Raw genomic sequence first — 72,089 nt, forward strand, 5'->3', positions numbered from 1 at the left:
ACAGATTAACCTCTTCTTCCTCCACCTCCTCCTCCTCATTCTTCTTCTTCCTCTTCTTCCTCCTTCTCTTCCTCTTCTCCTCCTCCTCCTTCAGCCAGGACTACTCCATGTGACTGTTACCTGAGACGACTCTTACCTTCTTTTCGTCTTACTGTGTGTGTGTGTGTGTGTGTGTGTGTGTGTGTGTGTGTGTGTGTGTGTGAGCCCTCCCTCCCAGCATTCCACCTATAACCTGCCTGGTCACCGTATTTGTCTTGGACTGTTCAACCACCCAGTCTACTCAACCAGTCTGTCGTTTTCCCGATTCATTCAGTTAGTTTTGCTCCGACCAGCAACAGTTAGTTTTGACCCGATCAGTCCAGTTAGTTTTGACCCGACCAATCCAGTTAAAAAATAGTTTGTTTGGCCTCACTCAACTATATATAGCGAAACCTCCATATAACGTAAATCATCTCTATATAATCCTTTAGATGGAGGTTTTCACATGTAAAGAACGAACCCTCGATATAACGGACTTTCATCTACTATACAGTCCGTTAAATACAGGTCTCACTATACACTGTGTTTGCTGTGTATAGGTCTGGCATGCCAAGATGTACTGTCTGTCTGTCTGTCTGTCTGTCTGTCTGTCTGTCTGTCTGTCTGTCTGTCCAATCGTGTCGTCTCATTCTACTCATTCAATCAATTTGTTTTTGTTTTTCTACCTGTCTAGACTACCTGATAGAACCTGTCTTACTGAACCTGTTTCTTACCTGGCTCACCTCTCCTGGTCATTAGAGTTCACATGTTCACTACAATTATTCTACCTTGACTTGTTCACCTCTATAATACAAACTTCAACTTCCTCCTGTTTTTGGTTTTTTTCTGGTGGATATTTGGATCATTTGACGATTATTTTCGCTTTCTTAGTTTATTTCATCTGAATATTCAACCATTTTATCAATTTTTGGGGGGTAGGGTAGGGTAGGTGTAGGGTTGGGTAGGGTAGGGTAGGGTTGGGTAGGTGTAGGGTAGGGTAGGGTTGGGTAGGGTAGGGTAGGGTAGGGTAGGTGTAGGGTTGGGTATAGTCACCCCAGAAAAGTCCTGTCGATTCGCCTTCTGAACCATGAACCCCACAAGATTCGGACTCTTGAATCCGAAGCAATAAACACTGATGTATTCTTCTCTCCATATATCTTCGGGTTCACGAGTCTGAATCACCTGGGGTTCGTGGCTCAGGAGGAAGGCAACAAGGACTACGGCTTCGGGTTCACGAGTCTGAATCACCTGGGGTTCGTGGCTCAAGAGGAAGGCAACAAGGACTACGGCTTCGGGTTCACGAGTCTGAATCACCTGGGGTTCGTGGCTCAGGAGGAAGGCAACAAGGACTACGGCTTCGGATTCACGAGTCTGAATCATCTGGGGTTCGTGGTTCAGGAGGGGAGGCAACAGTACTTTTGTGGGTACATATACGTGACTGTCAACATCGTCATCAGCTGTGACTCTCTCTCTCTCTCTATGTTATGACAACAAATGATTTATGAGGGTAAGACGAGAGCCTCAGGTGATGACTGTCTCTCACTCAACACAAACATCAACACACACTCACCATCAGCCTCATTATCACTCATTATCATTCATTAGGGATTTTTCTTTATCTCAGCAGACAAGAAGTAGAGAGAGAGAGAGAGAGAGAGAGAGAGAGAGAGAGAGAGAGAGAGAGAGTAGACACGTCCCAGAGAGATAAAATGAAACAGTTTCTATCTCTCTTCAATTTTAAACTCTTAAGTGTCATTATTCAATTATAATATTAACTTATTCCTACACATACACACACACACGCACGCACACACACACGCATACACACACACACACACACACCGCACGTGGATGCTATTACGATTATAAGACTTCTTTTTTTAAACCTTTTCAATTACATGTTGTGTATGTCTGGAGGGTTTAAGGTGAGGAGGGTCGTTCTGGTGGTCAATACTAACTCATTACAACTACCAGCCAACACCTACCTCTTACCTGTCCTTCCCTTACCTGATGACACCTGTTAGACGCCTCCTTCCCCCACCATAACATTACAGACTAAGGTGTAGTTCCTGAGTCACTGTCACACACGTAGGTTCCCGATCACTGTAACCCATCTATTTAAGGTTAATAATAGTCAGAGTTATACCATACACTAAAACATGTGTACGCTATCATACCATAATAACAGGATTTACCATGATGTGTGACGTGATCTTGTGAGATACTGGAACCTTGTGTGTGTGTGTGTGTGTGTGTGTGTGTGTGTGTCATCGCCACCGCTGACCCTACTGGTGGTTATCGCCTGAAGGAGGAGCTTTAACCACGGCTTCAGTACTACCTGTAATCAATGTCTTTACCTGTGGGTGAGGTTCTTCCCCCCTTCAGGATAACACTGCAGGAAAAGGAGACAGTTATTAGTTATCATTTGTTATCCTCGGGTTGTTGGGGGCAGCAGAGGGGAGGATAACAATGTGTGTGTGCGTATGTGTGTGTGTGTGTGTGTGTGTGTATGTGTGTGTGTGTGTGTGTGTGGTTCAAAACTAATTAATAACATCTAAAATAACACACAAACACCAAAAAACACTACATAGATGATGAGTAATTAACGTTGTAAAAGTAATTAAGAATTTCCTTAAAGTCATTAACACAAGTAATTACCGTAGATAACAAGTTTTTGACCACAGAGCCTTAATTAGCATTCTCAGGTGTGTCTCTATGAACGACGCGAAGAGCTTCACCTGTTAATGATCATTTGGTTCATAAGCTGTTTTCCCTCTTTGAATTGGAAGTTGATGTGTTTAAATATACCTGGTAATTAGGGGGTAAATGATGGCTAATGGTCATTCCTCCTCCTTCCTCCTCCTCCTTCCTCCTTCCTCCTCCTCCTTATCCTCGTGTTCCCCTCCTCCTCCCCCTACCCCACCCCTTCCCCTTCCTCTCACAAAGACTGGTCGCACACTTCAGCCCGGCAGCAGTGTTGTGCCGTGAGTGAGTTTACGTAAAAAAAATATATACAGGTAAAAATATTCATTACTATGCATTGAACAAGACCACACACCTGAGGCAAAGCTCCATTGAGTAGGCAGGTGTGAGAGGCAGGATGTGTGAGGTAGGTGTGTGAGGTAGGTGTGTGAGGCAGGTGTGTGAAGCAGGTGTGTGAGGTAGGTGTGTGAGGTAGGTGTGTGAGGTAGGTGTGTGAGGTAGGTGTGTGAGGCAGGTGTGTGAGGTAGGTGTGTGAGGTAGGTGTGGGGGAGGCAGGTGTGAGGTAGGTGGGAGTGGAGGTAGGTGTGAGGCAGGTGTGGTGAGGCAGGTGGAGGAGGAGGAGGAGGAGGCTTATAAGACTGCAGGAAAGAGGGGAGGGGAAGGATTTGGTGAGTCCAGATGACAGATACTGGGACTGTGGGGAGGGAGGAGGGGGAGGAGCGAGGAGGAGGAGCGAGAGGGAGGAGCGGGAGAGGGGAGGAGAGGGAGAGGGGAGGGAGGGAGAGGGGAGAGAGGGGAGGAGAGGGGAGAGGAGAGGAGAGGGAGAGGGGGAGGAGAGGGAGAGACATTGTGTGAGGAAGTGAGGGAAGAAGGTAATTTGCAACAGGAGGAGGAAGAGGAGGAGGAAGAGGAGGAGGAGGAGGAAGAGAAAAAAGGAGAAGGAAGTGAGGGAGAGAATGAGGGAGTGAGAGAGGGAAGGAAGAAGATATCTCAACCTTTTGATGGATGACTAGTTTACTGCCAACACCTAGCAAGCCACGCCCACCTTCTCACCACCAAGATACGCCCACCACCTCCCTCTGATCCCCTACCTCAAGCCACACGCCCACCTCCCCTCATCACCACCAGACGCCCACCTCCTCATCACCACCAAGACACGCCCACCTCCTCACCACTCACACATGCCCACCTCCTCATCACCACCAAGACACGCCCACCTCCTCACCACCAAGATACGCTCCACCACCCTCATCACCACCAACACACGCCCACCTCCTGATCCCCACCAAGACACGCCCAATTCTGATCCCACCAAGACACGCCCACCTCACCACCACCAAGACACGCCCACCTCACCACCAACACCAAGACACGCCCACCTCCTCACCACCACCACAAGACACGCCCACCTCCTCCTCACCACCAAGACACGCCCACCTCCTCATCACCACCAAGACACGCCCACCTCCTCACCACCAAGACACGCCCACCTCTTCACCACCATCCTCTCTCCAGGTAATTACATAAAGGTAAGTCTCCCTCACCAGAAATATACATCCATCACCTTAACGATAGTCAACATAAATCACCACCCCCATAAGGCAGACGCTAACAAGAGAGTTAATTAGGATTTTAACATCAATTTATCGTAGTTTTTCGTTGTAGTGTATTATGGTTTTGTTAAATATGGTAAAACAGTTTGATATATTATGAGAGGTAACGTTCAGGTATATGATGGTTTAGATATGTAGTGTACTGGTTTATTTAGGGTTTTAATGTGGTTTTTGTTTGGTTTTTTTCGTTGTTGTGGTTCGTGTTTTGTTTACTGTATACTTACGATGTTCTTGTTGACTTATGCTCACCATACACCCACCATACACCACACTAACGTAGCCTCAAACACATGAAGCCTCATAGCCCCACAACACAACACATCACAGCTCCTACAATAAGTGGATGACGTCACACAGGTAAATATAACTCACTGGATGACGTCACCTAACCCAACCTAACCTAACTTAACCCAACCCAACCTACCCTAACCTAACTTAACCCAACCCAACCTACCCTAACTTAACTTAACCCAACCCAACCTACCCTAACCTAACTTAACCCAACCCAACCTACCCTAACCTAACTTAACCTCATACATCTTTGTGAATATTTTTTGTCAACACATTAGGATCATTAACTTTCATTTGGATTCATGGTTGTGTTATCAGGAGCCGCTCACAGGACCAGTTAATTAACATAATTATCGTGAAGAAAAACAAGGTGGTTAGCTCGACATGAAACTATGGCTGATAAAGGCGAGTGTCTGGTGCCCTTTGTTGTATTGGAGTTGCCGCCCTTCTCTGTGACTCTATCTCTCTTTTTCTCTTTATCTCTGTCTCTCTCTCTCTCTCTCTCTCTTTGTTGTATAGGAGGTGCCACCCCTCTCTCTCTCTCTCACCATTCCTCAAATTCTACATAAAAAAACAACAACAACATCCATCCGTCAAGTCAGGTAGGCCAGTCGTACTACCCGGCCGCCTCTGTGCTGCCCTTAAATAGCTCACCAGTAAAGAGGGTAGATGTAAGTGCCTCGGGGTGACTCAACAGCTGTGGTTCTCCCTATGATAGTTTTAGTAAGACTTTCATTACAGTTTGATGGAGATGGTGAGAGTAACCTAGAAATTATAAGGCATTTTATAGTGTGGGGTGTGTGGTTGAGAGTATAGTGAAGATGGTGAAGGGGTGTATGGTGGTGTATGGTTGAGGGTATAGTGAAGATGGTGAAGGGGTGTGTGGTGGTGTATGGTTGAGGGTATAGTGAAGATGGTGAAGGGGTTGTATGATGCAATTGTGGTTGAGAGTATAGTGAAGATGGTGAAGGGGTGTATGGTGGTGTATGGTTGAGGGTATAGTGAAGATGGTGAAGGGGTGTGTGGTGGTGTATGGTTGAGGGTATAGTGAAGATGGTGAAGGGGTTGTAGGGGGGGTGTAGGTTGAGGGTATATGGTGAGTGAAATAGTGAGGTTTTGGTGAGAGTGTATGGTGAGGGGGTGTAGTGTGTCTGTCTGTCTGTCTGTCTGTCTGTCTCCCTTTGGTAGAGTTGTCAGCTGTGGTGATAAAAGTGATGTCAGCCGTCGACCAAAAAACCCGGACCATGAAGGAAGTAATGATCTAGCCTTAGGGTGAGTGTCAGCCGTCAGCCGTTAACCGTCAGCCGTCAGCCATCTATTACAACATCCGCATCATCAACCACCCATTACACTGTCAACTTTATTAAAAATTCACAACTACTTAACGACACCATTTAACTATCAGACGATCAGGTGACTCGGTAGTTAACGTCACTAATCACCTCCAACCACCACCAACCACCTCAAATTACCTCAAACTACCCCAGCCACCTCAAACTACCTCATACTACCTCAAACTACCTCATACTACCTCAAACTACCCCAAACTACCTCAAACCATCTCAAACCATCTCAAACTACCACATAAAGTGATTTTGGGGGGGTGATGTCTTTTGAGTCTAAGGTGAGGAGGTATATAAGGTACTGGATGAGGAGTATAATGTATAAGGTGTTTGTATGAGCAGGGATTTACCGTAATCCCTCGACGTGTAAACTAAGGATTTGGCTTAATCCTGAAAAGAAGAGTAGGAGAAGGGGTGGGGGATGGTGGGGGGGGGGGAGAAGAGGAAGAAGAAGAGGAGGACTTGGAAGAGAAGAGGAAGGAAAAGGGGAGGAGCTGGAAGAAGAAGAAGAAGAAGAAGAAACATGAGAGAGACAGAGAATAACACAGAAACAAGAACAACAACAACAAGACTAGCCTCACCTGCTGAACCTCTCTCCAACATAATAATAAAGAAACTCAAGTGTAATTATCAGACTCATTACTCGTTTCCCAGGTAATAAAATTTGCTAAACTCCTTCCCTCTCTCCTCCCACCCTTCCTTCCCCTCCTTTCCTTCCTTCCTCACTCTCTTCCACTATCCCTCCTTCCCTCCATCCTTCCCTCCTTCCCTCCTCCCTCCTCCCTCCTCAGATTTCCTCAATAAATTCTTAACAACGTATTACGAACATAAAAAACCCACTTAGCCACAAATAACAGAAATAACTTAACAGATTTCATCATTGTAATCACCAGCACGTAATTGCATCACCCGGATCACTTACGGCAATGAATGGAGGGAAAATTATATCAGGGTTGGATTTTCAAGTATGATGTGGAATAAAATTGAGGACTATTACATGAGCCGGAATTAGTGAGGTTGAGTCACGAGAGACCTTTGATCCGTTGCCTCTGTTTAATATCTCTTAAATTGGGGTTGTATATTTTATTAAGAGCTTATTTCCGGGTTAGAGGTGGCACGTGCATGTGATATTAAGTTGATTTGGTGAAAGGGAGAGTGATTACACACACACACACCATCACTCGATTCATCAGGCTCCAGGGTGTGGCCGGATGTCCCATAAGGAAGGTTCAATAGACAGGAGGTTCCGGCTACCGTCAGCTTTCAGGTCTCGGTGGCACCACATCCGGTCTGACACCTCGGGCTGACACCTCAAGCTGACACCATAATGTTATAAAAAAGATGTTTTAGCAAATTCAACCTTTTTTGTTTATACAGCTCAGTGTTCATCTCTCTCTCTCTCTCTCTCTCTCTCTCTCTCTCTCTCTCTCTCTCTCTCTCTCTCTCTCTCTCTTCTTTTCGTCCTATTTTCGGCAGCTTTTAGTCGTGACAAAGGGAGACGGTGACCGAGGGGTTATAACGCTCGCCTCCTGTGTTTAAGGTCGCTGGTTTGACATAAGAGAGTAGATTACCTGAAGATTAACCACACTAACCTGATCTAACCTAACCTAACATAACATAACATAACATAACATAACCTAACCTAACCTAACCTAACCTAAATAATTTGTAATTTTAGGAGGAACAGAAAAGTAATATATAATTTGAGACTCAGATCCCATTAAGAACTATAACTTATTTCACACCATTGACCTCACCTCGGCTAAGGTGACCCCAGGGAACACACACACACACACACGGCGGTGACCTGACCTCTCGTACCCAAGAGGTCACAAGTTCAAGGTGGTCAAACACAAGGTCACTACGATTTAAGCCGGAAATTGTAGGGTGGTCACGTGGCTTATAAACATGTGAAGTTCCTGACACGTGTTAACAATTTGATCTTCGATGACCAGGGTGAGGGTGTGAGTGTATACATGTCTCAGATAAATGTATACAAACTATGCATTATTATACTCTAATATTTGTATACATTTTTATGAGACAACCTGGAGAAAGTGTAGAGCCAATCGTCCAAAGTACATTTAAGTGGTTTAAGTGAGACTTGTTGACAATAGGGTGTGAGGGAGGGAGACTAGAGGCCCCTGGGTGTGGTGGAGGAGGTAAGACGAGGGAGCAGGAAGCAACAGGAAGTCGAGGAGATGAGAAAGACAGGAGGAAGAGAATGAGATATGACTGAGAACAATACCTCAAGTGTCTTAGACCAGAGGGGAAGTGCCAGGGGGTGGCTCAGACATGCGCGTGCCTGTGATGTCATGTGTTAAGACCAGCCACGTGTAGAGTGCCGCCTAGTGTAGGTTGGGTGCCACCATGTATAGGGTGCCACCATGTATAGGGTGCCACCATGTGCAAAGTGCTAAGTCATGTCGAGTGCCACTTGGTGTACCTCAGCGCGTGGCCGAGCAGTGCCTCAAGGAGATGACCGGAAGTGGTGTGTTGGGGTGAGGTGTGAGACCTGGCTAATTGCCCTCTCTGGTTACTGGCTGGGTGAGGGCGGAGTGGGAGGGTGAGGGCGATGGAAGGGGAGGGTGGAGAAGAGAAAGTGTGTGTATGTTTGTGTGTGTGTAATTTCCCTCCCTCCCTCACTACATCTTTCATAAACTGTCACCCCCTCGATGCTGTCACTTCCTCCCTCACTACCCTTCTCTCCACCCCTCTTCTCCCCACACTGTCACCCCTTCCTCCCTCACTACCCTTCTCTCCACCCCTCTTCTCCCCACAGTGTCACCCCTCCCACCTCCCCACCAGCAGAATTTTTCCATGGACGACCAAAAAGGGTGAAATTAGCTTCGCGTGACTGACCACACACACGCACACGCTCTAAACCCTCCGCCAAAACCTTATACTGTAGAAGGCGCTGCTGGGGGTGCTGAAGCCTCTGTAGCAGCCTCACCACACACGCGAGACATTACCCTAAAGAACCTCACAAGTTACCTCACAACCAACAGCCATAAACTAGATATTATTGAACTCCTTATGAGGGAAATTCACTAAACACCCAGCACTACACACACTCATCTGTACAAATTTCCACTTGAATGTAATTTTTCACGGTTTCATAAGTTATCGCTCAGATGTCAATATTGTTGTTCATTATGATAAGTTACTACCTGGTGTTTATTATACATTTAGGATAGGAACTGGACGATGATAAATGATGTAACAGATAATTGACTCCTTCGCTAGATTTCTCTCCTCGACACTTCTTCTCTCTGTCTGCCTCTTTCCTTGCCCCGCCCGCTGTCTGACCTGACCTGACTTGACCTGGAGATGCTTTAAGTTTAAGGAATTTGTAGAATGAATGAAACAAAGCTGGGATAAATAATAACACACGGTAAACTAACCTAACCTAACCCTTTCCTTCCTTCCTTCCTTCCTTCCTTCCTTCCTTCCTTCCTTCTTTCTCCCTCTCCATCCCTCCTTCCCTCCACCTCACCCCCCCTCTTCCCCACCCCTCTCACCCTCCCCCCTTCCTCACCCCCTTCCCTCACCCCCCCCCCTTCCTCACCTCTCACCCTCCTTCCTCACTCTCACCTCTCACCCTCCCCCTTCCCTCACCCCCCTTCCCCACCCTCTCTTCCCTCACCCTCTCACCTCCCCCCTTCCTCACCTCTTCCTACCTCACCCCCTTCCCTCATCCCTCCACCCCCTCTCCCCCCCACCCCCCTTCCCCACCCCTCTCACCCCCTCACCCCCCTTCCCCCCACCCTCCCCCCCACCCTCTCCCCCACCCCCTTTCCCCCACCCCCTCTTCCCCACCCCTCACCCTCTCACCCTCCTTCCCCCACCCTCACCCCCTCTCCCCCACCTCTCCCCCCACCCTCACCCTCTCCCTCCCCCACCCCCACCCCCACCTCCCCCCTCCCCTTCCCCTCTCCCCTCACCTCACCCCTCCCTCACCTCCCCCTCTTCCCCACCCCTTCCCCCCTCCCACCCTCACCCTCACCCCTCTCTCCCTCACCTCACCCTCACCTCTTCCCTCACCCTCACCCTCTCCTCACCCTCTCCCCTCTCCCTCCCTCTCTCCTCACTTCCTGACTCATTATCTCTCACTTAGCCTCAGTTACCACCACCATCCTCAGCTGATAATCCCATTAACCCGTGACGCCTTCTGTCGCCTCTAACACAGGAGAACATCTGCTGCCTGCTACTACTACTACTACTACTACTACTACTACTATTTTTTAACGTGGCCTCCAGCCCCGAAGATAGCCACACCTTCGCCGCCATTTTATTACCTTAAAATTAAATATCTTAATACATAAGTAGTTACTCTAGCTGTGTTGAGTTAGTTGAGCCGTAGAAATATGCGGCATTCAGTGACTGTTGGCTCATAGTCAATATCTTCAACTGTTGTTGGCTTTGGGGTCGAAGATCTCGTCTACTTGAGGCAAAGCAAAGCCGACCTAAGGAGAGAGAAGGACAGTCGACATTTCAACCAGGCTGCAACGTGACTTCTGGGCTGCTGTTGTTTCCGTTCTGATAACACCTCGGCCAGACTTGCGTGCTACTACTACTATCAAACCACCACTTTCACCACTACCACCAGTATCGCCACCATCATCACTATCCCCACCATCATCACTATCACCACCATCATCACTATCACCACTACTATCATCACTACTATCACCACCACTATCAACACTACCACAACCATCATCACCACTACTAATACCATCATCACTACCACTATCACCACCATCATCACCACCAACATCACCACCACTATCACCACCAACATCACCACCAACATCACCACCACTATCACCACCAACATCACCACCAACATCACCACCACTATCACCACCATCATCACCACTATCACCACCATCATCACCACCATCACCAGTATTACATTTTACAATTTATGAATAATTACTCCCACCCTCCACTCCTCTCCCTCTCTCCCTCCCTCATTAAACTAAATTTATACTCCCTCCACTTCTACACGCCCTCCACCTTTACGCACCCTCCACTTACACACGCCCACACCCTCATTACACGCCCTCGGTGCTCTTCATTTTCATACGCCCACATTTCACCGTCGACGTTCTGCTCACCATTTAATAAATTTATACACGCCCACACCCTCACGTAAACGCCCACACCCTCACGCCCACGCCCCCCCAGGACTCATGTTTACCTTGTTTAATCCAGTATTATTTATCATGATCATATATCAGGGTTGTGTCGTCAACAGAGGGTCGCTCCCCGTGTCCTGTGTGTTCAGTCCTGGAGTTTGTTTACAATATACGTCAGCTAAGTACCTCTTCCCCTAGACATCAATGTTTACTCCTCTCAGTACCTCTACGGATGACTACGGTAAGGGAGGGGGGTGATGTGTGTGTGTGTGTGTGTGTGTGTGTGTGTGTGTGTGTGTGTGTGTGTGTGACTATACCACCGACATTACTCATTTTTTCTCAAAGATTCGTATAGTTAATGAGGTGTATCTCAGTCCGTCTGCCACATAGCTACTGTCCCTGTCACGAGGTCTTCCCCGGGGTGATGGATGAAGGCGTCTTGTCATTTTTCTTTGCCAATTATCGCCAGATCTGTCATATTTATAACGTCACTACATCAAGGTAACTTCTGGGTGTGGGACCTGGTCGCTGACTTGTTTAGTAGAGAGGAAATGGAAGAATTAGTCAAGGCGGGAGTTGTTTGTTGATGTTGTTGTTTTGTGTGTGTGTGTGTGTGTGTGTGTGTGTGTGTGTGTGTGTGTGTGTGTGTGTGTGTGGCAGTCAGAGGTGCACGGTACCTTCTTGGTCTTTTCTGGGTTCTGTCTTGCCTCATTGATTGCCCTAGAAATGGATTTTCCATCGACAGAACACTCAACCAAACTCAATAAACTCTATTCGAACGACGTGACCTTACTCTTTCCCTATACCCAGCCCAAGACTGTGGTGGCAGGTCACAGCTAAGTACTGTACTGATGCTCGGACATTTTCCATCAGGATCCTATTCCTTTAGATTATCCCTTCCCCCGCCCCCTGTCTCAATGATGGATGGATCCACTTAAGGTGCCAACCAGTACCAACCCGAGGTGCCAGTGAAGGTCTACCAGTACCCACAGTGAAGTACCCATCAGTGCCTGCTGAGGTGACCGGGTCATATAGTGTAACAGTAAGGGCTAACCTGCCAACCACAACCACAAGACTACCTCAGTGCCTCCCAGGGAGAGGTCGTGTAGGGTGCCTGTACAAGACACAGTGGCCCTACTGTGGCACCCTGGCTGTGCTCATGAGGGTGGTGAGTGAGGCCTTCCCTCCCTCTCCCTCCTTCCACCCTCTCTCTCTCTTCCCTCCACCTCTTTCCCATTACATCTAGTTCCAGGTTCTCTGGTTACAGCCAAAGAGTGCCAACCTCACCCTCCGTAACACAGCCGTCACATAGAAACTTAAGAGAGGCTTTTTGTTATCTCACAAGGCTCCCACAGTCTCCACCTTCACCTCCCGCCTCTGCACGACTACTTACTGATACTTACATTATTGACTTTGATCCTGTGTTAGGTTAGGTTAGGTTAGGTTTTAAGTCACATGCTACACCAGAAAGCTAGAAAAGTCCTCACATAGCACCCCATTAGTGGCTCCCAGCACCCGTCCTACTCCGTCAATGTTTACAAAATGCGGCAGATCTTAGCGGGAGGTGACACACTGACGTCATCACATAAACACACCAGTAATCACACAAACCCTCGCGGTGCCTCTGAGGTCATTACCAGTAGTTCCTTAATGATGGTAAACTAACCCTTGTTTATATACGAGGCTGGGTACTGGTAAGGTGGGTGGAGAGGAGCAATTGAGCAGCCTAACAATGGGTACTGTTTTTTATTAAATTTTTGTCAGATTAGAAAATTATCTTAAGATTTAGGTTTTACTGAAGGATTGTATTAGAGTAAATTTGATATTGGAAATTATTACGACTTGGTAAATAACTTTCTTGTGTATAAAAATAATAATAATAATAATAATAATAATAAGAATAAGAAGAAGAAGAAGAAGAAGAAGAAGAATTAAACTGTATAAATTCAACAAAAAAGAGACAAACACGATAATTAACGAGACAAATTATCTCTCTCTCTTTACCTCTATCTCTCCCTCCTTCTCACTTTCTTCCTCTACTTCCCTTCGTCTCTTATCTCTCTATCTTCTTCTCACTTGTGTCTCTTTAGTGAATAATTATCCGGATTTTTTTTCTTTGATCTGTTCTTAAAAGACAGAGATACATACATACATACATACATACATACATACATACATACATACATACATACATACATACATACACATCCTATACTGGTGATGTAAATGTTCTTAAAATAACAAGTTGTTCATCAGTGTTCCTTTATAAGAATTTGTTAATGGTGAAGGAGTGATTGATGGTGATGTACACAAACACTATGTCACCATTTATGTCCGTGTGAGTGAGTGTCTTGATGTTGGTGCTTCTGGTGATATGTTGGTGATGGTGATGGTGGTGTGGTGGTGAGGTGATGGTGGTGGTGTGTGTTGTGTTGTGTTGTGTTGTGCTGTAACTGGTGACAGGTGGTAATTGGTAATTGGTGACAGGTGAAGAAGGGAGGAAGGAAGTCATCGATCACAGCAGAATATTCACACATGTTACACTATACTGTCACACTACTGTCACACTACCGTCACACTGTTCATCTCACCGTAACACTGTTGTAAGTTTCTGTCTAAGCTGTCCACTGCCTCGCGACACACCTAACTGATCACCAGCTTGGTTCTTTTTTTTTTTTGGTCCGTGTGTCTGTAAGTCCTTTTATTTTTCTTCTTAAAGGGAGTAATAAATATATGAGCCTTGAAATGTAGTACAATACGTCAGCGCCTCACTTTGACGTCATGGATAAATTGGTAGTGTGTTGGTTGCATGCTGTGGCTCTCTGTCTCTCTCTGTCTTTGTGTGTCTCTACTTCTGTCTGTTTCTGTCTTTGCTTTCTACTCTCTCTCTCTCTCTCTCTCTCTCTCTCTCTCTCTCTCTCTCTCTCTCTCTCTCTCTCTCTCTCTCTCTCTCTCTCTCACATAAACTCCTGGTTGGTTCTCGCATTTTTCACACAACTCAGGCCATATTTTCCTTGTCAAATTAGCACCGTAAAACAAATTAATATGACTTTGACAATCCCTACTCCTCCCTCCTACCCATACACACCTGATAACACCCACTTCTATATGTTATCGTCTCAGGGGACAGAATTATCACACCATTAAACTGATATATTTGACAACAGGCGAAAAACGATGGGTAATAATTCTTGTTGGTTTTGGATATTGATGGAGAGGTGAGGGAGATGGTTGGTGGAGAGAAGGGGGTGGTGGTGAAGGGGGTGTGGTGGTGGAGAGAGGGTGTGGTGGTGGAGAGAGGGGGTGGGTGGTGGTGGTGGAGAGAAGGAGGGTGGTGGTGATCTGTAGTAGTATGTGTGGTGGTGAGGAAGGTGTGGTGGTGAAGGGTGATGAGTGATGAAGATGTGTTAATGCAGGTGGGTAGTGAGGGAGGAATGTGGTGAATTAATGGATGTCATGAGAGAGACAGACAGACAGACAGACAGACAGACAGACAGACAGATATTTAACGAAGCCCAAGACACGACCAGAGGCAAGAACACAATTTACCGCTGAGAAAATTTTAGGCTGCCGACCATAAAAGAAAATTTTAGAACTTCCCCCAGAATCCCTTTTGTATTATTTGGTTGAGGGGCAAGACAGTGTTAAGCTCTGGCGCTCTTATGGTCTAGTCTGCATAGGTGTTTCCATTACTCCTTCACCCTTAAGATCACAGAGAAAACTATGGTATTTTGTCCCATAGTGAAGGTACTGTTACTAGTTCAGTATATCGGTAAAGGATTTTGTGGTAATGGAAAATGGAGGAAGAATTTTTTGGTGGAGTGGTGGTGTGGTAGAGTGGTGGAGTGGTAGAGTGGTAGTGTGGTAGAGTGGTGGAGTGGTAGAGTGGTGGAGTGGTAGAGTGGTGGAGTGGTGGAGTGGTAGTGTGGTAGTGTGGTAGTGTGGTAGAGTGGTGGGGTGGTAGTGTGGTGGGGTGGTAGAATGGTAGTGTGGTGGAGTGGTGGAGTGGTGGAGTGGTTGGGTGGTAGTGTGGTGGAGTGGGTGTGGGTTGGAACCTCACACTGCAATGGCACCTCAAATGAGATTACCCTCAAGAGTCAGGAGGGCAATGAGGTGCCCTCAAGCTGGAGAGTTAGAGGGGAGGTGAGTCAGTCTCTCTCTCTCTCTCTCTCCTCTCTCCTCTCTCTCTCTCCACCTGTGACACCCCCCCACCATGTCCTGTCCACACACTCACTCACCTGTGTCCCCGCTCGGCTCGCTGGCTACCACACTCATTAGCCTTACTCACTCACCTGTACACACCACCTATTGATATGATCTTCAACCTGTGTTAAGTCTAATTAAGCAACAGGTAAGACTCCTCCCTGACCACCACACTACACCACCACTGATACAGGTAAGTATTAGTGTGTAAGAATTTTAACTCTTTGAGGAAGATGACATAAGGACGATAATTTAAACCCTTAAGTATTAGTGTAAGTAGTAGCAGCAGTAGTAGTAGTAGTAGTAGCAGTAGTAGTAGTAGTAGTAGTAGTAGTAGTAGTAGTAGTAGCAGCAGTAGTAGTAGTAGTAGTAGTAGTAGCACACACACAAACAGCAGTATACAGTAAGTGTATTCAGAGAGTGTTGAGCTGAGGACGATGACTAATGGGTCCTACCACAGGGGTCCTCAGTAGGGGTGGTGGTGTAAATCATCATGATGTCTTGTTTTTCTTTTACATTATTTACATTGTGAGTGATAATTAAACGCTATGATGGTTGTTGACAAGTCTTCTATAGCCTGGGCCGTGTTTGGTGGTGGTGTGGTGAGAGGGGGAGGTGGTGGTGAGAGGGGGAGGTGGTGGTGATGGTGGTGAGAGGGGGAGGTGGTGATGGTGGTGAGAGGGTGAGGGTGGTGGTGGTGGTGAGAGGTGGTGGTGGTGGTGGTGGTGAGAAGTGGTGGTGATGGTGGTGAGGGGGAGGTGATGGTGGTGGTGAGGGAGGTGATGGTGGTGGTGGTAGTAGTGGTGATAATAGCTGCAATAGTGGTGACGGTAATGATGCTAGTTGTGGTGGAGGAGGTGATGACAGTAATAGTAGTGACAGTAATGGTGAATGGTGATGGAGGGAAAGAACTGACGGGGAGAGAAGGTATTATTGATAAGCCACACAGACTAATGCATCTTTTTACATATATAGTACAGACCAGGTAGAGTGACCCAGGCTGCTAATTGCCAGGACCAACAGGTTAATGGATGGTGAACATAGAAGGACTCAGGTGGTCAGAGCAGCAGGGAGGAACAAGACAGGTGATGTTACACGCTGGATAGCTTCAAACATAAGGGGTTGGGTGTAAACGAGACTGCCCAGTATAACCCACTGCAGTTTCCTCCATTCTTATTTTCTAACATAACATAAACTAACCTAACCTGACTTAACATAATTTAGCCTAACTTAAACTAAACATTCTCTCTCTCTCTCTCTCTCTCTCTCTCTCTCTCTCTCTCTCTCTCTCTCTCTCTCTCTCTCTCTCTCTCTCTTAACCACACACCTTTTCCTACGATTAAAATCTTTACTACAAAAAAATTAAAACTCTCTCTCCTCCGCCCTTAAAAAAAACACAACCGCTCAAACTAATTCTTAGCCAAACTTGACAATATAATCTCTCTCTTGGTGTAAAAAACTCACCATTGACTGATAAAAGGCACAGTATATCATCTTATTAGTCATGTTAATGGTTAAAATACTCTGTAATATTAGTTTGGATCAATACATAATTTAGGGCATTATGGGCCGCTCTCAGACCTTAGTGGTCAGAGGCTGTTATTAGGTGTAATTATTGAGTCGTAATTTGGGTGACGGGATGGTAGGTGTGGCCAGACTCCAGCCTGCCAGGTACATCACCTGCGGCGTCACATTACAGCCACACTATCTGCGGCGTCATACTAACAGCTAAATTACCTGCGGCGCCACACTTGAGCCACACCACCAGGGCCACACTACATGAAGTAGGTGTATATACAAACCTCTTATTTACCTCACAGGCCATTGAGATAGTTCCCCCGCCCCCCCCCCCAACAGCAGCTGCCCAGCACTTAACAACCTCTTAAGCCCTTGACCTGACCTTACTTGACCTGACTTGACCTGAAGTGGAAAAACAGACACTCGGGTTAAATGACTTTCTATTTGGAAAGGTGTTGGTCAATGACTCAAGACGACAGGAACAAACTGAAGACTCGATCACATCCCGTCAAATACTCTCTCCTCTCTCTCTCTCTCTCTCTCTCTCTCTCTCTCCCATAAATGTACAAGCAGCATGACACATAGTAAATGGATGAAATAATCCAACTAAGACTAATTTCACACAGAGGTGGGGGAGTTTAGTTCCAGACATGCATTGAGAAACATGGAATTAGCAGTGGTAAACAATGAAAACAGTGTAGTGTGTCCTGTGGTAGTGAACTGATGCATCACTAGGAGTAAGTTTGGGTAGAGACGGGGCAGGGTAGGGTAGGAGCAGGTAGGGTGAGGTAGGTGGGGAGTGGGGTAAGACCAAAAGGTAGGGGTAAGGTGGGGTGAGGTGGGGTGGGAGTGGGGCAGGTGTAAACGGGGCTGCCTAGTGAGGACCTATAGGCTAGCTGTAGTTTCCTCCATTCATATGTTCTTTAAAACGAGTTAATTAAGCCTTTAACCTGTCACCTGAAGGGGGGGGGGGAAACAAAGGGGTCAGAGAGGTCACATCGAGCAATAGAGAATTGACCTCACCTGACCCAGGACATAAGTAGCTCTGCGGGAGATCAACGTTGTCCCTTTGTGCTGCGTGAGAACCATACGTTTGGCGTGAGGTGCTGGAGGGAGAGTGTGTGAGTGAGAGTGTGTGAGTGAGAGTGTGTGCGTGCATAGTCAGGGAGAAAGAGAGAGTTAGAGAGAATTGGTTATTTACCTCTGCTATAAATATGCATCATGAATCAGTGTAAATTTATATGACGATTATTACTGAAGAAATATCTATCACACACACAGACACACACTCACACACACACAGACACACACACTAAATCCTCTAGTCACTTCAGTAACTAGTCTCCTCCCCCCCTCCTCCTCCTCCTCCCCCCCCACCAGGTGTTGTCTCTCTACGGGAGTCGTCAGCATCAGTAATTAACCTGTCTCCATATAGGGCCTCGGCCACCCTACTGTACGAACATCACTGCACCTGCCCACCTGCGCCATACCTGTCCTCCCGCGCCATACCTGTCTTCCTACGCCACACCTTTCCCTCTGTGGGGTGTGGCTGCTAGTGTGTGTGTGTTTATGACTGGTAGTATATGCATGTGTGTGTGTATGTATGCGTGATCTAGATGCTTAGGTAAATTGTGTAAAACAAACATTTATCACTTTATAGCGTTATTTGTCTTTGGGAGGTAGTGGTGGGTAGTGAAATGTGGTTATGTGTATGTTGTTTCTCACGCTATGTGGCTCAGAGGAACACCTGGAATATGATAACCTACCTATTGTTCTCTCTCTCTCTCTCTCTCTCTCTCTCTCTCTCTCTCTCTCTCTCTCTGAAAATCCAATGCAAATACGAGTTTTATAATAACTGACATATAATTCACCCCCCCCCCCACACTGTTCACTGCCGATTCCTCCTTGTTCATCGCTTCCCCTGATCACTATCCTACCCCTGTTCACCGTTCCCCGCGTTAACCACCCCTCCTTCCTACCCAATTCGCCACTCAAAGCAGAGGAGAGGGTCGACAGGGGGGGTGGGGGGGTGCATAACTAAATCTCACGAAGAACAAATCTCAGTGTGTATAACAAAATCTATACCTTGATGAACAGATTCCTTTGTTATTATATGTATGGCAAAATATTCATACAGATATACATTGCCATACAATCATACAGAGAGGCGTTATCTACATCCATGTGTGATACAAAACTTAATGGTACCTGTCTGTGGCGCCATTAGAAGGATCGTAAAGGAGTGTAAGAGGATGTTGTTCCGTGTCGTCCCCCTATACCAGCTCCTCAGCACCACAAAGAAGGATCAAACACCATTAACTCACCTTAGAACACCTGTAATATGTGCTGGTGTTCAATCACTGTCAGGTGTGTTAACTTACCTACTCCATGTATGTATGTAAGTAATCACAACACTACAAACTGCTCTGGATCACAACACAACCATTTATCTCACCACTGATGTCAAATTAAGCAAGTCGTTTGGTTACAATGGGATCAAATTTATCACCCCTTAAGGTCTGTCGCTTAAGATGGACTCGTGACGCTGGTGTTGTGTGTAGGTTAGTCCGTCCGCGTTGACCGTATTTGGGGAGTGTCAGTCTGTCCATTTGTCTCCGTCTGTCCAATTGTCTCCGTCTGTCCCATTGTCTCCGTCTTACGTCATAATTGTGTTATTGGCGTAGTAGTAACAACACCTGCCAAGAGTAATGAACCTTACTTGTTTCATACACGTGTGAGCCTCCACTCCAGATGAATGTTTGAGTGACTGTGTGTGTGTGTGTGTGTGTGTGTGTGTGTGTGTGTGTGTGAAATGGTTTTAATTCACTGTTACTATTTGTTAGGTAAGGTTAGGTTTAGTATATCAAGATGATTGTTTATATTGTTCATAAGGACAGAGAAAAAGAGAGAGAGAGAGAAGCAGAGAGTAATAGAGAGAGAAATAGTGAGACAGTCAGATAGAGAGGCTGACATACAGGTGTGCTATAACAGCTTAATGATAACCTCCACACACACCTGCCATCCATCAACTAACCGACGATAATAATAAAAGTTCAATGTACACTAACATCTGCCTCCAACACTTCCGGTTTCACTATTCCTGCTTTTGTTTACCTCATATACCTATAGATTACCTGTTTCTTCACTATTACTGCTTTTGTTTACCTCATATACCTATAGATTACCTGTTTCTTCACTATTCCTGCGTTTCTCCCGCCTGAGGATGAATCGTAACCAGAAATATTCACTGCAATTTTGGGATCACCTGAAGATTCGTCCCTCCAGTTTATTTCACCTGAAGATTAATCACCCTAATGATACCTGAGGGGGTTAGGTTAGTTTTGGGTGGATAATCTTCATGTGATCTCTAATATAGCTCAAAAGTTAAATGGCAAAAGAATAACCACAACAAACCCGGTGATGAACTTGTTCCTTGAGGTCATTAAACCAGAGGTCGTGGACCCCGGCACGTGTTGGGTCACTAACGGGGCACCACACTGACCTCACCTGACCCTCCACCTCTGATAGGGATCTGACCACTCTCCCATGACCAAGGCTTAATGTTTCCCCATGTCACAGCTTCAGTAATCTCTATATTTATCACACCATCTTTAACTTAACAGAATATCCCATAAATTTTCCCTTTATTTTCGCGTCTCTGTGGTCAGGTGTGTTGTCCTCACCTTTACTTACCTGAGTGTCTTACCTGGCGTCTTTCATGGTGATGTTTGCGGCTCGTGGCAGTACTGGTGCCTCGGGTAGTGTTATAAATATCACTCCCACCTGGATCACCTCACCTCCCAGGTAACCTTCCTCCCAGTGGTATAATGACCCCCTTATTGTTTAAGGTGACAACCCAGTGATGTAGTGAGTTTCCTCTCCGCCACCCCCTGCTACCTCCACCACCGCCCTGGGACCACAACACCTAGTCCTGATTGGTCAATACATACATTACCCCAGTGTGGTCTTGACAAGGGACAAGGTGTGGTGCTTGGGACTGGGTGTGGTGCTCGGAATAAGTTGTGGGATCTCTACACCCCAACCAGGCCCTCTACACCCTCAGCCCGGCCCTCTACACCCCAACCAGGCCCTCTACACCTCCCTACCTGGCCCTCTACACCTCCCTACCTGGTCCTCTACACCCCTACCTGGCCCTCTACACCCCTACCAGGCCCTCTACACCCCAACCAGGCCCTCTACACCTCCCTACCTGGCCCTCTACACCCCCAGCCCGGCTCACTACCCCCAAACACCATGATAACATTAGCTGGGACCCAACACCCTCCCCGGACGTGGACCATCACGGCAGGATTCGGGGTATTGTCCGACCATCACCGGCGTCTTGGTTCCCACGGCTCTCAGAACATCAGCGGGACTTTGTTTACCGGGGTGCCACGACCATGGGGGCCCTCACAGTTATAGGGTCCTGTTTACCGGGACTCCAGAACCATGGGGCCCCTTGAGTTATAGGGTCCTGTTTACCGGGGCTGCAGGACCATGGTGACCCTTGGAGTTATAGGGTCCTGTTTACCGGGGCTCCAGAACCATGGGGGCCCTTTGAGTTATAGGGTCCTGTTTACCGGGACTGCAGGACCATAGGGTGACCCTCAGAGTTATAGGGTCCTGTTTACCGGGGCTCCAGGACCATGGGGTGGCCCTCACAGTAACCATATTATGCCTGGATCAGTGTTGCCAAAGATTCATACACAGATTTACCCCACACAGAGCAGGACGCTAGTTTATTGGACACCCCTTTACACCCTCTGTTGCAAGGCGAAGCGCAGCAGCATTACACCGCCTAATTGGGAAACACAGAGACTTCATGCTTGCTTTTTTTGGGCCCCGAGTCGTGTTGATACCCCAGCGTGAGTCGTCGTCGTCATGACTCACCAGATGTTGTATGAGTCAACACCTCCGACTGTCAGTGACTCATGATAATATTTTCAATGTGTTGTTAAATTTTTGATGCGTTCTGACGTGATGGTTGGGTTAAGTTTTGTTTGACGGCGTTTAGTTTGGTTACGGTATGTTAAGTTGGGATAGATGAGTAGTTCCGAGAGTCCTTCTAGTGGTTCAGGTGTTTACAGGTTAAATAAGCTGGGGGGGGCTAAACTTCATATGATCCGAATATTCAAATTTTCTATATCCTTATTTAAACATAATATATATACACAACATTCCTTACATGTATATACCTAAGTGGTTTCGTGGAACTATCAACTTAATATAAATCAACTTTATATCCACCAATCAGAATGAACTTCTCCATAAAACTGGCTTTTCATTTGCCATCTCTCAATTATTTTCTCTCTATATGGAACTCCCTGTTAAGTCACCAGCGTAAACCTATCACTTGTAATGTGTATATTTAAGGTGGTGTTGGTATAATTTATTTCTTATATTATTAAGTGACGGTACAGATGTCCTTAGTGAGAGAGAGAGAGCAGGACCATCACCTCTCCTCACCCTATACTGTACAGTATACCGCCAGGCAGGTGATCAGTGAATGATTATCTCAATGAACATAAGAATGGAGGAAACTGCAGCGGGCCTATTGGTCCATACTGGGCAGTCCCGTTTACACCCAACCCCTATTGCTCATATAAGCATCCAACCTATGTTTGAAGCTATTCAGCGTATTCGAGTTAATGATGATATTTGGTAACTTGTTCCATTCATCCACTACTCTGTTTCCAAACCAGTGTTTACCGATTTCACGCCTAAATCTAGGGAAGATCATCGTCACATAAAGGAGACAATGTTGGTTCTTATATATATATTATTTATGGATTTTATACAGAATAATGAGATAAAACACATCAATGTATGAAACCTGTGAGAATGGTTAAAAATGGGATGTGGTGGGTAAGTGGATAGAACACTCGTCTCCTGCCTTAAGGGTTGTTGGTTCGTTCCGAGGAGACTCTTAGTTCATCACGCTGTCAAAAGGAGGTGAAGTAATCAGCTGCCCTGTTACAAACTGACCCGAGGCCTCAGTTGCAAGCTTCGAGTGAACAGACTTGAGAAGGCCTTGGGTAGCTCAGTACACCTTCCTGGTACTCCTACACACATCCTGTTGTCCTCACGCCCCAACAAACAAGGACAATGAAAGGTTCCTGGCGTTGTCAACACTCCCGAAGATCCTGTGGCCCATCATGTGAAGGACGTCGGAGCATTCTCGTTCCCAGGTCATCAGTGACTTCTGGGAGATCGACGACCTCCACTTCTGCCAGGTTGTGGCTGTGTTCCGGTAGGTGCTATAAGGGTTGCCCTTAGCATTGTGCATATGAGTATGAAGGAACTCCTGGACGCACCTGGGGATATCTTGTGACGGAGACGCTGAAGAAGAGGAGTTAGTGCTACTGGAGACCTTCCCTTCTCCCTTCAGGAACCTGAATATTTCGCTGGTCTTGCCGTAAGGATCCTGACACAGGTCTTCATACCTGTAACATGATGAGTCTTACTTCACCTGACACATGACCTGGTGTACTGGTCCTCACACCTGACACATGACCTGGTGTACTGGTCCTCACACCTGACACATGACCTGGTGTACTGGTCCTCACACCTGACACATGACCTGGTGTACTGGTCCTCACACCTGACACATGACCTGGTGTACTGGTCCTCACACCTGACACATGACCTGGTGTACTGGTCCTCACACCTGACACATGACCTGGTGTACTGGTCCTCACACCTGACACATGACCTGGTGTACTGGTCCTCACACCTGACACATGACCTGGTGTACTGGTCCTCACACCTGACACATGACCTGGTGTACTGGTCCTCACACCTGACACATGACCTGGTGTACTGGTCCTCACACCTGACACCTAAGCTGTACTGGTCCTCACACCTGACACCTAAGCTGTACTGGTCCTCACATCTGACACCTAAGCTGTACTGGTCCTCACACCTAAGCTGTACTGGTCCTCACACCTAAGCTGTACTGGTCCTCACACCTAAGCTGTACTGGACCTCACACCTGACACCTAAGCTGTACTGGTCCTCACCTGACACCTAAGCTGTACTGGTCCTCACACCTAAGCTGTACTGGTCCTCACACCTGACACCTAAGCTGTACTGGTCCTCACCTGACACCTAAGCTGTACTCACCTCATAAACATGTATCTCTTAGGAAAATGTGTCAGCATGTAGTCTTTGTGTTGTAAGTCCTGGAAGGATGAAAGTCGTAAACATGAACAAGTTACAAATAAAAATAAAACAAACTAAACAAAATAAAAGTTACTTCTTAAAATGTAGAAGTTATTTATAAGATAATTTAGTCAGATTCTTAACAATGTTTATCTCAAGAAATTTAATTAGTATCATGTCTAAAATTATCTACAGTGAGATTTTGATGAAATTTTAAGAAAAAGTTTAAGGAAATATATGTCAGGAAATTTTCAACGTAACTAATTGCTGTTTATGTTAACGAACCTCAGTGTGGATGACTACTGGCACCCAACACTAGCCTAAAACTAATAATAATATACATTTTAATAATATTAAATGTATAAAGAAAAATACCAATCATCATCTTACCTGCAGCATGTTTAGACAGACGGATTTCCTTAAAGGAGGAGTAAAATAAACCTTCTCCATGGACAGCTTAACAGCTCTAGGATCCCGCATCAAATGGATCACCTTCAGATCCATGTTAGTGTTTTGTAATAGCTCAGATATCCACTGTAGACGACACCTTATGGTCTTAATAATCCTCACTGGCAAACTATTACACACTCGACTTGCCTTCTGTATTGCTTTGATCGATTTCCTTATTTCCTGGTAGGGCGGACCACAGTCAGACGAGTTTCTGTAATAAAATGTTTCACCGAATTGTTCAGCTTCCCGCATACTGTATAGGAATTTACACTTAAAATCTCTCTTTAGTTCTGATAGGATGTCTGGCGTCGAATAGTTTTCTGTGGAGTTTGTGGGCAAGGTTCTTATTGGCTCAAATATATACATTGTTCTTCCCAGTGAGGCGACCAGTGAACCTAAGAAGCTGGATCCACTTCTTCCTGCTGAGCTGAGAATTAAAATGTTCTTGGGGTATTGGTGTGGTGATTGGTGGTCGTGTGGTGATTGGTGGTCGTGTGGTGATTGGTTATCGTGTGGTGGTTGGTGATCGTGTGGTGGTTGGTGGTCGTGTGGTGATTGGTTATCGTGTGGTGGTTGGTGATCGTGTGGTGGTTGGTGGTCGTGTGGTGATTGGTGATCGTGTGGTGGTTGGTGGTCGTGTGGTGGTTGGTGGTCGTGGTGATTGGTTATCGTGTGGTGGTTGGTGATCGTGGTGATTGGTGGTCGTGTGGTGATTGGTGGTCGTGTGGTGATTGGTTATCGTGTGGTGATTGGTGATCGTGTGGTGGTTGGTGGTCGTGTGGTGATTGGTGATCGTGTGGTGGTTGGTGGTCGTGTGGTGGTTGGTGGTCGTGTGGTGATTGGTTATCGTGTGGTGGTTGGTGATCGTGTGGTGATTGGTGGTCGTGGTGATTGGTGGTCGTGTGGTGATTGGTGGTCGTGTGGTGATTGGTTATCGTGTGGTGGTTGGTGATCGTGTGGTGGTTGGTGATCGTGTGGTGGTTGGTGGTCGTGTGGTGATTGGTGATCGTGTGGTGGTTGGTGGTCGATATTGTTGTCTTGTGTCTGGTTGTTGTTGAGGTCATTTGGTAGTTGATTGTCGTTGAGGTCGTCATGTAACTGGTAATTAACGACCTTGTGTGGTGGTTGATGCTCGTTAAACTCGGCTAGTTCCTGGTGGTTAACGACCTTACGTAGCGGTTGATGGTCGTTGAGGTTTTTTGATGCCTGGAAACGATCCGTATGGTAGTTACGGTTAACGTGCTCAACACATGTACCTGTTAAGGGAGTGGCCACCATTAACTCAAACAACATCACATGTAAACAATGAAATCTCTAACCTTTACTAGGATATTATGGCACCTTGTTTACAGTGGCACTACACCTTATGGTACCCTGTTTATAGTGGCACTACACCTCCACACTCCCACTCCATCACCCCCACATAGCCCCCACATTAAATATTATAACATGAAAATAATACGGTAGCCTTACTTTCCAACACCAATAAGGCAATACTCAGCCAACCACACGTGAAGACTATGATAAACATTACGAAGATGGGGAATATGGACACTCTTCTTGACATGGTTCTCTCGTATGCTTCCTGAAACAGAGAAAATAATAACGTCAAGCAATAAAACACTCCCTTCTCCACAGCTATCATGGGCCGGCACAGGGAACTACATGAAAATACGAAATAAATGTAACTACAGCAAGAGAAGAGAGTAAGTTTCTGTATAATTAACTACAGGATGTTGTCTTGTTAATGAGTAAGTTATAAAGGGTTGAATTTCACTTTAAAGGGATTATGTAGTATATTATGTAGCGTGTTGTAGCATTGTAAAGATTCAGTCGTGTAAATATTGCTGTAGTTGTTCACTTTGTATTTTGTATTATTCTGGTAAAATGAACTTTTTTTTCTCTAGTTCTGAATGTTCATAACAACAGTAATTGAACACTGGACACAAGAACAGTAACTCACACTGAACGTTAACAAAAGTAGTAATGCGGTTCAACGAAATAACTTAAAACCAAGCAGTGGGATCTGAGACCCAGTCGTAGGTTATGTTATGTTGAAGGTTAGTTGAACTCGACAGCTATACAGAGAATACACGTGTCTGTGTCTCTTGCCACAACAGATACGACTGGTTGTGTTTCCCACCAGGTGCAAGAGAATCAGTGCACAGGTGTGAAACTAATGCTCTACCTATGAGGCACAGGTGGTTTTCCCTTCACACTCACAATGATGAAGCCGTTTTGATATTCCACATCAATAAATGATCATCAGTTTAGGTTAGGTGAGGTTAATCGGGTTAGTCAGATTAGTCAAGTCAGGTTAGGTTAGTAATGAAAGAGAGATGTTTATAATCATTTAATCTTGCACCTTAGTAATGGTCAATAATTAAACTTTGTATTTACCTGTAAGTGAACAAGACTAAACATAACTGAGCTTATTTAAACTTAACTTTCTTAGATAAAACTGAACTGTCTTAATCCCTTGTAAATTATGGTTTAACCCTTTGAGGACGATGGTTTAACCCTTCAGGTAACTGTGTATTGAATGGATAACTTAAAATATTCTTCACATTGAGACAAAAGTGAAATTATTTCTGGTGCTTGTGGATGGACTTCAAGAAGGTATTAAACTGAGGGTAATAGTTACGTATAGATGGAGCAGATCACCTGAGCTAACCACCAGCTTATTTCACCTTCAGTTTAACCATTCTAACGCTAATGCTAACTTAACCTAGCCTAAATTAACCACAGCTTGTTTTATCTTAATATTAACCACCCTAAAGCTCACCTATTTAAACTAATCTAACTTTTAATTGACATATTGTACCCTAATCCCCCAGGTGACATTAGGGTGCTTAAATATCAGGTGATATGTGGGGGGGGGGGGGCTAATTTTCAGCTGATCCGAAGAATCTTTCATTTAAATGCTTGATAATCTGGTGATGAAAATCTCATTGTTTATGTTAACTAACTCAAAAGTGTATGGATACATTCACACCAAAAAAAGTATCTTCACGATTTTGTGTGAGACAATATAACACAACGGACGAAGCATTTTGACAACCCTACCGAGATAACAGGAGTCACAGTGTTCATTCTGAAATTCATCCGTCCCCCTCCGTGAAGATAATTTTTGGAGCAAGTACACAACATTGATCAATATATAAACACGGGAGACGACAGTGACTGACAAATACACAAATTTTACTCATATACAGAATTACAGACAATGACCTAAGAACTCTTTATCATAAGTATTATACAGGTTGATTGTACTTCAAGATATGGTTCACAAGATTTGATCCTAGAAAATTATTGAGCCTGGGAAATTGAGTCCTGAATATTGGGTCCTAGAAAATTGGGTTAGGTTAATTTAGGTTCGAGACCAAATTTTCAGGACCGAATATTTCAAGAGCCATTCTGTTATTGCCACACCAGATAACTTGATATTAAATGGTACAGTTGGGGACAAAGGTTCGCTCCCTGTGGTGAAACTGAGTGACGGGAATGAGTCTCCGAGCTGACTTACCTTGACTGTCATCTGGTGCGGGCGTGTTGTTTTGTCCCATTTGGGGTCGAAGCTGCTTCAGTTTGGGAGGGAGCGAACTTTTGACCTCAGGTTTACATATTTCTATCCTGGTACTCCTACACACATCCTGTTGTCCTCACGCCCCAACAAACAAGGACAATGAAAGGTTCCTGGCGTTGTCAACACTCCCAAAGATCCTGTGGCCCATCATGTGAAGGACGTCGGAGCATTCTCGTTCCCAGGTCATCAGTGACTTCTGGGAGATCGACGACCTCCACTTCTGCCAGGTTGTGGCTGTGTTCCGGAAGGTGCTATAAGAGTTGTGCACAGTTTTCTCCATATGAGTATGAAGGAACTCACGGACGCACCTGGGGATATCTTGTGACGGAGACGCTGAAGAAGAGGAGTTAGTGCTACTGGAGACATTCCCTTCTCCCTTCAGGAACCTGAATATTTCGCTGGTCTTGCCGTAAGGATCCTGACACAGGTCTTCATACCTGTAACATGTCGAGTCTTACTTTACCTGACACATGACCTGGTGTACTGGTCCTCACACCTGACACCTAAGCTGTACTGGTCCTCACACCTGACACATGACCTGGTGTACTGGTCCTCACACCCGACACCTAAGCTGTACTGGTCCTCACACCTGACACATGACCTGGTGTACTGGTCCTCACACCCGACACCTAAGCTGTACTGGTCCTCACACCTGACACATGACCTGGTGACACCCTATAAAGGATGACCTCCTCATGTTGCTGAATACATCGCATCAAGTGAGCGTATAATGTGTTAACACTTGATCTTGTTATATGTTCTTCAAAAATCTGTAACTCATATCATCTGTCTTAACGACTTACAGCATAAACCTTCAGAAGGATATAACCAACACCTAGTTAATAACATCTTGGTGTCTACTTCAGATGATGGCATGTATGCTTAACGATATACTGGCATATATAACAAGTATACTGGCATCTACAGTATTTAACAGTATACTGGTATGTACTCACCTAACAAAGAAGTAGCTGTTGGGAAATTTCTCCTTCATATACTGTTGCTGTTGTAGATCCTGAAACGTAAATAAAAGAATATCTCATCATCAATAAAACTATATCATACTTCAGTCAAAAAATATATATATATTAAACTCCATCAAAGATCACAGATTTTAAATTACTCTTGCTTTTAACCACTTGTGTACGGGGTCCCCTCTGAGCTGAATAAAATCGTCTAGTGTTGGCCAAATAAAGTGTTTAAGTGTGGCGACGCCGTAGTGAAAGAGTTAAACACAGAGGGCAAGTTCCTCCAGGTAACTGCTCCTGACGGAACACTTCACTTGACGAGTTTCCTGTGAGAATTGTATCCATTTTGTGATGTTTGTATTTGTTACACTTAAAACAATAAAATAATCCATAATTTAAATTTTAAGAAACAATTGACGTTTCTCTCAAATAGGTTTAAATTTTGTTTCTGTTGCTACAAATTAATGGAAATTATTTCTTTAATTTCTATGTGATAATTTTTTTTATTCTTTATTTTTTGACGTCATGGCTATTTTTTTTCAGTTTAACTTTTTGACGAAGGAAGGGAACTAATAGTTTGTTTAATCTCCTGTTTATTCTTAATTATATGACCTTCATCCTGCCTTCCATGCTTGGTGGATCACACTGGATTACAACCCCCCTCCCCTCACGCCTAACCAGGGATGAAACATACAAACATACATAGTCGTTGTCTCACCTGGAATAACGAAGAACACACGTGGGTCGAGACATCTCCACCATAAGAATTATGCACTGATAGAAGAATTCCTCGAGGATCCCGCACCAGATGAATCACCTTCAGATCCAACTCGGTGTCTTGTAGTAGCTCAGATATCCACTGTAGACGACACCTAATGGTCTTGATAATCTTCACTGGCATTCTGTTACATATTCGTCTTGCCATTCTAATTTCCTCCTTCTTCCTCTTCATTACACGATAAGGTCTCCCACACCCAACCGTATGTTGATAATAAATAGTTGACTTATAACTATCACTATCAATCATGTTGTCTCTCATTTCACAGTGATAAATTCTCCTTAGTTCGGTCACCATCATTTCTTTGGTAATAGTGGAGGGTATATCGTATTCCAGGGTTCTTATTGGCTCAAAGAAATACATGTTTCGTCCCAGTGAGGCGACCAGTGAGCCTAAAAAGCTAGATCCACTTCTTCCTTCTGAGCTGAGAACCAAAATATTACCTGGTTGGTGCGTCCTCGTGGGCTCTGTTGTGTGTGTATAGTTGGGGTTGACTGTTACCTCGCTAATGTCATATTCTCGTGACCAAGGCATCAGGTCCAGCGGGAAGATATTGTCTGTGAAGAGTGTAAACAACATCATTATTAATTCACGTTACAGGTGTAGATAAGAACAATAATCTTAAATATTAGATAAAGTCATAGGAATCATGTCTTCACGAGGGTCCAGCTGAACTTAAACTCTTGTTGAAGTATTATAATTATATTGATGATAATTATAAACTGTTCAGTCATTATCTAAAGATTCTTCATCGCCCTGGTTGGGGGGGGGGGGGATTCAAGGTTAAAAGAAAGGATATAAGTCTTACCCTCATACAGCATAAAGTGGACTACCAATATTACAGTGATGGCGACTGATATACTGGAAATGATGATCTTCCGTGACATGTCAAGTGTGTATGTGTGTATGTCTTAGTAAACACCTGGAAGAGAGAAAATAAAATATGACATGGTAATATACTTCGTGAGGTGGTGGCCATTTTGTGTCATTAAATTTTGATGTGAGATTATGGATCATATATCTCTCTCTCTCTCTCTCTCTCTCTCTCTCTCTCTCTCTCTCTCTCATATGTTCCAACACCTGATATGAGTCACTTATCATTAATAGTCGTCGTGAAATGTGTTTTGAGTCACTAAGTGTTATAGGTCCCGACTCACTGACTCATTAATGAAGCCCGCAACACCTGGCGTCATTAATAACAGGTAAAAAGTTACCTTCGTTTTTGTGAGACCTCACTTGAATTACGCAGTTCAGTTCTGGTCACCGTATTACAGAATGGATATAGAATCCTTGGAAAGAATTCAGAGGAGAATGACAAGACTAATCCCGGGCATCAGGAACCTTGAGTACAGAGACAGGTTAAAGCTTCTTAATTTGCACTCCCTCGAGAGACGTAGAGTGAGGGGCGATATGATAGAGGTGTATAGTCCAATTATGATACAGTTAACACACTATAGTAACTAATCTACGAGTGTCAGCCAAGATGACTTGTGTGTTTACAGAGTGAGCGATAATGGACGGAGCAGTGCTGTACTCACCGCTTGTCTCACATTGATCTGATCTGAAGTAAATCGCGTGCAGTATTGATATTGTATTTATCCCCCGAGCAACCAATACACACACACACACACACACACACACTCTGCAGCGGCCCTATTGACCCATACTATAGGCAGCCCCGTTTACACCCAGCCCATATCACTACTGTATATACCCATCCAACTGTGTATTTAGAGCTTCCCAGTGACGTTGGTGTTCAGCAACTTGTTCCACTCCTCTACTACTCTGTTTCCTAATCAGTGTTTACTCTCTCATGTTGTTATGATACTGTACTTGGCTGTTAACTGTTTCCCTATTTACATTTCCCAGCCTTGGTACTTGTTTGTTTCATCTGCCATTTTTTCAGACCATAAGAAAACTTTGTGCAGGTCTTCCTGTAATTGTTCAGAGTCCTCGTCATATTTTAGTGTCGTCAAAAAATATACTTAAATTGTTGTCTACGCATATGTCTATGTCGTTTATGTATATAATAAATAGTAATGGTCCAAGTACTGAGCCTTGGGGTACTCCACTAGTGACGTTACCCCAGTCGGATTTAGTGCCGTTGATGCTTTCTCGCTGTTTCTAGTCCCTGTAACCACGCCCTTATCCACTTTAGAATATCTCCTCCAATTGACTGACTCCTGAGCCTCCACTTTACGTATTAGCCTTTCATGGGGGACCCTGTCGAAGGCTTTGCTAAACTCAAGATAAACCACATTATAATCATATCCGTCAACCACTGATTCGAGAACAGTTGAAAAGAATTATAATAGATTTGTGAAGCCATGCTGGGAATCATACATCAATTTGTGCTTCTCGAGGTGGACATCTCGAACTGATTTTAATACTATTGCTTCCTGGTACTACATCTATTTTTAATGACATATTAAAAAAGTTTCTTAAGGGCATACTCCAGCATACAGCCTTAACAACATCAACCTAGAGAAGTCGACTTGTGAAAGAGACCTTGGGGTACTTGTAAGCCCGGACCTACGGCCTAGAAAACAGTGCGTTAATGTTCGAAATAAGGCAAACAGAGTATTGGGTTTTATGCCTAGAAGTGTAAGTAACAAGAGTGCAGAGGTCTTATTGCAACTATATCTTGCGCTAGTCAGGCCACACCTCGATTATGCGGTTCAGTTCTGGTGCCCCTATTATAGAATGGATATAAATTCACTAGAGTCGGTGCAGCGAAGAATGACAAAAATGATTCCGGGACTTAGAAACCTTCCATATCAGGATAGGCTAAAGAAACTTAACTTGCATTCCCTAGAAAGACAAAGAGTGCGGGGAGATATGATAGAAGTATTTAAGTGGGTGAAAGGAATCAATAAAGGGGATATAGATAAAGTTCTTATAATATCCGAGCAGGATAGGACTCGGAGCAACGGATTCAAGTTGGATAAGTTTAGGTTTAGGAGGGAGATAGGAAGAAACTGGTTCACAAATAGGGTGGTGGACGAGTGGAAAAAGCTTAGCAACTTTGTAGTAAGTGCGGGAACTCTGGAAAGTTTCAAAAGGAGGCTAGATAGATTCGTGGATGATAGAGAGTGGTAGTAACTCTCGACAGGAGCTGCCATGCACAGGCCAACCGGCCTATTGCAGACTCCTTATTTTCTTATGTTCTTATGTTAAATATCTCATCTGGACCTGGCGACTTATTTGGCTTTAGTTTACTAACATTGGTACACACACACACATAAAGACACACGCACATACATAAACACACCCACGCACACATACACACGTCTTCAACAAGGGGAAGGTTAACGTGAAGTGTTACAACAATAGTAAGGGGATAACTAGGACACATGCAGTACGTTACCTTTAAGGAAGTGACGTACACCATAAGGTTAGTGGGTAATATAATAACACACTAATAGATATAATCACAACACGAGACATTTACCTCACGAGTGATCACCAGCCTGTGAGACGTAGTGTGGTGAGTCAGTCAGTGACAAGGAGACTGCAGCACTATCACAAGCGCCACACGCCGCTTGTTCATTTAATTCCACCAATATTTCCTTCACGTCTCCACACGATAATTTATTTAACATTTTCTCTCGGTTACCAGTGACTGTTTATGATCAGACTTATCACGTAAAAAGAGATGAGAAGTGATCGTGTACATCAACTCGTAGCCACACACGCCGCTACAACCTGGTAACTCAGATTTGCTCAATACTCTGCAGTCATGAGCAGAGGCCGGCTTCGGTCTCGGCTTCGGCTTCGGTATATGGAAGCCAGGCTTTCTTGGACCGGGCTTCTCCTTCGAAACTTTCTAAATGTTTCGGCTTCGAAGCCACGAACTTGACTTCGGATTTTCAACTTTATACAGACACACTGACCATAACGTGACGTCACAGCTGACCTGATCCCTGACTTTTCTGTTCCAACAATGACCTGACCTGACCTTACCAGGTACAGTACCGTAAAGGTGAGTCCACTCTCGCGTTACCACTTAGTGTTGCCAATCCTATAGTGATGGGAGGGAGAGAAGAGCGGTGTATCCGTAATCCATTTGCTCGTAAACGCTCCTTTTGCTGACACCATGAGTTCCTCCTCCTCCTCCTCTCATCCTGTTGTAACTGTAGTATTTTAATCTGGGCAGCGCTAGAGGGAACCCCCCCACCCCTCCACAGATAGACACCTTCCCTGACACATAAGAATGGAGGAAACTGCAGCGGGCCTATTGGCCCATACTGGGCACTGGGCAGTCCCGTTTATACCCAGCCCCTATTGGGTATAAACGGGACTGCCCAGGATGAGAGGAGGAGGAGGAATTCATGGTGTAAGCAAAAGGAGCGTTTACGAGCAAATGGATTACGGATACGTTTTAATCGAACCTTATATTGGAGAGAGGGGAAGAGGTGGGGAGAGGGGAGAAAGAGGACTCGAGGGGAAAAGAGAATACAAAAGAGGCTGGAGAAAGGGAAGAAAGAAGGTAGAGGTTGAGAGAGAAAGTTCACACTGTATAAATTAATATATTTTGAAGAGAAAGTAGATCTCACAGGAACAGTACAGGTACAACACACAGTAGGGTGGACCAGAGGAGCCCCGGTCACACCCTATAGTGAGTGACACGTAAGCATAATAACAGGTAGATGCTGTAGCCAATCAGCAACAGTTTAGGATAATGAGGACGTGGCTCATTTAGGTCAATGTAGTTAATCTGATCTGACCTCATATATTCTAACTTGACCTCACTTAAGCTACCTTCACATGTCATTTAATATAAAAACTAACCTAACCATATTTGTCTCATTTATGAAAATTCTGCAACGAGAAAAATATGAAAATAAATCAGAAGAAAGAAAGAAGAGAGCGATGAGAAGGAGGAGGAAAAAGAGGCGAAGAAGGAGGAGGAGGAAAAAAGGAAAATGAGGAGGAGGAGGATAAAGAGGACGAGAAGAGATGTTTAGTAGGACGGAATTGTAATTGGATATTCTCTGTTGCATGAAATGAATTGCAGAAAAGTGCAAAGTGAGATGCAATAAAGGCTTAAATATAGCGGGGCGTCTCGTTACCTGCCAGATGTTAATGGTGGTGAGAGCGGTGGTGATGATGGTGACGGTGAAGGGGGATGTAATAGAAGGGAGGGAGTGTGTGTATAAGTGATGATAGAGGAAAGAGATGGAGGAAGAGGGGGAACAGGAAGACAGGTGAACGGAAGTCAACATTCAAAACTTATTTATAATTCTTCTCTGACTCTTCATTATACAGTCTACCTTTACACTAACCTAACCTAACCTAGCGTAACATTAACCTAGCCTAACACTAACCTAACGTAACACTAACCTAGCTTAACACTAACCTAGCTTAACACTAACCTAGCCTAACACTAACCTAACCTAACGTAACACTAACCTAACCTAACGTAACACTAACCTAGCCTAACACTAACCTAGCCTAACACTAACACTAACCTAACGTAACACTAACCTAACGTAACACTAACCTAGCCTAACACTAACCTAGCCTAACACTAACCTAACCTAACGTAACACTAACCTAGCCTAACACTAACCTAACCTAACACTAACTCTAACCTAGCGTAACACTAACTAACCTAACGTAACACTAACCTAGCTTAACACTAACCTAGCCTAACACTAACCTAACGTAACACCAACCTAGCCTAAGACTAACCTAACGTAACACTAACCTAGCTTAACACTAACCTAGCTTAACACTAACCTAGCCTAACACTAACCTAACCTAACGTAACACTAACCTAACCTAACGTAACACTAACCTAGCCTAACACTAACCTAGCCTAACACTAACACTAACCTAACGTAACACTAACCTAACGTAACACTAACCTAGCCTAACACTAACCTAGCCTAACACTAACCTAACCTAACGTAACACTAACCTAGCCTAACACTAACCTAACCTAACCTAAACCACATATGATGACGGTAATTCCCTAAGGTGGGTGATAAAGACGGAATTATTACCTCGTTGTGGTCCACATTAAAGGTGTGTGTGTGTGTGTGTTCGTGTATGTATACTACGAATGTGTGTACGTATGTGTCTGTAATACGCGTGTGTGTGTGTGTGTGTGAGCATTAAGCCTCGGTCACCCAGTTTTAATTAACACCTGTGTGACACCTGATACAGAGAAGTGTAAAGCCTTCTTGAGTCACCGCCTGAGACTCTGAGCTTGTGCCAGGCGAGGGGGAGGGTGAGGTGATGGGGTGGGGATGCTGGAGGGAGGAAGGGAGGGTGAGTGAGGAGAGGGTGTAGCAAGAAGGGGGGAGGAAGAAAGTAAACGAGAGAGAGAAGTAGGGAGGTAGTGACGGAGGGAGAGAAGGAGGGGGAGACAGGAAGGGAGAGATGGAGGAGGTAAGGAGGGAGGGAGGGAGGTAAGTACGGAGAGAGGGAGGGGGAGACAGGAAGGGAGAGATGGAGGGAGGGACCAGCAAGTCATTTACATTTATAAATCATGAATCTAAAAGCAGCTTGTGTCGTAAACACATAAATTGCTTGATTTTTTTCTCTGTTCCTGTGTCGTGTTGCGTTGCGTTGCGTTGCGTCGTGTCTTGTCGTGTTGTCCAACTTAAGGGAATTTTAAGACTAGATAACAAGGGATTAATAAAGCATTTAATCATTCAAATAAATATGAACTTTAACCACTATGCCAAGTCCCTTTAACCTGTAATAAAAAAAAAATTAACCACCATGATGCCATAGCTTACACCGAGACACTACCTAGATACGTAACGAGGACAGAATAAATGTTTTGATAATATAACATTGAGCTTGTTAAGGAGAGTACCTACGTCTTGTCTCAGCGGGGGAGCCTTAGCGTGGTGCTGTTGTTGTGGTTTGAATGTAAATATTAATATATCCCTCCTGAAGACAGAAGCTAAGATGGTGGGTGGTGCTGCAGAGAGAGAGAGAGACACGTAGGTCATATAAATAAACAAGTAAGTAACAAGTAATCAAGCAAATACATAAACAAATACATAAATAAATACATAAAATACATTAACAAATATATAAACAACTAAATGACTAAATAAATAACTAGACAAACAATTAAACAAACAAATACATTGGTTCTCTCAGTATGGTTCACTCAAGTATAGAAACAAAATAAGAACCACAAACTCCACAACCTCACCACCATCACCACCAGTAGAACCATCCACATAAACTAACTACCATAACTACCATCACCACCAGTAGAACCATCCACATAAACTAACTACCATAACTACCATCACCACCAGTAGAACCATCCACATAAACTAACTACCATAACTACCATACCATGTTTACATAAAGTACCAGTTGATCCTAATTAAACCTTCAACTACATGTTAATTAAATAAATAAAAAAAAACTAATTACCTGGACTAATAACAATAATAAAACAGCCCCCCATCTCTCTACTAATTACAGGTGTATCTCATGCCCCATACAGGAGTAAAGGTGGATAATTTATGGATATTTCTACCTGGTTTTATGTTAATTGTCGCGTCTGTGTACTGAGTGGTCCTCCTAGAAGATGGATGCCTCACTTGTATACGGATTTAGGAGTTGTGTTTTAATGGGAAATGGAGTTTGAGTAGTGAGGATGGTTCGTCTCGTTTAATTGGATAGGTAGGGATAGGTAACGGAGAGGTATGGGTAGGTAGGGAGAGATATAGACAGGTAGAGACAGGTAGGGATAGGTAAGGGATAGGTAGGAACAGGTAGAGACAGGTGAGGATAGGTAAGGGAGAGGTAGGGATAGGTAAGGGAGAGGTTGGGAGAGGTAGGAACAGGTAGGTGGTACAGGGAAGAAGAAACGGGTATCACAAACAATATAGTATTTCCTGTATATATACTTAACACAGGTAAGTACCATCATTGGGGTCCCAGGGATGGTAATTAACCTTTAAAAAACCCACAGGTAATATAAGCGTTACGGAACGATGGTTAAAGCAGCGTTATCCAAGCTAAGAGTGACGTCAAGAGGCGGGTACCTGTGACAGCTATAATCACTAGGAACTATAAACCCAAGAAGGTATTAACTTCACTTAACTGATGTTGTGTTATAGAATTTAACCTGGGATGTTATGTGGTGTTGTATTATTACTGGTTATACATGTTATTTAAGGTGATTTAGGGTTGTGATTTTTAATTAGGTGGTGATTTGTGAGTTTATAGGTGCTTGTACTACAGGTGTGTGGGGGGGGGGGTGTGGGTGGGAGGGTTGGGGAAGGGTGGAGGGTTGGGGAAGGGGGGGGGTCGGATATACAAAGGTTAGACCACTACCACACCTCTGCGGCGAATCAATACCATCACCACCTTCACCCACCACACCACCACTACCACTAACCACCACTACCACCACCACACAGTAGCCTAAACGTCCACACCAATTGATTTATATATATATTACAATATGGTCTCATAAACATGTAAATATATACAAGAGATAAATAGCATGAATAACTAATAACAGGTATGACAGTAATTACCTCAAGGATAACAGGTAAATGTTTAAGACTTAGTTATTATCATTAATCAGTGTTATGAGATAGTACAGTAATTAAGGGTAGTTTATCTTTTAATGTGATGCTTGTTGGGGGGTTTAATCTGACATACATACATACATACATACATACATACATACACTAGGAGTAGCTGGAGATGAAATGTCTGTGTGTCTGTCTGTCTGTCTGTCTGTCTGAGTGATGCAAGACTCCTCCAGGCAGTCACCCACAGTCCTAACCTTCTTCAGGAACTATGAGGACCTCTAAGTTTGACGACATGGTGCACCAGGTAGGATACAAGAGCGTGCACCAGGTAGGATACAAGGACGTGCACCAGGTAGGATACAAGGACGTGCACCAGGATGAAGACAGGGGTGTGCACCAAAAATGCTCCAAAGACGCGGTGCACCAAGATCTGTCACCTAAACACGAGTCATCAGCAACAGTCAACACATTGTCTCTCTCGTGTGGTAGAAGCAGTGGTCTGGCGCCTCTTGTAAACACTTCACCATTCAACTTCTCTTGTCTCAGGTGTCAGCCACGTGGTAGCTATTATGTATGTGCTGACACCTAATGCTGACGCGTAAAGCTGACGACGCATGTAGTGGCTGGCCCAAAACAGAACCGTTCTTGTGTGAGATTATTAATATTATGTTTTTTACTGATAAATTGAGTATTTTTGTAAATAGTGAGGAATTGATTACCTGTTGTTATTATTATTATTATTATTATTATTATTATTATTATTATTATTATTATTATTATTATTATTATTATTAGTAGTAGTAGTAGTAGTAGTAGTAGTAGTAGTAGTAGTAGTAGTAGTAGTAGCAGCAGTAAATAACATATAAGGTATAATCAACTCTTTACACCATCACTGCTTAACACACCCAGAAGCACCGACTGTAAACTGTCAGTAATGTAAACTACTTCAATGTGTAAACCAGAGACTGAAGCCACGGACACGGACTCGGTTGGGATACTAATAAGAATGGTTTACTGTATACTGATGTCTACAGGCGTCTAGTTCATGATGTTAATGCTCATAATATACTTTAGAGACGTGTGTGTGTGTGTGTGTGTATGTGTGTATGTGTGTGTGTGTGTGTGTTTACATATATATACATAATGACCTATGGTAAACCAAACCATTGAATAGAAAGATTATTTGTCACAATAACACCAACAGCTGGGCGGATACTACCCCCTCTCTCCTCTTCTCCCCTCCTCCTTCCTTCCTCTCCCCCTTCCCCATTCCTCTCATCCCCACCACAAGTTGAAAGTAATTGCTTGTTATATTGGTACTGCGGTGTGGAGGGGGGGGTTGCTGATGATGGGCTGTGGATGTCTTGGATGATGTGGATGGGGTCGTGGAGGTCGTGAATGAGGTCGTTATTCATTCTCCACCAAGAAGATTACGTTAAGCTCCTCACTCTCATTATTGTTAGTGTGTGTGTGTGTGTGTGTGTGTGTGTGTGTGTTATTTAGAGACTGACTATTTCTCCTCCCTACACTATCCCTCACCATACTGTCTCTCACTATCTGTCCCCTCACTGTCAGAACGTAAACCCTCATTTCATCTAGTTAAGTTACCCTTGAGAGAAGTATTCCTTGTCTCTTTGTCTGTATGTGTGTGTGTCCCTCCCACTTCACACACACACACACACACACACACACACACACTCACACACTATAGTCAACAACACTCGAGTCAGCTTCAACCACAACACCCTCACAAAACAAAAGTGTTCCAGTCTCACTCCTCATTAGAAAACCTCCTCCCCATTCTTCACCCACACCTCACCCCTCCCCACCTCCACCTCCATCCCACCCCTCCCTCCTCCACCCTCCACTCCCTCACCCCTCCCCCACCTCCACCTACCCCTCCCCACTCCCCGTCCACTCCTCAACACTCCGCAGACTCCTCCTTTCCACTCCTCTTACTCCAACACACACATTTACTTGAGTTATCCGTGTACATAAGAGTACACTAACACACACTCGTAGGGCCAAACATCAACAACTTTCAATACGTCGTTGATAGAAGTATAGCTTGAGTATAACGACCGAGTATACTAGACTCAACAAAACCTGAATTAAAACAAATATATCAGTTTTTTTTTTTTTTTGGTGGTTTATGATCTTTGTTGATGTTTATTTTGATGTGGGTTAGGTTAGGTAATATATTCAGTTTTAAGGTAAATTCTCAGGATTTGTTATTTATCTCAGGGAAACAATCTTACCTGGGAGTTAATGGTTTACCTGATAATTAATTACGGTACAAGGTAAGAATGGTTTTTTTCCTTGACAGATGAAACTAACCAGGAGGTGTGTGCGTGTGTGTTAGCTTTACTCACACACACACACACACACAGACACACACACACACACACACACACACACAGACACACTCACACACACACAGACACACACACACACACAGTTAATTAAATAATTACTCCTCTAACTATTCGATAAACTTGACATAAATTGTTCTATAAAAGATAAACAACCTTTCAGTAAGTCTTTGGAGTGTAGACAGATAAGATTAAGACCCAATTAAATTCACCTGATGATTAACCTGACCTAACCTGACCTAACCCTGCCAGGTAGAATAAGGGTAAATTAATCTTCAGGTGAACTAAGGTGTAAGTATGGATGGATGGATATTAACCCAGGTGAGGTACCAGGTGAGGTATGTGTACAGGAGACGGACAAAACCTCAACCTAGGAATGACTGCTGGGCTGGGCTGGGCTGGGCTGGCACGCGCTTCACCACAGTCACCAGGAGGAGTAATGGTGAGTTTGGTGACGTCTGGCTTCTCAGGCACCATAAATTATCGCCTTAGTTCTCCTCCGTGACTGAAACAAAAGCCAGATTGTTGTTACGGTGGAGAGTAAAAAAAAAAAAAGTGTTGGCGCGACGTGTCTACCTATGTGTGTGTGTGTGTGTGTGTGTGTACATCATGTTCAATGTATGCTTAAAACACTCAGACACAGGAGACGTTGACAGGGGTAGCGGGTGTCTGAGTGTCTGTACGTGCGTTTATTGTATGATTTATGATCCATGATAATTGTGTTGGTCGGAGTAAAGTGGCGAAGCTTGTTTTATTGTCGTGTATGAGAGGTAATGGTTGTTGTTGTGGGTGTGTTGGTAGTACTGAGTATAGTGACGGTAGTGTTGGTAGAACTGAGTATAGTGTTAGTAGTGAGGGCAACAGTGACCTAATACACATACATCAAAACATCATTACATTAAATTGATCTTCAACAACATCTAATTCAAAACTCCTGTACTTTAACTATCTCAATTAGCTCTTCTTCTTCTTGCGGGGTAATGCAGGTGAGACTATAACTCGGGTTTGTAACGATGGAACAAACTGAATAGTGAACTAGTGCAAGGTCTCGTTTGGGTTGTGTTCGTGTACCAGACTTCATTATAACTCGTTCCTCCGTGTTTGAGTTACCGCTGACGACAGGAGGGGAGGGAGATGGTAATTTCTCAAGTGATCAAATTCTTCTAAAACAGCGGTTCCCAAATACGAGGTCACAAGATGCATCATGCACCTTCCATATCAGGATAGGTTAAAGAAACTAAACTTGCATTCCCTAGAAAGACGAAGAGTGCGGGGAGATATGATAGAAGTATGTAAATGGGTGAAAGGAATCAATAAAGGGGATATAGATAAAGTTCTTATAATATCCGAGCAGGATAGAACTCGGAGCAACGGATTTAAGTTGGATAAGTTTAGGGTTAGGAGGGAGATAGGAAGGAACTGGTTCACAAATAGGGTGGTGGACGAGTGGAACAAGCTTAGCAAACGTTATAGTAAGTGCGGGAACGCTGGAAAGTTTTAAAAGGAGGCTGGATAGATTCATGGATGATAGAGAGTGGTAGTAACTCCTAACAGGAGCTGCTATGTACAGGTCAACCGGCCTATTGCAGACTCTTTATTTTCTTATGTTCTTATAAAGGGTCGCACAGAGGTCATGGGGTCGATAGGTCCCTATGGTGGGGTTGCTGGAGTCACCTGGGTCTTGCAGTGGCCGACAGGTGCCGCCTCGTTAAGTCAGGAGCCTATATTATGGTCATGGGGTTAACGCAGCTACTACTCCCCTTGTGTCAGGTCAGGTCAATCTAGGTCTGGCTTACCCTGATAACAAGAAATTTACGGGATGTTGTGGTTTTGTGTCTTGATATAAAATATCCGGTAGAGGAATGGTAAAGGACGTTGAATCATGGTGGGATGGTGTGCTCTTATCTCTCTCTATCCTGTGTGTGGGTAGAGGGTCGTACTGGATAGGGGACAGCACTCGATGGGTTCGCACTAGAAAATACTTGGGAACCCGTATTCTTAATTATTCCCTCATTAAACAATTAAACATTCGGTAATTTTCCCTGGTTGAACGTTAATAAATCACAAAGTTACTCTCAACAGCCTTATCTCCTTGAGTTACACACGCACAGGCAGCGCCGGTGTGAAAAACCTACAGCAGCAGCAGCCTTCGGTGTCGTCTCCTCTGTTACACTCTGCAGGGACAGTCGTGATAACAATCTGCAGTAATGTTGCCAGAATGTAGCGCCAACATCAATCTCTCCAATAATACACCACTTTTTATCTCCCGACGTGAGGAGTTGTCAGTACGACCACCCTAGCAGCAGTAACACCACCTTAGCAATGCCAGGAAGCACTACCACCACCCCAGCAGCAGTACCCCGACAGACGCCGCTATAAACACAGTGGTACACAGATCCCTCACTGTCAAAACAACCATAAACTAGGTGGACGGACCTGCCTTGTGACAGACCCAGCTCGGTAGACCAACATGCTTGCCACGGTTTATGAGGTGGTAATTCTCTGCACCGGAGCATGAGGACACACACACACACACACACACACACACACACATACATAAGAACATAAGAATGGAGGAAACTGCAGCGGTCCATACTGGTCAGTCCCATTTACACCCAACCCCTATTGCTCACATATCCATCCAACCTATGTTTGAAGCTATCCAGCGTGTTCGAGTTAATGATGATGTTTGGTAACTTGTTCCACTCATCCACTACTCTGTTTCCAAACCAGTGTTTACCTATTTCGCGCCTAAATCTAAATTTGTCTAATTTAAAACCATTGTTACGAGTTCGTTCCTGGTTGGATAATTTAAGTAGTACCTTTGTTATATGACGTTTGTTTAGCCCTGACTTCAATTTATACACCTCTATCATATCGCCCCTCACTCTACGTCTCTCGAGGGATTGCATATTAAGATGCTTTAACCTGTCTCTGTACTCAAGGTTCCTCATGCCCGGGATTAATCTTGTCATTCTCCTCTGAATTCTTTCTAAGGATTCTGTGACCAGAACTGAACCGCATATTCTAAGTGAGGTCTCACAAGCGTAAGATATAGTTTTAGGATAACCTCGCTAGTCTTGTAACTAACACTCCTTTGTATGAACCCAAGTATTTTGTTAGTCTTGTTTCGAGCAAATACTCATTGTTGACTTGGTTTAAGATTCCTACTTATTATTAATCGTAAATCTTTCTCATAGTCGGATTTCTCTATAACAACGTTGTTCATCTGAGATCTGGTTTAGGGAAATCTTTGAGTGTACAACTAGAGACATATGAGGTTAGATTAGATCTGGTTTAGTTCGGAAACATTCAAAACCTAACTTAACCTAAATAAAAAAATTACATTTTCTTAATAAAATTGTGTCTGTTTCTGTGCTTTTACTTGTATTACCATTCAGTCATGGCCAAGAGGAAGAATATTTAAATAATAAACACGAATAAACTAAAGTGTTTTAATATTAACATAAACATAATCATTACTTAACGCTGCCTTCTTAATCCAGCTAAATCACTTGATGATGTTGACCTTAACCTTCCTTGACCTGACATAGAACCCCTCCCGGCCAATCACAGCACGACACTGAGGAGTGCTAACGTTGTTCCTATCCATGACCTGACGTAATTCCTCTCACTGGCCACTCATAGCACGACACTGGGGAGGAGGTGCGCTTAGTAAGGTAACACCTGCGACACAGCGTCACATCACGTAAGGAAATGTCAGGTTTGACCTCACCTAAGTTCTGTCCCTATGGTTATATTAATGGGTGAAGAAGTTACCTGAAGCTCATTCTCAATTGTGTTGTAGACGGATACCATGGCTCTCCGTGTGTTGTCCACTTCCGACGTGGAGGAGCTGGTGTCTCGCCAGACGGTAGTGGGTCAAGGTGTGTTTGGTGTGGTGAGTCTCGTGCCCTGGGAGAACGGCTTTGCCATCTTAAAGGTGATGAAGACCAACTGCCCTGACCAAACCTTCCAGAAAGAAAAACGTTTCTTGGAGATCTTGCAGGGAGCTGGAGGAGCACCTCTACTCCTTGGTGTCTGTTCCTCCCCGAAGGCGATCGTTATCACCTTCAGAGGCCACAACACCCTGCGCTACGTCCTCCAACATCGTCCTCTCCCCGACTGGTATCTGGCGTATATCGCCTTCCTTCTCGGTTTCCGTCTGCAGGAGGTACACGCCGCCGGGGTCATCCACAGGGACATCCATGTATATAACGTGCTGGTGACCGTCCCGCAGGACTTGAGTATGCCCTGGGTCAGTATCATCGACTATGGTCTCGCTACTATGAACTACAGTGTCCTGGACAACATGCCTGACGGAGCCTACCGCTGTGAGCTGACAGACTTGTGTGGTGGTCTTGGCCGCACTAGCAGCCCGTCGCCTGACATCAGTGCTCTGGGTGAACTCCTTAACTACATCTTCCAGAAGATGAGCGTCATGCCGGAGTCAGCCAAGGAGGTGGTGGAGATGGCCCGCACTGACAGAGACACGAAGCAGGCCACCTTGGACGAGATAGTGTCAAAACTCTACTGGATTCTGAGTGAAGATTTTAAAGTGAATATACCATCTTCACTGACGTCTTATGGCCAGGGTACACAACCTTCAGCACCGATGTATAGTGACTTGGTGTGTGAGGCTAGTGCTGGCTCTACCTTGACACACTCATCAGCTGCATCTTACGTGGCCCCTCCACCTGCATATTACCACCTGACCGTTTCATCTTACCACCTGGCTCCTTCCGTACCTGTATCTTACCACCTGGCTCCTTCCGTACCTATATATTACCACCTGGTGCCTCCCTCGCCTACATATTACCCCCCGGTCCCGCCCTCATCTGTGTATTACCTGGCCCCCTCACCTTCATTATACCACCTGGCCCCCTCACCTTCATTATACCACCTGGCTCCTTCCGTACCTATATATTACCACCTGGTTCCTCCCATGCCTGCATCTAACCCGAAATAACATACACACATCATCATGCACAGGTTCGATGTTTTGGCTGTGAACTTTTGGTGTGTATTAGTATGTATACAACCTAATCAATACCTCTATGTATATGAGAATAACTACCAAAATATGTGATAACGTTTATGTATAGAAATGTGATATTTTTGTGACAGTTGATAGTTTTACTCATTGTGCCAGCGTGATATACTACCGAGTCACCAGATGTGCATGAAATTATCCCCAGTGTAGACAGTGAAATACATGTGATATTATGGGCTAATGAATGTATTAAAATATATGAAAACATCTCCTCCAAGTGTATGAAAAGTAGTAGTTTAGAATACAATAATTACTGTATTTTTACCTGACTGGTGTAGAGATATACACAATCCTGTACTGATACATAGTTAAAAATTATACATATGTCTGTAAGTATATGTATAAATCATTACGTCACGATATCACCTGTATAATTATGATGCTAAATTATTGTTGACATTGTACTGATAAATGTTTCTCTTACCTGCTTCCTAATTAAGGAACTGTTCTGCCAAATGAAAAATAAACAGACATTTTTATTTGGTATTTTATGAACCCTTTTATCAATACCTCTATTATGAAGGTGAATTAAAGAACTTTGGAATTAACTAACAGGTAAATAATATATGGGATGTTAATGAGTTGTTACCTGTTGAGTCTCAGGTGTTACCACGACTTACCTGTAGAATCTCCAGGTCTCAGAATGGAGATCCCGATGATTCTTCAGGTCTTAATGAGATACAAAAATACCTGGTAAGTACTTGTGGGAGTGTCTGTGTGTATGTATGTGCATCTGAGTGTGTGTGCGTGTACCTGTTGGGATGTCTCACCTGTCTTCATTAACACCTCGCTTGACGTACACCTTCTGCAAGTCATTCCTCACCTATCCCTCCACCAAGTCTCCTCTCTCCCTTCTCATCTTGTTCCTTACGTTACTTCCTCGTGTGGGTACATTGTGGGTGACGTATGGTAGTGTGGGTACAGTGTGTGTGTGGGTGACGTATGGTAGTGTGGGTAACGTATGATAGTGTGGGTACAGTGTGTGTGTGGGTGACGTATGATAGTGTGGGTACAGTTTGTTGTTGATAGCCCAGGCCGTGATAACTGTTGACTCCTCCCACTACCCGTTTAACTCCGCCCACCACCGCCTTGGCTCAGACAGTCTGTGGAAGGACACGACTGAGGGAGCATTATCTCCTCCTCAAACTACACCAAGTTGTGATTAATTTCTCTCTCTACAGACTGTATAGTGAAGAATATTAACCACTAAGCTCAAGTTCTTAATGTGAAGAAAAAAAAATTCTTAAATCAGTCAAAAATACTGAACAAATTATAAACGTTGTGAATCATAATGAGAGAAAATAACAAGTGTTGTGAGTTATTAAGTTGTGAAGTGGAGGTGGAAGAGTTATAACCATGGAGGTGTTGGTGGTGGTGTGTGTGGTGGTGGTAGTGGTGGTAGCCGGACATCAAGGTGAGACATACTTGTATCTCACCTGAAGATTAACCCACCCCCTTAACGCTAGCTGTTGAGGGGGGGGAGGGGATTAGTTAGGTCAGGTCAGGTTAGTATTAAAGTGGTTAATCACCAGGTAAAATAACCTTGAGTTCCTAAATATCTTCAATATCCTAACCTAACCCTTCCCCACAGGTAACGTTAAGGTGTTTAATTATCAGGTGAAATACACTGGTGGTAAGGGGGGGGGGGTATCTTCAGGTGATCCAACGCGAGATTACTGGCTTGAATATAATGGTTTAAACCTTTTGGGAATAATCTTTTACACCTTTTGGGAATATATTGTTTACTATGCGGCGTAATGGCGGCGATCCTCAAGCACCACACGGCCACTGGATCAATCTTACCTGACTAATTTACGAGTTAATGAAAGAGAAACACGAAGGAAATACCTCTTTAGTACACAAGTGTCTGGCCAGGTGACAGCAGACAATGGCTCTGCTGAACTGTGTCGCGGGGAATTAAAATGTAAATTCTCATTATTTTCTGCATTAAAAGGTTAAAAAAGGGGAAATTGGTTATAGTATTTTTAGATCACCTGAAAATTAGCCCCCCGCCCCCCAGCTCATTTCACCTGATGGGGAAGTGGTCTACAGTTACCTGGTGAGTTAGGTTAGGTTCAGTACGCGTTAGGTTAAGTTAATTTAAGTTTGATTAGTGTTAGGTTAGATTAGTTTAAGTTAGATTAGTGTTAGGTTAAGTTAGATTAGCGTTAGGTAAAGTTAGTTACGGTTAGTTTAGCCTTAGGTTAAGTTAGGTTAGATTATGTTAGCATTAGGTTGGTTAATCTTCAGGTTGAAATAATCTAGGGGGATTAATCTTCATGTGATCCTTTTAACAATTTATTCACACATTTCGTCCATTAAAATAAAAACAAATAAAAGTAAGGAATAAATAATCGAATAAATAATAAATAATTTATCCTCTATTTAATTCCCAACATCAGACATTTTATTTAATTCACCTGGAGACACAACCTTCATTATACATACACAGGTACAGGTAACAGCATAGTTAGGTTACCTGCAGTTCATTAGCATTGATTAAGAGCGGTTGTGTATAAGTATTACCTGTTCTTCCCCTGTAGTAGGTTCGGTTGCCAGGTGATGAATTTTATTTCTCATTTTATTACATTATTTTGGGTATATTTAGTATAATTTATATAAGTACAGTGACACCTCTATTTACCGTACTATCTGGATTTACAAAGTGTCCGTTATATCGAGGGTCCGTTAGATATGAAACCTCCATCTAATGAACTAAGTAGTGGGGGATTCTGAGTGCCACGATAACGGGGGGAGGTGCCAATTTGGGGGGATGAAGGTGCCACCGTGGACTGTCCTGGGTGCCATAGTGGTGGGTCCTGGGTAGTGGTGGGTCCAGGGTGCCATAGTGGTGGGTCCAGTGCCATAGTGGTGGTCCTAGGGTGCCATAGTGGTGGGTCCTGGGTGCCATAGTGGTGGGTCCTGGGTGCCATAGTGGTGGGTCCTGGGTGCCATAGTGGTGGGTCCAGGGTGCCATAGTGGTGGGTCCTGGGTGCCATAGTGGGGTGCTTCTGGGTGCCACGGGCTGTTAACCTCAGAGATGCATTATTCAACTCTGTCGTTCGATCATTTAAACTTCGAGTGACTCACAAATCTGACAAAAATGTCTTCCTAATCTGACACTTTAGGCAAATATGGGATCACGTGAAGATTAACCACCCTAACGGTAACCTAACCCAACACTAACCAAACATAACATAAATTAACGCTAACCTAACCAACCTAATACGAACCTTATCTAACACTCCAGGTAAACAAACTATACACATAAACAACACAGTTATACAAACAATAGTAAACAAGAACTCAATTTAACCATTTTACCTAACCTAATCCATCATATACTCATTAACATTAAATAACCACCAAAGTTTACCTAACGACCAACTCTCTGACACCTTGACTTCCTTCCCTCATAATTAACACATCATTATTCAGATAAAAGTACATACACCTTGACAGATCAATTTCGCGAGGGCCAATAAGAAAATATACAAGCCTTCTGATTACCTACGTCTCTCAGTAACTTTTTCCACAGCGCGTGACGGATCAAGAAGCTGCCGTGGGGTGTGAGTCATGCTGTGTGGGAGGCTGTGGTGGAGGGGAGAGAAGGGGGGATGGGGAGGAGAGGGCGCTGTGGTGGTAGGACGGAAGGAAGGAGGTGGGGAGAGAAGGGTGGGGAGAAGAGGGGACGTTGGGGGAGGTTAATTGCTCATCCGGTACAGTGATTATTTCATTGAACGATTAATTATATTCTGTTTTCTCACAACGGAGATAATTTACGGGGATTATTTTATCAGGAGAGAGAGAGAGAGATAGGGGGGGAGAGAGACAATAATTCGCTTTAATTAGAAAGTTATTGTTGCTTTTTCATCTCTACATTAATGTTGTGTTTTGTCGAGTCCTGTGATAATTTACACCTTAATTATGGCTGCAGGTAAAGGTAAACATTTAATTAATATATTCAATAGGTGATTTTCATCTCAGTCGTGGTGTGGTGATCTGCCCGGAACGACCATGGTATGTAGGGTGTGTTGTGAGGGATGGAGGGTTAGCATACAGGGTGGTAGAGGAAGGGAGTGGGGGGTAGGGAGGGAGGAGTGTTTTGTGAGAGGTTCCTCCGTCACCACCCACGGCTCGTAAAACTGCTGACGATAATGTTAGTGAAACTCGACCCTACTTCCTGGTCTGTCATACTGAGGCAATATTTCCCCCTTTTTCCATCTTCATTACAACCAGTGAACGTGTGTGTGTGTGTGTTGAACTCAAAATGTTATGACGAGCAACATCTTGTTCCTACAGAACTAACACCACCAGTAACACGTCACCATCTTGTTCCTACAGAAGTAACACCACCAGTAACATGTGAACATCTTGTTCCTACAGAAGGGCCGCCAGTCATCAAGGAACACCCCAGTAACATGGTGGCTCGCCGTAACGACCCCGCCACCCTCAACTGTGCCGCCTCAGGGGCCGCCCGCGTCAGGTGGTTCCGTGACGGCCAGGAGGTGGTCACGTCGACACAAGATCCTCGCTCCCACCGTGTTCTCCTGCCCTCTGGTTCCCTCTTCTTCCTCCGTGTCACCTCCTCCAGGAGGGACAGTGACACGGGCACGTACTGGTGCGTGGCCTCCAACAGCTACGGTGCTACACGCTCCAACAACGCCACACTGACCGTGGCCACGCTGGCCTACGACTTCCAGAGCCAGGCGGAGTCGACGATGAGGGCCCGCGTCGGTGACTCCCTCACCCTGCCTTGCCGGCCACCCAAGGCCACCCCGGCCCCGGAGCTGAGCTGGCTGAGGGACGGCCGCCAGGTGACCAACTCCTCCCGTGTCAGCGTCACTGAGGAGGGAGACCTGGTCATCAGTCAGGCCGTCCAGGAAGACTCTGCCACCTACGTGTGTCGCGCCCGCAACGCCGCCGGCACCAGGGAGTCCCAGCCCACCCAACTCACCGTCATGAGTAAGTTCTCAAGATCTCGCCAACTTTTTCTCCCCTACAAACACACACATTACTGTCCTCCTGCTGCTGTGAACATAACAGCTTCACTGAGCACAGCACAACAGCTGTTAAATGATTAGGGCAATAACAATTATTTATCATGTCTATTTTCAGCTCCGCCGTGGTTTGAGGAGCGGCCCACCAACGTGACCGCCCCGTCAGGAGTTTTGGTCAACTTAGCGTGTGGGGCACAAGGGTCACCCACACCCGCGGTCACGTGGCGGCGCCTGGACGGTAAGATGCCGCTGGGACGCGTCAAGATAGAAGACCAACGCCTGGTGCTGGAGCGAGTTGCCACTGAGGACTCCGGCGTGTATGTGTGTGAGGTGGAGAACGAGGCAGGCATCGCTACGGCGCGGGCAACACTTACTGTCGTCGACGCCCCCGAGCTAACGCAGCGGCCACAAGACCTTCAGGTGATGGCTGGTGAGAGAGCAGAGTTTTCGTGCCGCGTGAAGGGCGGGCCTGAGCCACTTGTGGTGTGGCGTCTCCCCACACTAGACAGAACTGCCCTGCTCACCCCAGGACACAGCAGGAGTCACGCCTCCGTGTCTGATGATGGTCTCAACCTCGTCATAGAAGAAGCCACTACTCAAGACAGCGGGTCTTACCGCTGCTGGGGCGTGAGCAATGGAGGAGGTGTAAGTGGACAAGCGGAGCTGTTGGTGGTGCCCGCTCACCCGCCGCCTGTAGTGGGTATAGGACCCCAGGACCTGATGGTCGCCCCCGGCAGTGTTGCCTCCTTCCCCTGTGAGGTAGTGAGCGAGGCTGCCGAGGCCACCATCTCCTGGTGGTACCGACCGGCCGTCCACCTGCCGGCTCGCCAAGTCTCCCAACACTCGACAGACTCCAGGATCTCTCTCCCTGACAACGGCGCCCTCATCCTCAAGGATGTGCGCCTGGATGACGCGGGCATCTACACGTGCCAGGCCACGGCGGACACGGGCACCGTGGAACAGGCAGCGGTACTGAGGGTAGATCATAATGCTGAGGTGTTGGAGCCGCTGCTGCTGCCGGCGCCTCCCACCAAGCCGCGTCTTCTGGCCGTCAACCAGACGGCGGTGCAGCTGAGCTGGCTGCCCAACTCGCAAGTAAGTGAAGAGTCTGGTCAGTGGTACACCGTGGAGTACTGGCGGCAGGGCTGGGACGAGTGGCGAGTTGCCGACGCCGCCATCTGGAAGGAGTCGTCCGTGGTGAGTCATCTCACTCCCGGACACACTTACACCTTCCTGGTCCGCGCCGTCACCAACAGAGGGGCGTCGTTCCCGAGCCCTTGGTCTGACCCCATCACCACCCGTTCCCCCCGAGACCCCAGCCTCACTGTGAACCAAGTCCGCCAGGCCCGTCGCCGCCTCTCTCAACCCCGCGTCACCCTCACTGACGCCGCCGTCACGGCTCCCGACAGTGTACTGCTCACTTGGGACTTCCTGGCCTCGACGGACGAGGCGGTGGAGGGCGTGTTGGTGTACTCGGTGGGCGAGGACGGCGCTGTACAAGTGACCACCGTCCTGGGCGCCTCGTCCTCCTCCCACCTCCTCCATGACCTGCGACCCAACACTCCCTATACCTTCTTCATCGTCCCCTTCTGGCACAGCGTCGAGGGCACACCCTCCAACTCCTACTCTCTCACCACACCTGAAGATGGTAAGTCATCCATTTTCTCTGTTCACTATGTACGGAGATGTGGTGGCCGCCCAGAAGTGTCCAGAAGGCTGCTAAGAGTATAAGAGTGCCGGGTGATATACTGTACGATAATATTTCTCTCAGTCAACACCCGCTACTGACCTGCCAGAAGTAGGAACACCTCACCTGTACATATGTGACACAAAACAAAAATAACTTCACATCCAACCCAATGATTAACAAACTCATCTCTATTTTGTTTCTATGATAGGTCAAGGTTTTTAAGGTAGCTGAAATTTGTTATGTTTATGTTAACTTAATTGGTGACAAAACAAACCTTGTGTCCTTGTTCACAATATTTTGAACACATCTTACTCTACTTCCTCCATATATTAACGTATTTTTGTCATATTTACAGTGCCGGCGGCTGCGCCAGGTGATGTGCGCGTGACGGTGCGTGAGGAAGGTTCTGTACTCATCAGGTGGTCGAGTGTGAGTCCCGAGGAGGCCCGCGGGGAGCTACTGGGCTACCAGGTAACAATAAGTCACAACGGCAGTCACACCACAGAGACGGTGGTGAGCCCCTGGCTGGAGGCTCGCGGCCTCCTTCCCAGCCGCCTCTATACCGTGCGTGTGGCGGCCCTCACAGGGGCGGGTCCTGGACCCTTCAGCGACCCCGTCTTGTTGGATGCCCACAGCTTTCATGAGGTGAACACAGCTGAGAACGATGGTGACTCCATGGTGTACAGCCAACCACAGCCGGCGTGGCTGATATACCTGCTGATACCGCTGGTGTTGCTGCTGGTCCTGGCCACCCTGGTGTACGTGAGGCGGCTGGGCCATAATGTGCCGCCCTCCAACCCGCCCCACGCCCCCGCCCTCTACCAGGACCCGTCCATCTACCCCGATCACCACTCCGTCAACATGTACGGGGAGCGCAAGTTGTGGCCGCCTCCTTCAGAGAGTGACAAAGAGTCCAGTTTGTCGTCGACCAGACTCCTTCGTCCAGACCAACTAGTGAACGAGTACGCCGAGCCTCGGGTACAACAGACAACAGAACCTTACGCCACCACGGCGCTGCTGGCGCCTCCGTCGCCTCGCCTGAACCATGGCGCCCCCTGGCGACACCACAGCGATGACTCCGGCGTGCAGGTCAACTGGGCTGCCATTCTCCCGCCCCCACCAGCCTGCCCACCACCCCTTGACCCTGACCAAGAGGAGCCGGTGGGCGGCAGTAACGTGCAGGGGCCCAGGAAGGTGTCCTCCGCCGCCTCACAGTACGACAACATGGGCGGGTCAGAACAATACAAGCGGCCGTGTGACGCCGACTCGGATCACACCTATGATGTGTACACACAGGTGACTCCTGCCGACGGCTTCCTTACCTTTAATACTCTACAGGACCGTAAGGTCCACGCCGACTGTCACCCTCCACCACCGACAGACCCGCCATGTAGCAACACACACTAATGCCAGTGCCAGCTGGGCCAGCAGACAACAGTGCGACCCATAAGAGGCGATGGCACACCTCGAGCATGTGACAGTGAACAAGTGCCTCAGTGGACAGTGAATTTGTTCTTTGTTGTTTTTAGCGGTCAGCAGTTAGTGTAGGAGAGGTCAGTGTTGATCACTACACCGCCTCCCGCTTGTTAGTGCCACCCAGGTGGATCTCTCCATGGTGGTGCCAGAAGCAGATGACACACCAAGTGGCACCTTAGTGATACTACCACCACACCCTAGTGCCACCCTCCTACACCCACCACACACTAGTGCCACCCTCCTACACCCACCCACCACACCCTAGTGCCACCGTCCTACACCCACCACACCCTAGTGCCACCGTCCTACACCCACCACACCCTAGTGCCACCGTCCTACACCCACTCACTACACCCTAGTGCCACACTCCTAGTAAGAATAACAAGATATATTCTGCTGTGGTGCCAAACAGTGCCAGATGGTTGTGTCACGTGACCGCTGCCACATGTTATTTATTACTAGTCACTTACTGTAAATATGTACATCATAGAGACTTTATTTTTATATTAAAATTTGTTATTGATTATAAACAACTATTGTTTATACACCTTCCTGTAGGTGTAGAATAAACACAGACAGCAAGAGGCGTCTGGTGATAAACATCTGCTGGTTCCCGACTGTCATTGGTCAATTTACCTGAGATACCAATGTTAATGAACCTCACAATATTATGCTAATATAGAAAGGTAAACAGATGTCTTCAGGTGCCTCAAGAGAGATGACAGGTGATTCTCAGGTAAAAAACACCTGTATAGTGGGGAGAGTAAGGTGGGGACGTCACTCGGGTAAACACAGGGGGGAAAGGTGTAGTGGTGACGCTGCCGATGTGTAAACAACACAACCAAAACATGTCACTGACCTGTTTATGCTGAGTCAATGTAAACAATATTTTCCTGCAAGACTTAATTTATTAGTTGTGGAGAGAGAGAGAGAATGCAAGTTTTTGTTATCTCTTTTTATGTTAACAGGTTTAACTGAATATTAATGATCTATAAGCTAACCTTGCGCTAACCTAACCTAACCTAACCCCAGTAGGTAGCTTAAGGGTGGTTAATCACAGGTTAAATAAGCTTGGGTGAGCTAATCATCAGGTGATCCATACAGTAGTTCTAAATCATATTTCTTCGTGTGTTTTCTTAATTATTCACATATCAACAGTAATTGGTTTCCTTTAGATTTCGTTCATAATTTCGTTCATTTATAACGAGTCAATATTTATTATACATTCACCTGATGGTCACTACACATGAATGGTGATTTATGGTTCGTATAAATTGTACACTGGATATTATATGCAAATTTTCACACCTGGCGTCATTCATTTTACATATTTTATTATGACGGGTAGGTATTATATGTTAATTTAGTGTGTGTGTGTGTGTGTGTGTGTGTGTGTGTGTGTGTGTGTGTGTGTGTGTGTGTGTGTGTGTGTGTGTGTGTACCTGTGTGGGAGGTAGACTACTACAGGTACACAGGTGTTCTCGGTCACACCATCACCTTTACTGGCAGGTGACCAGAGAGAGAGAGAGAGAGAGAGAGAGAGAGAGAGAGAGAGTGACATTTTGTGACTATGGTGAAGATGGTGAGTCAGGGAGAGTATTGAGATAGTGACAGTCACCATTACTATCATTATTATCACTCACTATCACTACTACCACCACCACCACCACTACTACCACCAATACTATTACTACTGCAATCACCACCACTACTACTATTACCACAACTATCACCACTAACACCACACCGCACATACACAAACCCACCCACACCCACACACCCACACCACCCTCAAACTCACCCCCACTCACAAATCACACACACACACACACACACACACACACACACACACACACACACAATATTCATCCCTCCCATAATCACAATATTAGCTAACAATCAGATGTACAAGAGACGCAATCAGAACATCCATTTGGCTTCATCAAGGAAATCAGATCCTTATAATTCAGTGTCTTGTTTAGGCTAGATCTCTTATCGTCCCTTATACGGGTGACTCTAAGGCATTGTTCTGTCACTCTGTTGTACCACTGTTTATTATTGTGTAAATCAACCCTCGGGAACTGGCTTGGGGTCTGGCTTAGTATTAGGAGGATGTAAGATGATGTTTTGGTGGTGTCGGTGGCTTGTGAGTCATCGTGTGTACAGTGTGAGGTGGTTGTTTTATTTTTTTTTATAGTTAATTTTTTCTTATTCTCTCTCTCTCTCTCTCTCTCTCTCTCTCTCTTTCTTTAATGTTGTTGGTTTTGTTGTTCTTCTTATGTGTCTTCCCTTCTGTCTGTCTGTCTGTCTCCCTCCTCTCTCATTCACCCTTACCTTACCCTCTCCTCCTTCACCTCTTCTCCCCTTTGTCACCCTTCCATCCCTCCTCTCACTCCTCTCCCTCTCTCCCCCTCTGATAGCCTCGCCAACACACTCATCGTCAGCTCCACCTTCTGCTACTCCAACTTCTCCCCCTCGTCTCCATTTAGTCAGTAATATAAACTAACCCTCCTTCCTTCCTTCCTTCCTTCCTTCCTTCCTTCCTTCCTTCCTTCCTTCCTCCCCCCTTCCCTCCTACGCTCTTGCAACCATCGTCTCTTCTTCCTCTGTTTCCCCCTCCTTTTTTTTCTCTGTTTACATCCTGTTTCTCGTTTTTTTCCTCTTCCTTATCATCCTTATTCTTATCCTTTCTTAATTTCCTCTTCCTCCTCTCTCTTCCTCTTCCTCCTCTCTCTTCCTCTTCCTCCTCTCTCTTCCTCTTCCTCCTCTCTCTTCCTCTTCCTCCTTCACTTTCGCCTTCTAGTTACTTCTCTCTTTCTTCCCCCCCCTTTTCCTCACTAATTTCTCCTCTACCTCCTATAGTCAATTCTCCTCCTTTCTCCCTCCTCTCTTCATCTCTTCTCTTTCCCTCTTCCTAAATCCCCCCCCTTTCTTTTCCTCCCCATTCTATCTCTCCTCTTCCTCAATCTCCCTTCACTTTTCTCTCCCCCTCTTCCCCCCCCTCCCACACACAGTAGGAGTTAGCAGGAAGGCGAGTATTGTGTAACATGTAGAGGATGTGGTTTAAAATGTTCATCACCATGGTCGACTGTCACGATTTTTCTTGGCTGGTGGACTGGCAGACGGATCTCCGCCATGCAGCAGCCTCGTATGTCAACACCAGCCCCCCCAGATACCACCAGGAAGGACGGTGGCTCTATTACGTCTACTCTTGTGGCCTCTAATCTCTCACTTGTAGCCTCTAACTTCTCTAACCTCTCGCTTGTGGCCTCTAACTTCTCTAACCTCTCACTTGTGGCCTTTAGCCTCTCACTTGTGGCCTCTAACTTCTCTAACCTCTCACTTGTGGCCTCTAACTTCCCTAACCTCTCACCTGTGGCCTCTAACTTCTCTAACCTCTCGCTTGTGGCCTCTAACTTCTCTAACCTCTCACTTGTGGCCTCTAACTTCCCTAACCTCTCACCTATGGCCTCTAACTTCTCTAACCTCTCGCTTGTGGCCTCTAACTTCTCTAACCTTTCGCTTGTGGCCTCTAACTTCTCTAACCTCTCACCTGTCGTCTCTAACCTCTGTCCTTAGTCCTTTAACCTTCTCCTGTGGCCTCTAACCTATAATCTTGTAGCCTCTAACCTCTCATTTGTGGGCTCTAACCCCTACTCTCTGGCCTCTAACCTCTTTCTTCTGGCCTCTTACCTCTAACTCTCATCAGTATCAAACTTCACACAACTTCTCATACCAAGAGTGAAATATAGAACCGTGTACATCTGTGTTTTATAACAGTAACGGGATAATGACCTTGTGCTGCTGGCTGTAGGTGGACCCAAGCCAACAGCCGAAGTAACGCTCCCACTACAGTATATGTTCTCTTTCCTCATAAAAACAGCCATAAACATTCGTATTTGAGTCAGTCGAGCTTCAAGGGGGCCATTGACTCACAAAACATCCATAAACATTCGTATTTGAGTCAGTTGAGCTTTAAGGGGGACTATTGACTCATAAAACATCCATAAATATTCGTATTTGAGTCAGTTGAGCCTCAAAGGGGGACTATTGACTCGGAAAACTATCTACAAACATTCATATTTGAGTCAGTTAATCCTCAGGTGACTATTGACTCAACTGAGGATGAGTTTGCACCCCAGATGTGACCAGCGTTTAACAATAGTCACACAATAGAGGTGAAGAATATATTTTATCCTTTACCCACTATACCTCGGTGCACGTACTGTTTGGTTACGCCCTTGTGTGGTATGGAGGTCAGGAGGTCTGTGGGCTGGAGGTATGGAGGTCTGTGGGCTGGAGGTATGGAGGGCTGGAGGTAGGAGATATGTAGGTGCTGGAAATTTGAAGGTCTAAGCAGGGTCTGTGATGTCTGCAGGTATGGCAGTCTGAAGGTCTATGATATGTAGAGGTTTGGAGGTCTAGTGGTCTGGAGGATGGAGGTCTGGAGGTTAAATAGAACGTCAACATTCCAGGAAGAACTGAAAGCATAGGTATACCTTCTTCCTGAAGTTTGTGGAGGACGCCCCTGATGACCTGTGACTCGGCAGGTCATGAGGTCAAGGCAGATAACCATTCTTGTGTGGGTTAAAGTGCTGGTGATGCTGATGAACCAAACCTTAACTCCCAAACACTTTAACTTTTTGACTACAGGGACGACACTTTAAATATTTTATTTGGTTAACGTCAGATGATTTTATTCAGCTGAGAGGGGACCCCGTACACCTAACCTAACCCCCAGGTATTATTAGAGTGTTTAATCATCAGATGATCTCTTGCAAACACTCAGACCAGAACTACTATGTACAGGTATGTTAAACGGTGTACAAAAATAGCACTCTAAGCCACACAACATGTTACAAGCGGGTTTCTGTTACATTATGAAGGTGTAAAACTATATTAATTACTTCTCCATCTCTCCTATTGGCTCTTAACCACCCCAAGTGATGTTTTGGTAGATGAAGGGAAGACTTGAAAGAAAACGATGGCAGAGGAGAGTGTGACTGAAAGAAAACGAAACTAGAATACAAGATAAGGGGGGACTTTAAAGAAAACGAAAGCTTATGAGGGGAAGACTATTACAACTTGCCTTTCCTAGCGACCATCTGTGTAAACAAATTCGAGGATGAGGAATGTCAAGCATTAGACAGTGCCATGACTCAAAGTCCGAGGGGAAGTAGTGTCAGCCTCCAGATACAGCAGTGACTCACCTAAGGAAGTACCCCCAAAACAGTGCCAGAACTCAAATTATGTGTAAGGAAGTGCCAGCCGCCAGAAAATGCCCCGGAGAGTGCCATGACAGATAGGGCAGAGGAGGAAATGCCAGCTTTCATGCTTGATGTTATGGACGAGACAGTACCAACCCTAACACAGTGCCACAATTGACATGGTTAGGGAGGCACTATCATCCAATCCACACACAGCGCCATGGCTCTTACCGTCAGAGAGAGAGAGGGGGGGGGGGGTGCCATACTGCCGCCAGACAACCTAAACTCTTAGTGCTGCAAAGGATTTATTTATTTGTTGAGTGTCATTGTATATGTGTAGAACGGTTTATACCCAGTTACTGTCCAGAAATAACTCTCGATTGACGTTCACTGTCTGTTAGAGCTATCTATCAACAATCATAATATAACACCCGAACTCTTAATTGCCGATCAGAATGTCACTCCAACTCTTTATTGCCAATAGGGAACATGTCACCCGAATGCTTAATTGCCAATCAGAATATGTCACCCGAATACTTAATTGCCAATCAGAATTTCACACCCGAACGCCTTATTCTTAATCAGAACATGCCATCAGAACCACCTGTCATCACCGCTGTGTGTCTCAGGTCTCAGTAGTGTGTGGTAACTGTCGGCCTCAGCTCACCTGTCTAACACTGTTTGTTTACATAGTGTCACCTGCTGGCTGCTGTCATCATCATGGACTAAGGTGAAGGCGTCCAGGTGAAAGTATTTTGAGTCTTGATTAGATCACCTGGCCGTCTCTACCTGAAGGTGAGTTTGTTTATATTGCAGGTGTGTGTGACAGGTGTATATGATAGGTGCATTTAGCAGGTGTGTATGTGTGTGTGACAGGTGTCAGTCTCTTCTACTACACCTGTCATCTCGTTAATGGATCTTCCTCTTCTCTTCCTATTCCTTCTCTCTTCTCCTCTTCCTACTCTCATTCCTTCTCTTCTCCTTGTCCACTTCAAGATCTTATATCCTCGTGTTATCCTTCCCCTCTTCCTCTTCTCTTGTCTCTCTCCCATTTCTTTAAAACATTGCGAATGAAAAATATCGAAGCAAAATATCAAAGGAAGTGAACATTTTGTTACAATGACACACACAATGTTTTTACCCTTTGACGACTATGATTCAACCCTTTGACGACGATGATTTTACCCTTTGACGACTATGATTTTACCCTTTGACGACTATGATTTAACCCTTTGACGACTATGATTTAACCCTTTGACGACGATGATTTAACCCTTTGACGACGATGATTTTACCCTTTGACGACTATGATTTTACCCTTTGACGACTATGATTTAACCCTTTGACGACGATGATTTAACCCTTTGACGACGATGATTTAACCCTTTGACGACGATGATTTAACCCTTCAGGACTCGATGGTTTATGGTCCTGATTTCTCTGTAATTCTCTTCGTGGGGTCTGTTATGATGCCCTTCTTTCTCCTAAGTGTTCAATCCTTTCATGTCGCCGCTTTGTCATATGAGACCCTGTAGTGTGTTGCATCCTGCTCAGTTTACCCAAGCCTGCCGTCTCCTCAGCCTGCCGCCACAGCCTACCTCATAGCCTATCCCATCTTGTCCTACAGTTTAGTTTTTACATTAGCCTGCCTCAGTGTGACCTAATCTTCCTCAGCCTGCTCCAACCTTCCTCCTCATTCTGCCCTAACCTGCCCCTACACCCTATCCCCACCTACCTAATCCTAGCCTGCCTAACAGACACACACCGACAAAGAGTTATTAGACCAGCTCCTCTCATTGCTGCGACACCTCGACGCCGTCCTCTTGTGTACAGCGGCACCACCCAGGTCATGTTACCACTACCCAGAAGGTTGACTGGTGACTGTAGTTGACGGTCTACTGGTGACTGTAGTTGAGGATCTGGTAACTGTATTAGGAAACCTGGTGGTGATTGTATTGGGGGTCTAGTAACTGCATTGGGAGATCTGGTGGTGACTGTATTGGGAGATCTGGTGGTGACTAGGTTAGGTTAGGGGTCGATATGATTTCCAACCTACCTCTTGTTAAGTCAGAATATTACAGGAAACACCAAGATAAACACACCTCTGGTTGGGTCTGGCGCCTCCCTGACGATAGTTGGAAGTGAAGGCTAAGGACTCCTGCTGTGGGCGGGGCTGTCAGCGGGCTCCTTCCACTGAGTTGGATCTTCCAGTATATTTAGACAACACAAAGATTTATGATGGTAACTTGAGTCCTTCTGTTGACGTGGTTCTTCAGTCAACATCATCAGCAGCACCACCACCACCACACCTTCATCCTTAACACCGTCATCCACGCCCTCGTTCATGCCTTCATCTATGTTCTCATCCATGTCTTCATCCACGCTCTCAACTACGTCCTTATCCACGCCTTCATCCTCGCACTCAACCACGCCCACATCCATGCCTTCATTCACGCCCTCATCCACGCCCTCAACCACACCCTCAACCACGTCCTCAATCACGCCTTCATTCACGCCTTCATCCACGCCCTCATCCACGCCCTCATCCTCAACACCACCAGACGCCTTTGCTCATCCTTCAAGCCAACAAAGCGAGAATCTTGGGATCTGACGACACAAGTTCACAGTAAATATTTTCCTCGTATATTGTAGCGGTGACTCAGAGCACACACACACACACACACACACACACACCTAGGTCATCTACCAATCATAACTCCTGGTGATATGAAAGAACTACACAACACCTAACTATACCGCTGGTGATCTGACCGTAACAGTTATCATTTGTATCCCGTAACGACCATCAATTACAGGGGTGAAGACAATGCTGACCTGAGTGTTACTGGCGGTGATGTGAAGGCGCTGTGTATAGTAACCAGCCAGGTGATGAGATTAAACTATAAGATTGTACAGACTTATATGATAGGATCAAACACTGTGAGATACTGGGTGTGTCTCTCAGTCGCTTGGGGGGAGGAGGAGGAAGAAGAAGGAAAAGATTAATATGGAGAAGACGAATAAGAACAACAACAACAACCACTACTTCTACAATAATAACCTCTATAACAACCACCTCCACAACCCCTCACAAAGGTTTATGATATCAAACGTCTCTTTAAAATTCTTGGCTTTCATTTTAGTCTGTTAGTACTGTAGTGAATGAGGGAGCCTGCTGGCGAGGATATGAACTTTCAATGGTTGTTATTCTTTCACCTGGTTGAGTCGATTCATTGGTTGTTATTGTTTGTATACCTGTAATGTTTATGTATATTGTGTTACTACAGTCGCCATCTATTGGTGAAGTTTAAAGGTGTGGTGAGGACTGCTAAGAGTCACCACAACTTATTGGAAGAGTTGAAGCTTTTGTTAATGTTTCGACTCATTCATTAGAGATTTGGTGTTGGGTTAACCAGTTAGTCTTAGAAACCGTTCCATGGTAAACAATTCTATTAGTCGAGCATCCAACACAAGGAAGAGTTAACGTAATTTGTATACCTACACTGTCTACGTTCATGTTTGATATATCTACATTATCTATCTACATTGTTTATATACCTACACTATCTATATACATTATATACGGGGCACTGTCTCTGTACATGAGGAACCAATGTGAGTTTGTTTGATGACTTTACTGAATAAATAATCTTGTCCGTCAAGCTGTTGAGAGTGGCGGGGTGGAGAGGGTGGCTGGTGGTGGGTGGTGAGGATGGTGAGAAGGGGCGGTGTGGGATGAGGGCGGTGAGTGGTGAAGGGGGGTGGTGGGGGCGGGGGCGGTTGGTGATGAGGGAAAGGACTGAGGGCGGTGGGTGGGGGTTGAAAGTGGTGAAGGTGCGAGCAGTGGGTGGCGGATTGTGAGGGTGGTAAGGGCGGCGGGGCGGGGACTAAGGGCGGGGCTCAGTGTTGTCAGCTGTTTTATGGTGAGTAAATTATAATTTACAGCCAATGCCTCGAGTGATGGTCTAATTTTACCCCCAAGAGAAAAAGAGAATTACATTTGCATTTATCTTGGAGGTGAGGGAGAGGTGAGGGAGGGCGAGTGTGGTGAGGGAGAAGTAAGGAAGAGGTGAGAGAGTGGAGACATGGAAGGGGAGACGAGGGAGAGGTGAGGTAAGGGAGAGAGAGTGTGTGGTGAGGGAGAGGTGAGAGAGAGAGTGGGTGGGGGTTAGGGAGAGAGGGAGAGAGAGGGAGGCAAGGGAGAGGTAAAAGTGTGGCGAGGTAGAGGAGAGATAAAGAGGAAGAGGGAGATGAGGGGAACCAGACGTGAGAGATAAAGGTCAGAGGAAGAGAGGTGAGAGAAAGGTGAGAGATGATAGAGATAGATTGGAGTGAGTGAGGTGAGGGAGAGGGATGAGGGAGAGTGAGAGGGATGGATGAGGGAGAGGGGAGAGGGAGAGGGATGCGGGAGAGGGATGAGGGAGAGGAGAGGATGGGAGAGGGATGAGGGGAGAGGGAGGAGGGATGAAGGAGAGGAGAGGGATGAGGGAGAGGAGAGGGAGGGAGAGGATGAGGAGGGAGAGGGATGAGAGGGATGAGGAGAGTGAGAGGATGAGATAAGAGAAGTGAGTGACTCATAAACGGAGAGAAGTGAAGAAAGACTGAGACACACACACACACACACACACACACACACACACACACACACACACACACACACACAGAGTGAGCACAGTCCGGTAAACTCCAGCACAGTCCAGCATAGTCGAGGCACCGGGTGTAGGACTGTACTGCTAGCTATACGGTCCACTTAGCACAGAGAAAGACCCTCCCTGACCTCCCTCACCCCAGATCCTTGTCACACAACTTAAATTCTAATTACGTTCGCTTTATGTCATATCAGAGGAGACCATCACCGCCGCCACGCTGATGCCCGGCGTTGATACCACGAAGGAGATAGATACCCTGGCGTTGGTACCCTGGCGTTGAGATGTACCCAGGCGTTGAGATGTACCCTGGCGTTGGTACCCTGGCGTTGAGATGTACCCAGGCGTTGAGATGTACCCTGGCGTTGAGGTGTACCCTGGCGTTGGTACAGGCATTGAAATGTACCCTGGCGTTGGTACCTGGCGTTGAAATGTACCCAAGCGTTGAGATGTACCCTGGCGTTGACAAATACCGTAGCCCAGATTGTAATGTACAAAGGCATCCAGATTTCAAAGGATTCCATATAAAAATCTGAACAGCCTTTTTACGATAATAATATTGGGTTTCTTCCATCACCATCTGTCAGTGTTGTAGACAGGTGGTCATCTCGCCAGCTGGGTGTTAGAACTGTGTGTTTGAGTCCATCACCATCTGTCAGACAGGTGGTCATCTCGCCAGCTGGGTGTTAGAACTGTGTGTTTGAGTCCATCACCATCTGTCAGACAGGTGGTCATCTCGCCAGCTGGGTGTTAGAGCTGTGTGTTTGAGTCCATCACCATCTGTCAGACAGGTGGTCATCTCGCCAGCTGGGTGTTAGAGCTTGTCTTTTGTTTACTAATGTTTTAGGTCAGTGAAGCAGAAACAGATATATCTCTTGTTGGAGACGGTCGACCTCCTCCATCCTGCCTCGTGTTGTGCTGTCACTGATAACATGTGTGTGTGTGTGTGTGTGTGTGTGTGTGTGTATCTATGTAGGTGCCATAATTTCTTCTCACATACCTTCAATCTTTCCATCAGATGAGCCGAACAAAACCCCTACAAACACCTACAAACACATTGTTTACCTTTAATTCCTCTCGACGTATCACACTGGTAAAGGAACACCTGAACACCTGACCAATTAAAAAAAAAACTCTAATTAGAATCGTCAGCTGAAGCGTCAGTTTAAACGTAGCAAATATTCCAAGTAGGACCTCGACTCTCTGTTATCTCGAGGGTGAGTGGCATATCATTCCAACTCTCCTTATTAGCATATATTAACCTCGGTGGATATATTTGAGGTATTTATTTCTCTCGAACATAAGAGCTATTTTGTCTATCTCCAGGTTAATGAGTTTCTTAATCCAATAAAGGCCATTAAGGGTCTGTCTGGATGTGCGCCATTAGAGTCATTATCCTTCATTATAGGGTAGGTTTAGGGCCATTATTGTAGTGCTGATGGAGATTTATATTGTCCCTTTACTTGGATGTTATTCTGGGCCAGGTGAGGTAAGCAGGGGGGGGGGATGGTAAGGGAAGGTCAGGTAGGGTGAGGTGAGGCACAGTAAGGTATATAAGGTGAGGCACGGTGGGGTGAGGCACGGCAGGGTGAGGCACGGCAGGTGAAGGATAACTCGGTCGACACAGATGGTTTGAGGTCAATGCTTCTCTCAACATCAGCCGATAACGAGGACACTGGACCACTACAAGGACCCTGGACCACTACAAGGACCCTGGACCACTACAAGGACCCTGGACCACTACAAGGACCCTGGACCACTACAAGGACCCTGGACCACTACAAGGACCCTGGACTACTACAAGGACCCTGGACCACACTACACCTGGAACTGTTAAAAGTGGACCATTTTATACACCTTACCTGACCTGACCTGACCCGACCCCTCGTGTAACTGTGACTGTTGTTGATATCACAAATGACCTCACACCATCCATTCTCTTATCGATGTTACCTAGACAACCTGCCCTTAGTGTGTGTGTGTGTGTGTGTGTGTGTGTATGTGTGTGTGTGTGTTGTGACCAAACTCAAGTATCAGATGTTTAAAACTGGTGTCTTATTTTTGTAAAGTACAGAACATTTACCCATAAAAGAGAGAGAGAGAGAGACAGACAGAAAGAAAAAACAGACAGGGAGAGAGACGGAAACAGATAGACAGACAGAGATATCAAGAACACTAACACTTACTCCTCAGACCACATATCTCAGAGCGTGTCAGGACGCAGGAAGGAGCGAGAGACTCAGCAAGTGGCCCTGTGGGAACACTTTATCGCGGCCACCACTCTTCTCGCCCACCTCACACTCCTCTCTATTTGTGTTGGGGGTGAAAGTCCGCGTCGTGGTGCTCTTACAGTGACACGGGTTCCACTAAGGTACCAATGGTTCCATTAAGGCTCCTCGGGTTCCACATTCTTTAAGGTGTCAACGGTTCCACATCATCTATGGTTCCTACTATTAATATTCCTCATAAATTAAGATGAAGAAATTTAACCCAATTGGTTAACTTAATATACTACCAAGATCACTTCCGAAAATGTCATTAGAAACTTCAGGTAAAATAAGCTAGGCGGTAAATCATCAGGTAAAATAAACTGTTCCTCGCGTGGTCACTAGCAGGTGTAACAGGTGAAGGTGTTTAAAACAAGTATCGTCTGGGTAATGTTATACAATCTTAACACCTGTAGCAATCATCACAGGTGTGTCTCAATGGATTACTCGCAACACCTGCCGGTATCCCCCCCCACCCTTCTACTGACAGTTGTAATACGGGTGATCCTCTGCAGTACAAATTATTTACTAACACAAAAATGATTCAGTGATGAAAATGTTTCGGTAAAATAATGATACATATTTGACGATCAAAATTTCACTAAAAACATCAATAGATTTCATGTCAGATGTGTACTTAACTTTACAATTGAGGAAACGAGAGGTATCAAGTGCAGTGCTAGCCATATTTACCACCTAATTCACAGAAATGTTTAGTATTTAATGTGATGTATCTTTCTACCTGTCCAGACGACGAGGTAAATGACCTACATTAAGACGATATGGTTGAGTTATTCTTTACATTCACCTGAGACGTTGATTAGTCATGTGTCAATGGATTTCTGCAACAAAGGTGGAGGAGGGAGAGGGGTAGTGTTGGTGCAAGAGAGCCCAATATCTGCTTCTCTTGTGTGTGTGTGTGTGTGGGGAGTGGGGAGGCAGACACACAGAAACTCACCTCCCGATTGACCACACCCCACACATACAACATGCACATACACACACACACACACACACACACACACACACTCACAAACTCACAATTCCGCTCCCAACTATACCGCCCTCCAGGATTTATTGAACAGTCTCCAAAACTGGGCCACCAACAACCATGTCACCATCAACCATACCAAGACAATGGTTATGCACATCAACCTCTCCTCCGACATTGTCCCACCTCCTTCCATTACCCTAGGTCCGAACACACTCCAGGTTGTAGATTCCACGAAGCTCCTCGGCGTCACCATAGACAACAAACTAAATTGGAAACCACACGTCAGTGAAGTTGTCAAATCCTCCAGTTTCCGTCTCCACCTCCGTCTCCACCTCCTCCGCCGACTCAAGTCCCTCGGAGTTCCTGCACCCAGCTCCTCAGTGTTTACACAACATTCATACTTCCCAAGCTCACCTATGCCTCCCCCACCTGGTCTTCCTCCCTAAATGCCACACAACGTAAACACCTAGAAAAAGTGCAAAAGAGGGCATGCAAGATTATTCTCTCCCCTTCCTACTCCACATATCAAGAAGCGCTCAACACACTGACCCTTTCGACTCTCACTGACCATCACCACGGCCTCATCTGCAAATTTGGTAAGAAGCTTCTACACCATCCCCGACACCGGCCCCTACTACCACCTGAGATCCCCTGTCCGAGAATTGCTGTTCGACACCACAACCACATCCAGCCCATACGTGCACGAACTGATCGCTATAAGAACAGCCCAGTCCCAACCATTGTAAAAATTATCAATAACATGTAATAAATCAGTGTATTCACTCCCAGTAAACACTGCTCCCTACACTGTCACTATGTTGAAATGAACTGTAGTTTGAGCTGATCCCCATCTAAGTTACTATATGTCTTATTTGTGTCACTTATGTCACTTGTATATTATTTGGCAATTCGTAACCCATTCCCCAAATATGTAACATATATTTTCAGCCTTCAAAACTTAAGCTCTTTCAACCAAGCAATTAATTATTATTATTATTATACAGTGAAACAAAACCAACGCAGCTAAACACACACACACAATCATCTCACCGACAAAAACAACAAACACAGCAGAAGTAAATTAGTCCGTGAAATTTAATGTAAAGTTTCCACAAATAAAAATGTTTTTCTTGTGTCTCGAAGCGTCATGGAAGGGGGGAAGGAGGGGGTAGAGAGGGGGAGGAGGTAGAGAGAAGGGAGGGAGGGGACAAGACATGGAGAAGATGGAAAAGGAAGGATGGAGGGGGGAGATGGAAGAGAGAGGAAGGGGAAGGAGCGAGGAAGGGGAGAAGGGGGAAGTGAGGGGGTAGAAGGAGGGGGAAGTGAGGGGGAGTAGAAGGGGGGAGACATCTTACCATACATACACACACACAAGGGGTTGAGTGTTAGTTAGCGTGTTGGGTGATAATATAAGTTCTTCTGGGTGGTGAAATTGAAGACAGGTTGCGTGATGTGTGACCATATCTTTCTGTCTCTCTCTCTCTCTCTCTCTCTCTCTCTCTCTCTCTCTCTATCTATCTTTATCTATCTCTTTATCGCTGTTTCTGTATTTTCTCTCTTTCTCTCGTTTGTATATATGAAACAAACGCCGCTGAATTATATATATCATATGGCAACCAAACCTAACCTAACCCCAGCTGAGTCTCTTTAAAGTTTATGATTATGATAAAATTCTCGAGCAGTTAAGTCTTGGTGATGCAATGGTTGTAAACACAAGTGACCAAAGGAAGAGAGAGAAGAAGGAGAGAGAGAAGAAGAGAGTTTAAATATCTCTTAAGCTAAGTATCGTCTCATATGGTCCTCTCTTATACCAGTGGTCCTCTATGGTCCCTCCCTTATGGTCAATGCACTAGTGTCATGGTCCACTCACCCCCCTCCCTCCCTCTCCGCCACAAGACAATGCCACAATAACCAAATCAACGGTATTGTCGGTGGAGGGATGGAGGTGGTAGGTGGGATGGAGGAGGTGGGATGGAGGTGGTAGGTGGGATGGAGGTGGGATGGAGGTGGTAGGTGGGATGGAGGTGGTAGGTGGGATGGGTGGGATGGGTGGTAGGTGGGATGGAGGTGGTGGGTGGGATGGGGTGGGATGGGGTGGTAGGTGGGATGGAGGTGGTAGGTGGGATGGAGGTGGTGAGTGGGATGGAGGTGGTAGGTGGGATGGGTGGGATGGAGGTGGTAGGTGGGATGGAGGTGGTGGGTGGGATGGAGGTGGAAAAGATACATTGTGTGGTGGTGGTGGAGGAGGTGCAGGACGTCGATCACTAAAATCACTGCCCTCGTGATCATGTTATTGTGAAGAGTCAATGAGGCGGCAAGAACCAGTGTGAGTCCAGCACAGGGAACACATGCCACTCAGAGACACATGCCACTCAGGACACATGCCACCCAGGACACATGCCACCCAGGGACACATACCACGGGACACATGCCACCCAGGACATCACCCAGGAACACATGCCACCCAGGACACATGCCACCCAGGACACATACCAGGACACTGCTGCACCAGAGACACATGCCCAGGAACATGCCACCAGGACACATGCCACCCAGGGACACATCCAGGATAGGCACACCAGGACACATGCCACCCAGGGACACATGCCACCCAGGACATACCCAGGGACACATGCCACCAGGCCTGCCAAGACACATACCACCCAGGGACACATACCACCAGGGACACATACCACCCAGGGACACATACCACCCAGGGACACATACCAGGTGGAGTCACACTCAGGGACACATAAAACATATCACCACCTGGACTTTATAACAGTATATCGTTATATCTCAAGTAGTCTACCACGCTGTTGTTATGTGTGGGTATACTTGTGTTCTTGAGCCACACACACACACACACACACACACACACACACACACACACACACACACACACACACACACGCCTCTTGACCCCCTCCCCACCCCAGTATGTTGAGTCTATAAGCCTTCTATTGTGTAATTCTGCCCAGTGAATCTGTGTCACCCTACCTACTTCCTGTCCTTCTCTCCCTCTCCCTCCCCTCCCTCCTCTCCCTCCTCCCTCTCCCTCCCTCCCTCCTCCTCCTCCCTCCCTCTCTCCCTCCAGCTGTTACTCTACCTCCCCTACCTTACTTAACCCCCCCCTCTCTATGCCTACCCCAACACCTCCCCTTTCCCACCAGTCCCATTTGCCGACCCTCACACCTCTGTTGGAACCCTCCCTTCTCATTTTGCCGCCGTTTCCTCCACATTTTCCCTTCATTCTTCTTCCTTTTCTTCTGCTTCTTCCGTCTGCCGCCCTCTTTCCCTGTGCTGCCCTATGCCTCAGTCTGCCGCCCCTCTGTCTCAGTCTGCCGTCTCTTTTCTCCTCCTTCTTCTTCTCCTGCCCGCCCCTCTCTTTCCGTCTGCCGCCCATGTTCTATATCTATGTGCCGACCATCATCTATTATGTCCTGTTGCGCCCCTCTCCTTCTCCTCTTGCTGCCCCTCTCCTTTTCCATGTGCCGCCCCTCTCCTTCTCCTCTTGCCGCTCCTCCCCTTCCCAGTACCGCCCCTCCTCCTCCTCATGTCACTATTTTTCTCCCCAGCCCCTCCCTCCTTCTTCCGTCCATTGCCTCCTTCACTCCTCTGTATTGCCCCCCCTCTCCCTCCTCCCCTCCTCTTCCCCCACCCTTCAGAAGGCCACGTGGTCTTGTGTCATGGTAATGTGGGCGTGGCCTTACATCCTGGGGGAAATCAGTAAAATCTATTGAAAGAATTACTGGTGGTAGTATTATGGTGGTAGGTATGGTAGTAGTGGTAGTAGTAGTGGTAGTAATGTTGAATGATTTCTCTCTCTCTCTCTCTCTCTCTCTCTCTCTCTCTCTCTCTCTCTCTCTCTCTCTCTCTCTCTCATCTCCCCGTCATCACCTCGTCTTACTCTCCCTCTGATCATCTTGTGGACAATTAATAAGGCCTCGACCATCATTAGCCAGTCATACATAAACAACTTATTTATTTAACCTGTGAGCTGTGGTAGTTACAACAGACACTTGGTTTATTTATTGGGGCAGTTTATTTGGCCTCCTTGATACCTCGGGTGATGATAACGGGGGGATGAGTGAGAGGTGGAGTGAGGGTGAGAAGGAGGAATGTGGAGATGTGAGGAGAGGGAGAGATGAGTGGGAAAGCCACCATCACTACAAGGTGTCCTGGGGTGCTACAAGGCCAGCATCACCTACAAGGCTTCCTGGGGTGCTACAAGGCCTCCATCACCCCTCAGCGTTGGGAAGATACCCCACAGGCTTCTGGTGTCAAGGCCTCCATCTACAAGGCTTCTGGGGTGCTACAAGGCCTCCATCACCACTACAAGGCGTCCTGGGGAAGATACAAGGCCACCATCACCCCCCTGTGGTACAGGCCACCATCACCCCTACAAGGCTTCCTGGGGTGCTACAGGCCTTCGTTCTGATCCCGGCGTCTGGGTGGTCTCAAGCTGCTAACAGCCGAGGCACGACAACTAAGATTAACGAGAAGTAATTTTTCGGGTTTCCTCCGTCTACGTCAAGTTGGAATGTGGGGCGACCTACCTGCCGGCAGCTGTAGATGGCAGGCCCTCCTCTACCTCCTTCCTTACATCTTTCCTTCCTTCCTTCCTTCCTTCCTTCCTTCCTTCCTTCCGAGTGGCAGACAATGGCACACACTCCCCTGATGATCGTTTCAGCTTGTGGTCTTCAGGGAAAATAAACTGGGGTGTCTCATCTTCAGGTGAACATTTTTACGCTGTAGAGTAAGGCACGAGACGAGTTGTGTGAGTGAGGGAGAAACTCATTTACATTTTAAGTGTCATAAACCAGAGGGGACGACCTGTGTCTCTCTCTACCGGCCCATGACCCACACACACACGAGGGGTGGGCAATGGAGTGGGTAGTAGGGGCAGGAGAGTGAGTTGGGAGGTAAGAAAAGGGGTGGGAGGGGTAGGAGGAGCAGGAGGGGTAGGAGAGGAAGGAAAGGTGAGGAGAGGAAGAGAGACAAAAAGGTAGAGGAACTTCATTGTTTCACGGTTCTGATGCAGCGAGCATGGAGGGTGCCACCCCCCCCCCCTCCCCACAGTATC

The 72,089-nt window shown here is 45.8% G+C and overlaps 3 protein-coding genes across 6 annotated transcripts; 2 read left to right on the forward strand and 1 right to left on the reverse strand.

Moving 5' to 3' along the window:
- Positions 1–22,594: 22,594 nt before the first annotated feature.
- On the reverse strand, positions 22,595–33,445 carry LOC121864037 (carbohydrate sulfotransferase 1-like). Of its 4 annotated transcripts, XR_006088536.1 has the most exons (7): positions 33,228–33,445; positions 30,585–30,698; positions 29,717–30,333; positions 28,987–29,045; positions 27,971–28,467; positions 25,918–26,029; positions 25,400–25,700 (listed from the first exon to the last, which is right to left on the reverse strand). XR_006088536.1 is itself a non-coding variant. In XM_042362934.1 (6 exons), the coding sequence occupies exons 2-6, from the start codon at positions 30,661–30,663 to the stop codon at positions 22,916–22,918; spliced, it is 1,116 nt and encodes a 371-aa protein (XP_042218868.1). In that variant the 5' UTR covers positions 30,664–30,698; positions 33,228–33,439; the 3' UTR covers positions 22,595–22,915. The 4 variants fall into 4 exon arrangements, 3 of the variants coding, with proteins under 3 accessions (XP_042218868.1, XP_042218867.1, XP_042218869.1); XM_042362934.1 differs by lacking the exons at positions 25,400–25,700; positions 25,918–26,029 and adding an exon at positions 22,595–23,147 and having other exon boundaries at positions 28,339–28,467; positions 33,228–33,439; XM_042362933.1 differs by lacking the exons at positions 25,400–25,700; positions 25,918–26,029 and having other exon boundaries at positions 26,785–28,467; positions 33,144–33,245.
- Positions 33,446–44,487: 11,042 nt separating this feature from the next.
- LOC121864054 (casein kinase I-like) lies at positions 44,488–45,856 on the forward strand. Its single transcript, XM_042362952.1, has 2 exons — positions 44,488–45,265; positions 45,798–45,856. The coding sequence occupies exons 1-2, from the start codon at positions 44,488–44,490 to the stop codon at positions 45,854–45,856; spliced, it is 837 nt and encodes a 278-aa protein (XP_042218886.1).
- A 980-nt stretch (positions 45,857–46,836) lies between these two features.
- Positions 46,837–54,135, forward strand: LOC121864039 (roundabout homolog 2-like). The gene is made up of 4 exons (XM_042362936.1): positions 46,837–47,137; positions 50,110–50,688; positions 50,842–52,371; positions 52,769–54,135. Exons 1-4 carry the CDS (start codon positions 47,080–47,082, stop codon positions 53,818–53,820), a joined length of 3,219 nt encoding a protein of 1,072 aa, XP_042218870.1. The 5' UTR covers positions 46,837–47,079; the 3' UTR covers positions 53,821–54,135.
- Positions 54,136–72,089: the final 17,954 nt, after the last annotated feature.

The sequence above is a fragment of the Homarus americanus genome, unplaced genomic scaffold (assembly GCF_018991925.1).
Source record: "Homarus americanus isolate GMGI-L3 unplaced genomic scaffold, GMGI_Hamer_2.0 scaffold14720, whole genome shotgun sequence".
Classification (NCBI taxonomy): Eukaryota; Metazoa; Arthropoda; class Malacostraca; order Decapoda; family Nephropidae; genus Homarus; species Homarus americanus.

Excerpts from the sequence above, each read along its gene's own strand:
- LOC121864037 (XM_042362934.1), bottom strand. The coding sequence starts at position 30,663 with ATGTCACGGAAGATCATCATTTCCAGTATATCAGTCGCCATCACTGTA. Across the intron at positions 30,334-30,584 it reads CCACTTTATGCTGTATGAGG|ACAATATCTTCCCGCTGGAC; the intron begins GTAAGACTTATA and ends CACTCTTCACAG. Across the intron at positions 29,046-29,716 it reads TGTGTTCTTCGTTATTCCAG|GATCTACAACAGCAACAGTA; the intron begins GTGAGACAACGA and ends TTTACGTTTCAG.
- LOC121864054 (XM_042362952.1), top strand. The coding sequence starts at position 44,488 with ATGGCTCTCCGTGTGTTGTCCACTTCCGACGTGGAGGAGCTGGTGTCT. Across the intron at positions 45,266-45,797 it reads ACTGACGTCTTATGGCCAGG|TTGATAGTTTTACTCATTGT; the intron begins GTACACAACCTT and ends TTTTTGTGACAG.
- LOC121864039 (XM_042362936.1), top strand. The coding sequence starts at position 47,080 with ATGGAGGTGTTGGTGGTGGTGTGTGTGGTGGTGGTAGTGGTGGTAGCC. Across the intron at positions 47,138-50,109 it reads GGTGGTAGCCGGACATCAAG|AAGGGCCGCCAGTCATCAAG; the intron begins GTGAGACATACT and ends TTGTTCCTACAG. Across the intron at positions 50,689-50,841 it reads CACCCAACTCACCGTCATGA|CTCCGCCGTGGTTTGAGGAG; the intron begins GTAAGTTCTCAA and ends GTCTATTTTCAG.